The sequence below is a fragment of the Xenopus tropicalis genome, chromosome 6 (genome assembly GCF_000004195.4).
Source record: "Xenopus tropicalis strain Nigerian chromosome 6, UCB_Xtro_10.0, whole genome shotgun sequence".
NCBI classification, from domain to species: Eukaryota; Metazoa; Chordata; class Amphibia; order Anura; family Pipidae; genus Xenopus; species Xenopus tropicalis.
In genome coordinates, this window is record NC_030682.2 from 64,889,119 (window position 1) to 64,961,207 (window position 72,089).

General features: G+C 39.3%; 1 protein-coding gene across 1 annotated transcript; it reads right to left on the reverse strand.

The window, feature by feature from the left end:
* Positions 1 to 4,669: 4,669 nt before the first annotated feature.
* nr4a3 (nuclear receptor subfamily 4 group A member 3) lies at positions 4,670 to 52,738 on the reverse strand. The gene is made up of 7 exons (XM_031904645.1): positions 52,615 to 52,738; positions 49,616 to 50,463; positions 48,273 to 48,402; positions 40,959 to 41,131; positions 23,307 to 23,509; positions 7,096 to 7,274; positions 4,670 to 5,122 (listed from the first exon to the last, which is right to left on the reverse strand). The coding sequence occupies exons 2-7, from the start codon at positions 50,459 to 50,461 to the stop codon at positions 4,866 to 4,868; spliced, it is 1,788 nt and encodes a 595-aa protein (XP_031760505.1). The 5' UTR covers positions 50,462 to 50,463; positions 52,615 to 52,738; the 3' UTR covers positions 4,670 to 4,865.
* Positions 52,739 to 72,089: the final 19,351 nt, after the last annotated feature.

Genomic DNA, 72,089 nt, shown 5'->3' on the forward strand with positions numbered 1-72,089 from the left:
ACATGTATTAATAGCATAGTCAGTTAATGGGCATTGTGCATTTGAAATTGTATGATATATAATTTATTTGCAGTATAAACAAGGTTGTCTTAAAACTTTTCAACATTAACAAATTCTGTTAAATAATGTACACACTTTTTTTTACAAAATGAATCATGCAAAATTATTTAGCATTTATAGGAAAGCATTTTTGGCTAAAATTCCCCAAATAAAGCAATTTTACCAAAATGGTAAATTACTTGAATACTTAAATGTTAGTCAAAGGGCAAAGTCCTTGTTATTGACATGTTCCTGTAATATGATTCAGTACAATAGTAAAGGTAGAATCAGTATTTTGTTTAACTGTCATAGAATTGATCTCATGATTCTCTTCATTTCTGTTTACTGAACACAAAATTACTTAATAGCTTCCAGGTATTGCAGTAAATAAGGCTAAGTGTTGTATAAGGTAGATGTTTCATGCAGACGCATGCAAATAACCACACCATTAGAACAAAGGTTTAACAGCAGTGTAAACTCTCTGTCTATCAGCTAGGTCCTCACTGGGAGACTGTCTATCAGCTAAGCCCTCACTGGGAGACTGTCTATCAGCTAAGCCCTCACTGGGAGACTCACTGTCTATCAGCTAAGCCCTCACTGGGAGACTCTCTGTCTATCAGCTAAGCCCTCAATGGGAGACTGTCTATCAGCTAAGCCCTCACTGGGAGACTGTCTATCAGTTAGCCCTCACTGGGAGACTGTCTATCAGCTAAGCCCTCACTGGCAGACTGTCTATCAGCTAAGCCCTCACTGGGAGACTGTCTATCAGCTAAGCCCTCACTGGCAGACTGTCTATCAGCTAAGCCCTCACTGGGAGACTCACTGTCTATCAGCTAAGCCTTCACTGGGAGACTCACTGTCTATCAGTTAGCCCTCACTGGCAGACTGTCTATCAGCTAAGCCATCACTGGCAGACTGTCTATCAGCTAAGCCCTCACTGCCAGACTGTCTATCAGCTAAGCCCTCACTGGCAGACTGTCTATCAGCTAAGCCCTCACTGGGAGACTGTCTATCAGCTAAGCCCTCACTGGGAGACTCACTGTCTATCAGTTAGCCCTCACTGGCAGACTGTCTATCAGCTAAGCCCTCACTGGGAGACTGTCTATCAGCTAAGCCCTCACTGGCAGACTGGTCCATTCACTAAAATAGATGGTGCCTGGAGATTACACCCGTCTTACCTTCTCCATGGGGCCCCAGTATCCTTGTTTTGATTATATTAGGGTCCAACCTCTTTGTTTCAGCTACTAAAGCCAACCTAACCTGAGGTTTGGCCCTCTAGGTTCATATGGACATGTCCAGAAAGAGATTTACCATGATACCCAGTAAACTACCCTTGGGCCAATGGTGAAAACCAACCTTCAACAGAACCTAGGTTACTGGCTGAATATGACATATCTGAATCAGTATAATATGACAAACAGTACAGGTATGGGAACTGTTACCTGGAGTGCTTGGGACCTGTTGGTTTCATATGTAGATAAAGGGACCCTATGGCAAACAGTAAGTGCTGTATTGCACCCATAGAAACCAAGCTCTGCATCTGGTGCAAGGTCTAGGGTGCAGCCAGACCCAAGACCCAAGTACTACAGGGTGATTCTTTTGCACCCCTTTGTTTTGATGCCCTCTGGACTGAGTTTCCCCAGGATTCCTTGTGCCAGTGCATGCTCAATAAAGTAAAGTTGATACTTTTAATTTGCTGCACCGGTTTTGGACCAGATATATGTAAACATACTATAGTGCATATGTGCAGTGGAAGGAAAGCAGTCAAGATGGTGGACTGTGCTTAAATGTAAAGAAGTGTAGTAATCTATTATTTTCATTGGGGGTACATAACAATTTGCTACTTAATTTTACACCCCCCCCAAATTAAAAATAAAATATTGCACTTAAAGATTAGTCTTGACAGATGTTGCTCACCCTTATATAATACTGTAACTGAAAATAATTTTATAAAATCATGAGTTCAATCAGTCAAAGGGTTAAAGAGGCAACATAACCCTACAAACCCTATTTAATGTGAGTCTAATTTAGTCTTACATTTTGTACATTTTTCATAATAAGTGAGTGTGGTATAATGACTTCATTGACATCATAAATCATGAAGAAGAATTATTTAGAGATAGCAAATTTGTCCCATTTCACTTCGCAGGAAAATTTGCAAGAAAAATCCGTCAATTATGAAACACTGAAATTCGCCGTGAATCCATGCCTGTCGAATTATTTTGCCTATCACTAAAAGCAAATATGAGTATTACTTTTGACAAAATACATTGACATAATTTATTGGACTTGTGTTGCACATAGGTGCATATTGTTTCTTTAAAGGGAACTTGCCACTCTACGAAATAATTCCAAATCATTTTCTTTTGTGCTAGCCAGGCAAAATAAAATTTACTGACGCTACAGTATATAAATTATCTAAATCTTGTTTCCTTCAGTCTTGGAAATACACAATCACAGCAAACAGGCGCCATTTTGTGAACACTGTTATTAGACAAGTTTTGAATCATCCCAAAATACTGGTTATGTGCCAAAATGGGGAACCTAAGGCTCATGCACAGGATACACAATTTGAGGAGTGCAGTGACATCTTAAAATCTAAGTAACTGCCTGCCCTACCTAACTGTCTGAGGTATAGAGGCAGGGCAGGCAATATATAATTGACAGCTAAGATTTTTAAATACCTTTATAACAAGTTATTAATAGAAATAAAGGAATTTGGGTTTCATGTTTAATCTGGACTTGTATTATGCAGCTTTTTATGTCAGGGTGACAGGTCCCCTTTAATGGATATCCAATTTATTTTTTGTAAGAAACCAAGAATATGCATGATATATATATATATATATATAAAGCAAGAAAATGAGCTGCACTCACCAGGACTTGGCAAAAATATAATAAGTTTATTTAAGAAAAGAGATCCAACGTTTCGAGCACTAACTGTGCTCTTCCTCAGGGAGAAAAAAAAAAGGGGTTTTTTTGAATTTCAATAGGGTGTGCTCCGTTTGTTCTTGTTATATATATATATATATATATATACAAACCGGATTCCAAAAAAGTTGGGACACTAAACAAATTGTGAATAAAAACTGAACGCAATGATGTGGAGGTGCCAACTTCTAATATTTTATTCAGAATAGAACATAAATCACGGAACAAAAGTTTAAACTGAGAAAATGTACCATTTTAAGGGAAAAATATGTTGATTCAGAATTTCATGGTGTCAACAAATCCCAAAAAAGTTGGGACAAGTAGCAATAAGAGGCTGGAAAAAGTAAATTTGAGCATAACGAAGAGCTGGAAGACCAAATAACACTAATTAGGTCAATTGGCAACATGATTGGGTATAAAAAGAGCTTCTCAGAGTGGCAGTGTCTCTCAGAAGCCAAGATGGGGAGAGGATCACCAATTCCCACAATGTTGCGCAGAAAGATAGTGGAGCAATATCAGAAAGGTGTTACACAGCGAAAAATTGCAAAGATTTTGCATCTATCATCATCAACTGTGCATAACATCATCCGAAGATTCAGAGAATCTGGAACAATCTCTGTGCGTAAGGGTCAAGGCCGTAAAACCATACTGGATGCCCGTGATCTCCGGGCCCTTAAAACGACACTGCACCACAAACAGGAATGCTACTGTAAAGGAAATCACAGAATGGGCTCAGGAATACTTCCAGAAACCATTGTCAGTGAACACAATCCATCCGCCGTTGCCAGCTGAAACTCTACAGTGCAAAGAAGAAGCCATTTCTAAGCAAGATCCACAAGCTCAGGCGTTTTCACTGGGCCAGGGATCATTTAAAATGGAGTGTGGCAAAATGGAAGACTGTTCTGTGGTCAGACGAGTCACGATTCGAAGTTCTTTTTGGAAATCTGGGACGCCATGTCATCCGGACCAAAGAGGACAAGGACAACCCAAGTTGTTATCAATGCTCAGTTCAGAACCCTGCATCTCTGATGGTATGGGGTTGCATGAGTGCGTGTGGCATGGGCAGCTTGCATGTCTGGAAAGGCAGGATCAATGCAGAAAAATATATTCAGGTTCTAGAACAACATATGCTCCCATCCAGACGTCATCTCTTTCAGGGAAGACCCTGCATTTTTCAACAAGATAATGCCAGACCACATTCTGCATCAATCACAACATTATGGCTGCGTAGGAGAAGGATCCGGGTACTGAAATGGCCAGTCTGCAGTCCAGATCTTTCACCTATAGAGAACATTTGGCGCATCATAAAGAGGAAGGTGCGACAAAGAAGGCCCAAGGCGATTGAACAGTTAGAGGCCTGTATTAGACAAAAATGGGAGAGCATTCCTATTCCTAAACTTGAGAAACTGGTCTCCTCGGTCCCCAGACGTCTGTTGAGTGTTGTAAGAAGAAGGGGAGATGCCACACAGTGGTGAAAATGGCCTTATCCCAACTTTTTTGGGATTTGTTGACACCATGAAATTCTGAATCAACATATTTTCCCCTTAAAATGGTACATTTTCTCAGTTTAAACTTTTGTTCCGTGATTTATGTTCTATTCTGAATAAAATATTAGAAGTTGGCACCTCCACATCATTGCATTCAGTTTTTATTCACAATTTGTTTAGTGTCCCAACTTTTTTGGAATCCAGTTTGTGTGTAATTATATATATATATATATATAGTTTTTGTATTAGACTTTGTTGATTTCTTAACATTTTTACTAACCTGCTTTACCTGTTTTCCTTCCCTTTTACAGAGAAAGTACTATTCTTATCTTATCTATTCTAATCCTATTGAGTTTGAGCTTCTTTTGTAGATTTCATTAGATTAAAAATAAAGACCATTTTACTGATTTAATATGGTAATGTATCAAAAAATAACTTGTCAATCACAGCAGGTGGTGGTACCAAATCTTCCAGTTTTAGGTAAAATATACGTTGCAGTCCCAATGTACAAAGAGAACGTAATTCTGTAAGAATACACATTACTACTGTGCTATCTAGTTGATTTGGTCTGTTTTGTCCCCTTACAGCTAAGTGTTCTTTTAGACAACCAACAATTTTGTTATGTAATTCTTCCACTTTCTTTGGGTCTTTTAATCCTTGTCGCCCTAGAAAATGAACAAAAACATAGCATTTAGTTTGTTTTTAAAAAAAATTAATTGATAACATTTTTTGGAACAATTAAGTCAAACTCATGGGTCACCAGACATCTGTGATTTTGCTGCAGCCACAGGGTCTGCCCCTTTATAGTTACTCCCCTTCCTGTGGATCCCATATATGACCAGCTAGTAGACTTGTGTAGTATAAAGCGAGTTACAAGATTTAATTACAATTCCGTAACACCCCAATGCACTGGATGAAATATCCAATTTAAGGCAGCAACCTTAGCGTAAAAAGCTATGCCAATAACCTTATGGGTTAGGGTAAACCTTTATATGTTGATTTATCATCCAAAGTAGGCTGCATAACTCATTTGCACATTTTTTAGCTGATTCTTGAAAGCCTGCATTATTTCCAAAGTGATTCAGTAACATCTTAAATGGCTCGTCAAACCCCTGCATGACCCCTTTTTCACCACTGCACTGTCCCTTGCCATGCTCATTAGAGGATCAATAGAGTGGGTAAGATAGATTTTGGGTATAAATTACTGACAGTCGGACACAGAGCTGTCACTGTGCTGCTCAATGATATCATGGGTCACGGATTGGGTAGGTCTATGACGTCAGGAGTGGGGAAATAGGCGGATTGGGGAAATGAAAGCCTTCAGAGAGGGGAGAAAGGGTTTACCAGTGAATTGCTTAAGGGAGAGGAGAAAAAGAGGCGTAATTACAAGTTTAATGGCAACTACATTGCTAGTAAACTTGTAATACTGGCCTTGGCTCTAGTTGATTTAACAGCTAGGCCAGTCAAAATACAGGTCAGGTGGCAAACTTCCTCCCATCAAATACATGTCTGTTAATTGCAGGGTATAAAATAATTTACATACTCTTTGCAAAAGATTTTCTTAATATTGAATGCTTTTATGGGAGTCATAAGAGTTAGAAAAAATGCACATTTTGCTGCATATAAAGAATTCTAGCAAAAATACTAAATAATAAAAAATGTAGGTTACCAAAAGATACTGTACTTATACTAAATTTTCAATATATGTTATTAATTTTCTTTTGTGATTTGTAAATGTAATTTTGAAAAAACAGTACCGCCAGTCCCTTCCTATTTCTGAGTACATGTACCACTTGAATAATGTAGCAGATCTCTGTAGAATGAATAAGAGTTACAGAAGTGTACAAGTCATTCTTCCAATGGTACATTTAGTCAGAAGCTGCCATGCAGATAACAGTAAGGAACAGATAGTGATTTTAGCAGCAAATACATTTACAAATAACTTTTAAAGTACTGTAACTTGTATTTACTTAATAAAAGCATTATATTTTGTTTAGTTTAATTTGTCAAATCTCAGAATGAATACTTAACCAACATATAGTTTATATCATATTAAGTAGCCTAATAAAGAATCTTACCAAATTGGCATATATATCCGTAAATATTGCCCTTTTACATCTATTACATTGAGCCTCACTGTACAGGTATGGGATCCCTTATCTGGAAACCCAATGTCCAGAAAGTTCCGAATTACGGAAGAGCCATCTGCCATAGACTCCATTATAAGCAAATATTTCTAATTTTTAAAAATGATTTCCTTTTTCTCTGTAATAATAAAACAGAACCTTGTACTTGATCCTAACTAATGTATAATTAATCCTTATTGGAGGTAAAACAAGCCTATTGGTTTCATTTAATATTTAAATGATTTTTAGCAGACTTAAGTTATTGAGATCCAAATTATGGAAACCCCAGGTCCCGAGCATTCTGGATAACAGGGACCATACCTGTACTTTGCCAAACAACATGTGAATCTGCACAGATCAAACAGTAACCTGTTTGTAAGCTGTTGCTGTAGATTGTATCATCTAAGCATTTAAACCAACCTTTTTACCTTATGTAATGATTTAATGTATATTTATAAACAATTAAATTGCTATAGTCAGATCATTATGTTCAATATAGATATGCTTCTTACCTGTAAAAAGACAAGCAGCAGACAAACATGCTACAGTTGAGACATCAAGGTTAAGGCTTTGTAAATTTAATGAGAAATGTTGTACTGCATCCAGCCACTCCCCAAAACCACGAAGACATTGAATTCTGTGCAGTACACATCCATTACAAAATACAAATTCATCTTCTGCCATGTTTGATCTACAATAAAATATAATTATTTTACAATAAATTATTGAGGTATATTTAAAGTTGTAGTTTATATTTATATATTATACATTTTTATATTTTTAATATCTTTGATATTTTAAATATATTTTATATTTTTTGTATATTTGTATACAGGTATAGGACCTATTATACAGAATGCTCGGGACCAAGGGTATTCCGGATAAGGGGTCTTTCCGAAATTTGGATCTTCATACCTTAAGTCTACTAAAAAATCAATAAAACATTAATTAAACCCAACAGGATTGTTTTGCATCCAATAAGGATTAATATCTTAATTGGGATCAATTACAAGGTACTGTTTTCTTACTACAGAGAAAAAGGAAATTCTTTTTAAAATTCTGAATGATTTGATTAAAATGGAGTCTATGGGAGACAGGCTTTCCGTAATTCGGAGCTTTCTGGATAACGGGTTTCCGGATAAGGGGTCCGATACCTGTATATCATTTCATATCTATATTTAGTGCAACAAAAAATGGGTACTGCATTATAAACTTAAATCAAGTTGAAAAATTGCAAATTTGTCTTTTGTGCATAAACTTGTGTAAATGGTGATAACATTTTATTAAATTGTTAAATATTGATCCACAAAAAAAATCTTTAATGGCAACAGGCAGAATCTTAATATAAACAAATAAGTAAATACAAATACACAAGACTGAATACATTATAAATACATAAGAGGTTAAAAATTCAGTTTTATTAACCCATTAACTATATTGTAAAGGATCAAATAATGCACAATAATGTTTTTTTATTTTCAAGTACTGTGCATTACATATATTTATATATATATATATAAAATAAAAGATCACTTAGAACAGCATAAAGTAAAACATTTTTTTTACAACTTTCTGTTTAGATAAAAGGAGCATTGGGATTAGGGGATAGGAGAATCATGTAATCTAGAAATTGTATGCATGCCAATTGGGTCCATAGGTAATTAGAAATATATTAAAATATATACCTCTTGCATACAGATGAATCTTTTCCGAGTCCACCTGCCAACGCTGCTTTTTTAAAGCACACAGAAGAGGTCTGTCTGATATCAGCTATTTGCCCAACATTAAGCTATCAAGTTGCATCCTTTTTATTCTGGGGTGAGGAGTTCTGCTATATATAACATACTATGGGCACAGATGGCTCAGCTCAATAAAGTCAGTCAGACACAAGATTATGTACATAACTATTTACTTGAACTTTATGTGAACAAGGCACCAGGGGCAGATGGAATACACCCTCGGGAGAGAGCTTAGTTCAGTTTAAGGCAGACCTCTTTTTCTGATTTTCTCAGACTTACTTTCATATGGTATAGTAGCTATGAATTTGAGGAAAGCTAACAAAATGCCAATATTTAAAAAATGGATTATAATCTCAGTCTAGGCCTGTAATTTTCACATCTGTGGTGGGCAAGTTAATTGAAGGTTTGTTATGAAATGATATTCAAGATAATGTTCTGGAGACTGGCATTATAAGTAGTAGTAATTAGTGTGGCTTTATGAAGGACAGGCCACATCAGACAAATGTGACTGGCTAAAGGATTGTGTACAGAGGGTGGCTGGCAATGGTTTATTTTCTACTAGGAGAAGGGTTCTAAGTACAGTCCACCAGGGTTTTGCGAATAGTTCACTTGATTTAATCAGTTCATTAAGTTCATGTAAGTATTCAGTATTTGCTGATATTATGCAGCCCAATTAATTCCATCCAGGATGTTGCATCCTTGCAGCAGGATCTTGAAAACTTGCAATCTGGACAGTGGCAGATGAGATTCAATGTTGATAAAGTTCATGTATCTGGGATGTATACTATTCAACCACTTAAACCCTTAATGGGACTGCACTAGTCAAATCGTAAAAAAAATGAACATTGCTGTATCAAGCAATGCCAGTCAGCAGCTGCAAGGGCAAACAAGGTTTTGAGCTGTATAAAAAAGGGTACAGAGTCCACGAGAAGAGGGTCATTCTTCCACTTTACCGAGTGCTGGTAAAGCCGCATCTAGAATCTGGTGCTCAAACGGGATATTATTGAATAAGAGAGGGTCCAAAGAAGGGAAACTGGTAAAGCTGGTAAAGGGTATGGAAAGTCTCATTTATGAAGAAAGACTGGTCAAGTTAAGGTTGTTTATGCTGGAGAAGAGGCGCTTAAGGGTAGATATGATAACTATGTATAAAGGGAGCAATATAATAAACTCTCTAATGTTTTATTTACCAGTAGGTCTTCAAGCAGACACAAAGACTTTCATTAAGATTAGAAGATAGGTTCCATCTTAGGGCTCTGGCACACGGGGAGATTAGTCACCTGCGACAAATCTCCCTGTTCGCGAGCGACTAATCTCCCCGAATTGCCATCCCACCGGCGACAATGTAAGTCGCCGGTGGGATGGCACACGCTGCGCAGGCGATTTCGACAAATCGCCGAAGTTGCCTCGCGAGACATTTTCGGCGATTTGCCGAAATTGCGCCGCCGCGTGTGCCATCCCACCGGCGACTTACATTGTCGCCGGTGGGATGGCAACTGGTGGCAACTCAAGAAGATTAGTCGCCCGCGAACAGGGCGATTTGTCGCAGGCGACTAATCTCCCCGTGTGCCAGAGCCCTTAATATCCAACAAAGGTTTTTTACTGTGTTTAGCAGCTGACAAAATACAGGGTTACTGAAAAAGATAAATTCTTGTACAAAGTTGATCCAAGGACCGTTCTTATTGCCCTCTCTGAGTCAGGACAGAGTATTCAACCTAAGTTACTATGTTGGTGGGCCTTAGCAACACGCTGACCCTCTGACCTGAAACAAGAGTATGAGCTTCCCTGAATGTCTGCTGAATCTGGCAAATAATCCTAAACACAAGAAAGTAGTTTGGTAAATACTGAGTTCATGCGCAGCAGATCAGTAAGGGCAAAGTACTGGGTGATGTGTGCGGGTCTCCCTTAAGTATCCAGAAACCATGCAATATATTTATGCGTTATTTCATAGCACACGATATTAGCGCACACTATTACGCACGTAACCATTACTTTCTGAAAATTAGCATTTCCCTGAAAACGGGGGGATGCATCACTCTAGGGCAATCACATACTTGAAAAAATCCGACCGCAAACTCCATCTTGTCACCACAGACAATCACCAGCTGCAATTTTGTTTAGCAACGTCTACTCCGGGGAGGCGTTAAGTTTCACAGTAATTATCGCCACATTTTATGCTTTTAATGCTTCAAATATGCTTGTGAATTATGCGTTAGTATTATTTCTATTAGATAATTACCTCAATGCGATGGAAATAACGCTTTCCAGTAATCAGGATTTTTACGCATGCAATATGAGTAGTAACGCATGCAAAATGACTGATGAATCGGTAATTATCGAACACTTTTTAACGCATAAAACTATGCGTTAAGCGATAACGACCTTTAGTGAATCGGCCCCTGAGAGTTTGGTTTAACTTTGGGAAGTACAAGATTAGTTTGCCTTTGGGAAGTACAATGCCAAGAGCATCTTGGCAGGCAAGTGTTGTCTCTGCACAAAACTTGCTTAATCTATTTTAATAACACATTTCAACCTTTCTGCTGCTAGTGAATAACAATGTCTTTGCATATTACATTACCTGCACTGTAAAGTGTGTTCCTTGGTATGAGAATAGCACCTCAGGCAGTTTATATCTGCACACAATTTTAGCTATTGCTTTCCTAGCTATGGCTTCTACTGAGGCCTTTAACCAGAAGCTTCTGGCCAGCTGGAGAGCTAATCAACACAGTCAAGTATACATTTATATGTGCATTATTTTGGTAACTGAATGTAGTCTGGCTGCAATACCCGACATTGATAAGCTGCTTTGGGTAGATATTGGAACAGTCTTAAAAGGATTACACCAACAGGAAAAAGGGAACAGGACAAGACCTTCAGCTTATCATTTAGCCAGGCTAAAAGAAGTTGGAAACATTAGAATAGTTAGAAGGCCTCTGCATATAGTAGCTGGCCATGTCAAAGGATGTTCTGCAGTAAATGGCAGTGGAAATAAAGCAATGGTAGTAAACCTATTGGGGTCAGGTTTCTGATGCAATGACAGTTGCTAAATGTTATAAATTCTACTGTTAAATGGCAAAACAGGACTAAAGTGAACAAAAAAATGTATAATGTGCAGAAAAGAGTCCCATTATCAGACACTTTCTTTAAAAGGCATGGAAACCCCCAACATCAAAATGACATATATTATTAGCCTTCTCTGAAAGTACCAATACCTATGGTTTTGGATGTTGAAAGCTGAAAGTGGTCGCTGCTGATGTATTTATTTCCCCTCTAATCCCTATATAAATCATGCCCTCTACTTCGAGTGAAAACTGTTATGAGACAGTTTAGCATATTCAAAAGGAATTTCAGAAAGAATTTCAGAAAGGCTAGACTGTAACACAGTGAGACCGAAAAGATTAGAAGAAACAGCTTTCTCCTTAGGATATAAAAGTTTAACTGTAGCGGTTATATGGATCTACTGCAGCATCTTTAAGACCTATTTAATCCAGGTTTGTAAGGTATGTTTTTTTACATGTTTTTATATCTGTTGTGTTTTTATTAATGTGCCTTCTGCCACCTTTAAACATTTCCCTTGGCCCTACGACCTCTTGAAGGAATCTCAAATGACTTGCCCCTGGTAAGCCATTTCTACTTTGGATCATAGTGACTGAACAGTGACTATAATTTTTGTAGGCATCTGCATTTGCTTCCTTGACTGAATATTTTCACTTATGGCAAAAATATATCTAATCACAGGAGAACTACCAGCATTTATTCTAGTCCCCAAATATAGACACTTTCATACTGGGCACTTAGTTAGGACAAAGCACAGATACCCTGGGTGGTCTCCTTGGGTTAGGCTGCTGCGCAGCACACCCAGGGAGGAATGGAGGAAGACAGTCAAGGAGTTTTTTACCTTGAGGGATCGCTTCTGCTTTACTTGTCCCTCAGATCATCAATCTAGACGGGTGATGTTGTTTGTGATGTCGAGCACGCCAGCATTAACTTCACTAGAACTGACAATTCAGTTACTGGAGACCACTTTAGGTGAAAGAAAAACAAGGTTTATTTGACACATGCTGTGTATACCCTGTACTCAGCAAGAGTCAGAAATCTCACTCCCTTCTGTTAACTGAGTATCTCAAAATACATATGTGAATTGCTGCAGATTATATTACCCTCTTACATAATAATGCAGAAATGCAGAGTAGAGCATTTTATGCAATTATATAAGTTTTACCTGAGGTAATTCACACAGGGAATATTTCAAAGTTATTCTGCATGCTAGGTTGCTCCTCAAGAGTCTAAATTGCTCTGGGCAACAAAGCACCTAATTTGCCATGTCATTACTGACTACAGGACATGGGGATATGAGAGATTTTACTGCTGCTACTGCTGTCATGGAAAGTCAGCAGGTTAAAATGGCCATGTCAAGGAGATTATTTATATAATGTTATCAGTACTAACTGTATAGTCAAAATTGTCTTTATTGCTAAAAATATTCCCATGTGCTATTTAGTGGTAAATATGAGAATAGTGCCAAAACTGGAGAAAAAGGAGCAAGAGTCATTCACTGTGAGATAAGGACTGAATTGGTGAGGCAACAGACATCTAAGGGCCGTGGTAGACAGGGAGATTAGTCGCCCGCAACAAATCTCCCTTGTTGCGGGCGACGAATCTCCCCGATATGCCATCCCACCGGCTTGAATGTAAATCGCCAGTGGGATGGCATATGCGGCGCCTTGAGCGGAAACTTCTGTGATTTTGGGAAATCGTGGCGCCACATGCCATCCCACCGGCGATTTACATTCAAGACGGTGGGAGAGAATATCGGGGAGATTAGTCGCCTGCAACAAGGGAGATCTGTCGTGGGCGACTAATCTCCCCGTCTACCACGGCCCTAAAAGGGCTTGCATTGTGCTGTGCTGTCTCCTTCTAAAAGCTTAGGATAATACTTAATGAACTGATATGGCTGCCTACACACCAATATTGCAGCTAAAAAAATGTATTGCTAACATTTTAAATGGTAGAATGCATTTATGCAATGTACACATTGTAATATAGTATTAAAACCTACACCATAAAAATCATGGAATAATCCCATTATGTTTTTTTTTTTTTTACAAAATGGGGTTGTGTCTCAAAATACCCCAGTATCTTTTGAAGTATCCTGCTTTCTCTGGAAAGGTGGAAACAAAATAAGTGTGCTCTTATTACTTCTTATAAGCCCACTTACTTACTCCAGCACCCTAGGTTTCTTAATTAGTAATTTCTAACATTTTACCAGGAAAGAGTATTCACTTATTTTTGGTCAGTTAGGTAGGTTTAATTTAAATGAAATATTGAACACAATGGAGGTGTATTTTTAAGCCTCAATTACTATGTTACTATGTAACAGATAAATAGAGTAAGGACAACATCCTCAGTAATCTACTTATGTATGTAGTCAGTGCTATGCCTGGTGTAAATGTAAAGGATCTACACAATTAGCCTGTATGGCTTAGCCTTCATATTTATACTTGTCAACTCTTGTTTCAGAATCTGAAGTTTGTATTTAAGAAGTTTACAAATAAAAGAACCCACAGCTTAAAAAACATATATTTAATATGGTTCAATAAGTATCCCTATATTTGCAAGGACATATTTTTCCCCTCACAAAACATATATAGTTCAAATCAGTTCACAGCTTAAAAGGGCAGTATACCACCTTGTTCAACATGAGTTCAATAAATAGGACTTGACCTAAACAATTTTTGATTGGAGTTTATGGAGCTCACTGAATGGTACCTTAATTGGAGTCCAAAAGGGGTACAATATTTGGTGCAAGTACCATTTTGACACAGTGAATTCTTTCAATCCAAAATAGGTTGTGTTTGTCCCCAGTAGGGATTTTATTTAGGGGAGAAGTTAGTATGGTACATTAAAGGCAAACTGGCTTTAGGTTTAACTCCCTTGTATTGCAAGTGTTCAGTCTTTAACACTGTTTGGGACTAGTATTCCCTTACAGAGACCCTGTTACAGAAATGTATAAAGCTATTGGGTAGGAACCCCTTTCATTTAAAATGTACATATACACATAACAACAAAAACTTGTAAATTTTAGAAATATGCTTGGAGGTAGACAAAGGAGGAGCATATGTCCTCTGAATTGCATAGAAAACAGACAGCAATTAACAAATCACTAGGTGCGAATAGGGAAGTGACGTCCGTGGAACGCATATAGACGCTACCGGACGTGCCAGCGGTGCTTTCAGCCCAAGCTTCTGAGCAGAGTGGCGGTTTTTCTTGCTGTGCGGTAAGTTTTGTTTCACTTAGGGGGATTTGCTTGAGGCTGTTTTCAGGGCACAGTGGAGTGATATGTTATTCTGTTAGACAGAGATGGAAGACCAGGTGCCCAGTAGCCCAGACAATGCTGCCAATGATGATAGGAGGTGAGTCACTATGGTGAGTTGTAGTGTGGATTAGGCAGGAAAAGAGTGCTGAGGATATAATATATTATTATTATTTTTTTTTTGCAGTGTGTCCTCCCCCAGGAAGAGAACTAGCAAAGAAAAGCATAAAGTATTTGTGAAAATCCAGCAATGAAGCACTCAAAGTTATGCCAAAGATGCACACAGAGATTGTCTGGAGATACAGCTGCTGATACTTCAAAAGTGATGAAGTGGATAGGGGATGCTATGGCAGATGGTTTAGAATCAGCCAAATGCTCCAGAGAGGATGTTAGACAAAATCTCGTACGGGAAATTATTGATTCCCCAAGAGAGAAAAATAAAGAAGATTCTGAAGAGGAAGACAGGGAAGATATGTCACTAGTGGAACCGTTAATAAATGCAATCAGGTCTCAATTTAAGTTACCAGAAAAGGTGGAAGCTCAACAGTCATCCTCTAATCCATTTAAGTTTCTGAAAAAAGAAAAATCTACTTTTCCATTACACAAGACAATCATAGAGGTGATAGTAAAAGAATGGGAGAAGACTGATACAAAGTTTCCAATACCCTCAAAAGTTCAGAAATTGTATCCATTTCCATCGGAGGAGGAACAAATTTGGGACAAGGCGCCAAAAGTAGATGTGGCGGTTTCACCGCTTTCAAGAAAAACATTGTTACCAGTAGAGGATGTAGTGTCTTTCCTGAATCCAATGGATAGAAAGAAATCCTATCTAGCATTAGGAGCAACTTGCAGGCCAGCATTAGCGCTTACATCGGTATCAAGGGCAATGCAGATGTGGCAGCAGAATATTGAGTCGGCATTGAGAGAGGGTGTCGATAGAAGAGATATAATCGATGCTCTCGCAGAGATGAGATTGGCAACGGATTTTCAGTGGATTTAGAAGGTTTAGAAGGTTAGGGGGAGTAAAAGTGTTTTCCTTCCCTAGGAAAGAAGGACTGCAAGGTTCTCAGATGCGGCAGAAGATCAACGGTCCTTTCGGGGCAAAGCTTTTAGAACAGATCAGAAGCCCAGATCATCAGGACAGGATAAGCGACCACAATGGAGAGGAGGTCAGGCATCATTATTCAAAATGCAGAAACCAAAGGCGGAAAATTCAAGATTTGCAAGAAAATCAGTCTGAGGAACTGACAGCTCAAACTTCAGGCATACCCAGAAGACTTCAACAGTTTGTAGAAGTTTGGGCGAAGTCCATTTAGATCACTGGGTTCTTCAGACGATAACAGAATGTTATTATTTAGAGTTCAGGAAGACTACAAAAGAAAGTTTGTTTGTGGTTTCACAGATTCCTCCTCAAGCAGAAAGGAGAAATATAATGATTACGTATGTAAGGCAGCTTCTGATAGATGGAGCAATAATTTCAGTACCCCAGAGATTTTGGGGAGAAGGCATATACTCATTATTCATGCTGAAAAAGAAGAAAGGAGAATTTTGGCCAGTGTTCTAAGACCAATAAATTCATTTTTGCAGATAAAGACTTTCAGGATGGAATCCATCTATTCAATAGTGATACGCCCAGGGGAGTGGCATTTGTCGGTGGATCTCAAAGATGCTTATCTTCACATGCCCATAGCGATGACACATCAGAGGTTCCTGAGGTTTGCCATAGCCCAAGATCTGCACTACCAATTTACATGCCTACCCCTTGGGTTAGCAACCTCCCCAAGAGTATTCACAAAGGTCTTACAGCCACTGATAGCACAGTTGAGAAAACAAAACATTCTAATATACCATTATTTGGACGATATCTTGCTCAAAGCCAAAAGTGTGGAGGTCTTGCTATACCACAGGGAGGTGGTGATAAGGACATTACAAGACCAAGGCTGGGTATTAAATCTACAGAAAAGTCAGTTGGAGCCAACATAAGATTTGGTCTATTTAGGGGCAAGATTTCAGACAGCACAAGCTATAGTCACATTGCCAGAGGAAAAGAAAGAGAAAATAAAGATGGGGATATCCTGATTGTTGAGAAGGGACGCAATCTCAGCAAGGGAGATAAGCAGTGTCTTAGGATTGCTGAACTGACAGCCTCGATGGTAATGTGGGCAAGGTGGCATGCCAGGCCGTTACAGTGGGCCTTTCTGACACAGTGGAAGAGGGGGAGGCAGAACTGGAGTCAGACCACTCACATAGATCATCAAGTGAAAACAGAGATGAGATGGTGGCTGAAAGAGTCCAATCTTGCCAGAGGTCAAACACTGACGGATATTCGGTGGAAAATTTTGACAACTGACTCCAGCCCCAGAGGATTGGGGGCTCATGTGGGGGAGAAAGGCATACAGGGAAGATGGTCCAAAGAGGAACAATGTCTTCCAGCAAATGTCTTAGAGCTAAGGGCGGTTTGGAAGGCAGTCCAAGTGTTAACCGATCATCTAAAAGGAACCTCTTTGATGATAAAATTAGACAACTTGGCAGCAGTGGCCTACCTGAAGAAAAAGGGAGTCACACGGAGTCGAAGTCTAATGCAGGAGCTTCAGCCAATTATGCAGTGGGCAGAAACTTATCTGCAGAACACGTCAGTAATGCATGTTCCAGGAGTACAAAATGTAATAGCAGATTTTCTAAGCAGAGAGACAGTAAACAGCCACGAGTGGGAACTAAATCATCAAATATTTCTTCAAATAGTAGAGAAGTGAGGTTGGCCAGAAAGGGACCTAATGGCATCCCCAACCAATTGCAAAGTGAAGAGCTGAGCCACCATTCACAATTATCCAACAGAATAAAGTGATTATGAGAGCGGTACCAGAATACCTACCTAAGGTATTTAAGACATTTCATCTCAATCAAGACACAATTCTGCCATCTTTCTTTCCGTAATATGCTTCGGAACAGGTGAAGAGGTGGCATATGTTGGACATGGTCAGGTGTGTAACCTTCTATTTAAAGAGAACAGAAGGGGTCAAGCAGCCTCAGTTCCCACCATCAGTAGGTGGATAGTCAATTGTATAAGGTTGGCATACCAGAAGAAAGAAAAATAGTTTCCTAAGGGGGTGAGGGCACACTCTAAAAGAGCTCTAAGTACGTCATGGGCATTTCAGGCAGAGATGTCGACAGACCAGATCTGTAAGACGAAGGCATGGAGTTCAGCTAAAACATTTTTAAGGCATTATCATGTCGATATGCGAACCAGATCCCAAGGAGAGTTTGGGAACAAAGTGCTGGAGGCAGTGTGCTGCAGCAAGCAGTAGCTGAATAAATTCTATTCTTTTGTTGTTTCTGCATATAAAGTGTTTGTTTTTGTTTTAACCCACCCGTTCTGATGGGTATTGACCCATAGGGTATTGACCCATAGGTGTGTAGGCTGCCATAGTGACCAGGGAAAATTTAAATAAATACTTACCAAAATTTTCCATTCCTGGTTACTATGGGCAGCCTTCACACCGACTCCCTCCCAAGGTTTGTGCTGGGAAGCAAAGACGTGGCCTAAAGGGAGGGGGAAGGTTGTATGCAAGGGGTAATGGGTTAATTGGAGTTTCTGTCCTATCAATGGTTAGAGGGCGGGGAAACCCATAGCTGTGAAGGCTGCCCATAGTAACAGGAAAATATTTATTTAAATTTTCCCTTATAGTCACATAAGACTGACAGGGAGATGTCCAGCACAAAATATAAAGATAAAGCCCCCAACAGGTTTATTTTTACCTTAAATTCACAAAGTTCAATAATATAGAAAGATTAGACTATCCTCAAGTCAGATGTCAATGTTGGCCATATTATGGAGGATAGCCTGAAGTTTTCATATCAAAGAAATAAAAGTCTAAAAGATTTGTTGATCAGAAGTCACTTTGGACACCACTTTATACAAGTGTGGATTTAATTCTATGTGGTACCATCTCCACGATTTAATTAGTATTAGAATTATTAAGTTACATATAAGTTACTGGGTGCTGGGTCACTAATGTTGCTGTCGATTAATTGTAATTTGAATATTATTACCAGGTCCCCCACATGTGACAAAAATATTTATAACAACTCTGCATGTGTGTACAAGTGCTGATACTTTGATGTGAAATGGTAGTGATATTTAAAAATGCATATATGTTTTATACAAGTCTGATATTAATTTCCCAAAGTAATGCATAAAATAACTTGGCATAAGTTAAATTTGATTTTGAGATGAAAAAACTAGTCCATTCTATTTCTATTGATCTAGATAAAAAGTGCAATGGGTTGCCATAGCAACCACCAGTTCCAGATTAGAGTTTTAAAGTTCACATCACTTCTGCCTAAAAGTACCCTTGACTAAGGAGTATATTTATCACGCTGTGTAAAAAGTGAAGTAAAACATTACCGGTGATGTTGCTCATAGCAGCCAATTACTGTAGTATTTCTGATAATCACAATAGGAGCATTGTATTGACCAAGTATCAACCATTAAGTATGATTTCATTTTTAGAGTGGCCACTGGACCTTGTTTGCCTATAAGCATACATACATACATACAATTGGGTATATAAATTGGACATACATTTAATACATTAAATGAAGCAAAAAGGGGTGGGAACCTTATTATCATGGGTGGGTCAGTTGGTTGATGAGAACAGGGATAAAGCAGAAATTTTGAACTCTTACTTTTAATCTGTCTATACATCTGAGGAGCCAGCTAATGAAGGCTTCCCTTTTAATATGCCCAGTTCTAATAATATAGCTACTGACGCATGGGTCACTCAGGAGGAAATTCAAAAGAGACTTGAACATGTAAAGGTAAACAAAGGTCCAGGGCCGGATGGGATTCATCCCAGGGTATTAAATTAGCTTAGCGCTGTGATTGCCAAACCTCTTCACTTAATTTTTCAGGATTCATTGAGGTCTGGCATGGTGCCGAGAGACTGGCGAATTGCTAATGTGGTGCCGTTATTTAAAAAGGGATCCCATTCTCAGCCTGAAAACTATAGGCCTGTTAGTCTGAAATTAGTAGTTTGGAAGAGGTAATAAGGGATAGGGTACTTAAATACATTGCAGTTCACAATACTATAAGTTTGTGCCAGCATGGTTTTATGCGTAACAGATTTTGCCAGACTAATTTAGTCACCTTTTATGAGGAGGTGAGCAGGAACCTCGATGCTGGAATGGCAGTTGATGTCATCTACTTGGACTTTGCTAAAGCGTTTGATACAGTACCTCACAGAAGGTTAATGATCAAATTGAGGAATATTGGCCTAGAACATAATATTTGTAATTGGATAGAGAACTGGCTGAAGGATAGATTACAAAGAGTGGAGGTAAATTTAATATTTTCTAATTGGACCAATGTTGTTAGTGGAGTACCGCAGGGGTCAGTCCTTGGTCTTTGCTTTTTAACTTGTTTATTAATGAGCTGGAGGTGGGCATAGAGAGTACTGTTTCTATTTTTGCTGCCGACACTAAATTGTGCAAAACTATAAGTTCCATGCAGGATGCTGCCGCTTTGCAGAGCGATTTGACAAAATTGGAAAACTGGGCAGCAAACTGGAAAATGAGGTTCAATGTTGATAAGTGCAAAGTTATGCATTTTGGTAGAAATAATATAAACGCGAACTATCTACTAAATGGTAGTGGCTACTAAAGCAAATAAAGTGCTGTCTTGTATAAAAAAGGGCATTGACTCAAGGGATGAAAACATAATTTTGCCTCTTTATAGGTCCCTAGTAAGGCCTCACCTTGAGTATGCAGTGCAGTTTTGGGCTCCAGTCCTTAAAAAGGACATTAATGAGCTGGAGAGAGTGCAGAGACGTGCAACTAAACTGGTTAAGGGGATGGAAGATTTAAGCTATGAGTTAGACTGTCGAGGTTGGGGTTTTTTTCTCTGGAAAAGAGGCGCTTGCGAGGGGACATGATTACTCTGTAAAAGTACATTAGAGGGGAATATAGGCAGATGGGGGATGTTCTTTTTTTCTTCCATAAAAACGATCAACGCACTAGTGATCACCCCTATAGATTAGAGGAACGGAGCTTCCATTTGAAGCAGTGTAGGTGGTTTTTAGCGGTGAAGGCAGTGAGGTTGTGGAATGCCCTTCCTAGTGATTCTGTTAATGCCTTTAAGAGGGGCCTGGATGAGTTCTTGAACAAGCATAGTATCCAAGGCTATTGTGATACTAATATCTACAGTTAGTATTAATGTTTGTATATATAGTTTATGTATGCGAGTGTATAGATAGGTCAGTATAGGTTTGTGTGTGCTGGGTTTACTTGGAAGGGTTGAACTTAATGGACTCTGGTCTTTTTTCAACCCTATGTAACTATGTAACTATGTAACTATGCATTATCGAGAACTTTAAATGTTGCCAATTGCTTGTAAACAGGATATATGGCAGTATTAATCAACACTGCCTAAGTGGAATATTTTGCCTGGGACCATTAATAACCTACCAAGTGAATTGTATAACTATCAGACAAATATATTATAAAGGGCATCTGTGTAAATTTGTGCTGGTATTCAATCTATAAACATTGCATTTCTTATGTGGGGAGATAGGCCTCCCATCAACCCTGCAGCATGGTAGTAAGGGTTAGGGTGATTTTAACCTACATGGGCAATCACAATAAACTTAAATTATATTCAATATACTTTGAACACAGATTTTTTTTGGCCAATTTGATGAGGGTTAAGCCTCCTTTTGGTAGGCTTTGACTACTTTGGTAGTGGGGTTTGACTAATTCAGTCTGCATCTTACACTCAAAATTTAGCTTAGCCATCTCCCATTGAATTTTAATAAAATCATATAACTTTTAACATTAATATAACATATTTCCTTTCTCTCTCTAATAATAAAACAGTACCTGTAGTTGATCCCAGCTAAGATATAATGAATCCGTATTGGAGGCAAAACAATTCAGTTGGGTTTATTTGATGTTTAAATTATTTTTTGCAGATTTAATGTGTGGAGATCCAAATTACGGAAAGACCCCTTATCCAGAAAACACCAGGTTCTGAGCATTCTCTGTATAATAAATGATCTTTGGGCTAATGGCATACTAGGTTGTTTCTTCATTTCCCTGTAGGTGAAGAAAAAGTTGATCCAACTACGTACGTTCCCTCCTATAACTGCACTGACAAGCACAGATTTGGCCTGTGCATACACATGGTGCAAATTTTGGTTTGAAAATGTATACCTTTGTGTTTCCACACTTTAATCCACTCTGTGTGCACACAGGACGGCATGGATGGAAGTGGATCCATTTTTTCTCTGCCTGTAGGGAAACACAGGCAGAGGAACTGCCTCATGCCATTAGCCTTAAGGTCAGAATGATCAGTTTTATATTGTAGATTAGCTAGGATTTTTGCCATATTCCAACAAAAGGGTATGTAAAGTCTAAATATAAACTCTGTGTTAATATATAGCCCTAAGCTCTAAAAAAAAATCAGATGGCAAAGCTAACCGGAGCCCTGTATTCCTCAGTGAGTGAGGAGTGGGCATGTTTCATTTTCTGCTCGTGTTTAAAGGAACAGTAACACATAAATATTTAAATACTTTATAAGTCACAAAACATCTCTAACATTAGGTCTAGCCTTTCCCCCCTTGCCTTTTTTAAATGCTTCATGTAGAATTTTAGTGACAAACTGCTCCATAGCAGCACGGCGAAAAGGCGACGGGTGCATGAATTCCTGTGTGCACTGACCCGGAAGTTGTCTTCGTTTAGAAGGACCTTTGGTACTTAAAGGAACAGTAACACCAAAAAATGAAAGTGTATAAAAATAATTAATATATTATATACTATTGCTCTGCACTGGTAAAAGTTGTGTGTTTTCTTCATAAACACTACTGCAGTTTATATAAATACCCTGCTGTGTAGCCATGGGGGCAGCCATTTAAATTGAAAAAAGGAGAAAAGGCACAGGTTACTAAGCAGATAACAGATAAGTAGCATAGATTCCCATTGTATTCTACACAGTTTATCTGGCATCTTCTTATGTAACCTGTGCCTTTTCTCCTTTTTTCAATTTAAATGGCTGCCCCCATGGCTACACAGCAGCTATTTCTATTAACTATAGTAGTCTTTCTGAAGCAAACACAAAACTTTTACCAGTGCAGGGCAACAGTACATTATATTTTAATTATTTTAAAACATTTTTATTTTTTAGTGTTACTGTTCCTTTAAGCTTTTATCAGCTTATGTAGTTTTAATCTATGATCTCAACATTACCCCCCAAACTGTCTGAAGAAATAGAAACATACATTTAAACTACATAAGCTGATAAAAAACTTAAATGCCGAAGGTCCTTCAACACGAAGACAACTTCCGGGTTTTTGGCGCAAATGTATTTTATTTGGTCTAAATAAAACACACAAGGAATATGATTTTGGACTTTACAACTCCTTTAACAAATATGCATGCCAGTACATGTTTTGCAAAACCAGCTGGGTTAAAAAAGGGTTAAGCTTTAAATATTTATTTTTTTTCTTTTACAAAATTACTAAAAGCATTTGGTTGAAAAAAAAAATCACCCAATAATATACAAAAATATTTTTTTAAAACATAATATTGCCCTCTTAAATAAATCAAATATATACAAATTTCAACAATTGCTTAAAAATATGATATTCCTGCATATAGAAATATATAAGAAATCTGGTCCTACCTCACAGAAAGCCTTAAAATAAATAGCTCCAAAAATGTTGATTCTATTAACAGGGTTTGATCATCCTTTGAGAGTTCTTTAAACCCTGGGAGTTTTTCAGCCCATTTCTTGGTTACTTCAAAGGAAATAGTTAATAGGTTGTAGAACTGATGAACAGATTCAGTATCATTGCCTTCAGCTGCCTGGTCTGTAGTAGTTGAGTACTAGAAATTAAAAATACTGAATTAATTTAAAATACTGCTAACAAGCAAAATTATATATGCATGGTTAATGTGTTAATCAGCACTTTAAAAATAGGGGTGTATTTATTATAGTGAGTAAGCCAACATCACCGGTGATGTTCCCATAGCAACCATTTAGATCTTGAAATGAAAGCTCTGTTCCTCTAAAGGGGTGGCCTCTGGTGCACTGATCCTTTTTGTGGAAAAAAACCAACATCCCCTATCTGTCTACAATCCCCTCTAATGTACTTGCAAAGAGTAATCGTGCCCTCTCGATCGTCTTTTTTTCCAGAGAAAACAACCCCAACCTCGACAGTTCAACATCATAGTTAAAATGTTCCATCCCCTTTACCAGTTTAGTTGCACATCTCTGCACTCTCTCCAGCTCATTAATATCCTTCTTAAGGACTGGAGCCCCAAACTACACTGCATACTCAAGGTGAGGCCTTACCAGAGACCTATAAAAGAGAAAAGTTTACTTCATACTTACCGAAATGTTCTTTTCCTGGTTACTATGGGCAGCATAAGAGTTTTCTCCCCTCCCCTTTGCTGGTAGGACAGATTCACAACCCCCCCCCAATCAGAATTCCCTTACCTATATATACACCCTACTTCCCCTTTGCCCTTGTCTTTTTGTCTGAGCATTTAAACGGGGTGGGTTAGTGTGAATGCTGCCCATAGTAACCAGGAAAAGAAAATTTCAGTTAGTATGAAGTTAAATTTTCTCTTTTCCCTGGTCACTATGGCAGCCTTCACACTAAGAGTGATATACTTGAGTAGTCTGACCGGGTGGGTCTCAAATAAACAAGGCAGAACAATCTCTGTGTTCATATGCTGCTCCGTAACCACCTTAGGTAGGAACTCAGGCACTGTGCTCAACCGGACTTTATTAGCTTGCACAACCGTCGAAGACTGCTTTGATGACAGAGCCTGCAAATCACTTACTCTGCGAGAAGATGTAACTGCCACCAGAAAAACTGACTTTTGAGTTAGCAGCATATCCGGAATGGACTCCAATGGCTCAAAAGGACTCATAGTCAATTTCTCTAACACCAGAGGTAAGCTCCATGTTGCTAATAAAGACCTGGTCGGAGGCCTTATATGCAATGCTCCTGCCAAAAATTTGGCCACTCTGGGATTTTTTGCCCACTGGACCCCTGTTATGGCTGAGATGGCCCGAATGCTCAAATTGTTATCCAAACCATCTTGAAGTAAATCAAGCACTTGACATATTGTTACTTGCTCAGAAGTAACTCCTTTCTTAAGCAACCAAGATACAAAGTTTTTCCAGACCCTCTCATAAGTCTTATTAGTAGTGGGATTTCTGGATGCCAACATAGTGTTGACCACCGAAGCTGAAAATCCCTCGTTTCTTAGCCTGTTCCTCTCAATTTCCAGGCCTTTAGTTGTAATCTCTGAGGGCAAGGATGTTTGAGTCCCCACTGGGTCAACAGATCCGACCTCACTGGTAATGTTAGTGGTTCCTCCACCACCAACAATTTCAACAACGGGTACCATATTTGTCTTGGCCAATCTGGAATTACTGCTCTCCTCATTTATCTTCCTCAGAACCCTCTGAATGAGAGGAAATGGAGGGAATATGTACAAGAGATGCCGACTCCAATTCTGACTCAGAGCATCTGTTGCTTCCACTTGGGGACATTGAAAATGGGAGTAGAACCTTTCCACTTTTTGATTCCCCCATGCTTCCATTAAATCCTTCTTTGGGTGACCCCACTTCTTGGTTATCTGCAGAAATACTTCCTGATCTAGTTCCCATTCGTGTTTGCTGATTGAGTTGCGACTCAGGAAATCTGCCACTTGATTGGCTTTCCCAGTAATATGTACAGCTGTCAGATCCTGTTCTGCCCACTGCATGATGGGTTGCAATTCTCTCAGTAGACTTGTACTATGAGTGCCTCCCTACTTTTTTAAATACATGACTGTTGCCATATTGTCTGATCTGATTCGTAGAGCAGTTCCTTCAAACCCTGAATTGCTTTCTTCACTGCTCTGAGCTCTAGAACATTGGCTGGAAGTTGTTGCTCCTCTGCTTCCCAAGTACCCTGCAGATATTTTTGACCCAGGTGAGCTCCCCAGCCTTGAGGGCTGGAGTCTGTCGTTACAGTCTTCCACTTCACCTGCTTTAACGATCTTTCCCTGGCCAGATTCTCTTCTACTAGCCACCACTTCATTTCTTGTTTTACCCGCTGTGTCAATACTATGCTCTGATCCCAATCCGGATCCAACCTCCTCCATTGTTTCAGAAAACATTGTTGTAATGGTCTCACATGCCACCTGGCCCACTTCAGCATTGGAATTGTGGAGTTTAAAAGCCCTAACACACTACTCACTTCCCTGGATGTTGACCTGGATTTTCTCAGCAATTTTCTTCCCTTATCTTTTCTTTCCTCGGATCTGGCAATTTTACCACTACCTTCTTTGTTACGAATCTTGCTCCTAAATACACCAAATCCTGTGTCGAGAGAAGTTGACTCTTCTGCATATTCATTTCCCAACCATGAGATCGAAGAAATTGCATGACAAAATCCCTGTGATTTGCCAGCATGTCTGGATCCTTTGCTTTTTATAATATATCATCTAGATAATGATAAATCTGCATTCCTAATTTCCTTATTTCCGCTATTAAAACTTGCAGAACCTTTGTAAAGACTCTTGGCGAAATTGCTAATCCAAATGGTAGGCACGTGAACTGAAATGTGAACTTTCTTCTACCGCAAAACGTAGAAATTTCTGATGTGTCTCCGCAATTGGTATATGAAGATATGCGTCCTTCAAATCCAGAGACAACATCCAGTCCTCTTGTTCTATCTGTGCAATGATGGACTGAAACAATTCCATCTTGAAGCTTTCTACCTTCAAATATGAGTTTATTGTCCTTAGATCTGAATTGCACTGGCACTGGTACAACTGCTCCCTCATGGATTAACTGCTGAATATACTTCACCATGATCTTCCTCTTCAGTTTGTGATACGGTACTTCTGATAACTGGAAAGGATTGTCTTTCGGAACTTCCTTGAATTCCAGGAAGTTCAACTCTAGTATCCCCTTCTCAATGTCTGCAATACCCATTGGTCTTTTACTGACCTTGTCCAGACCTCCACAAATCTCTCTAACCTTCTGGGTATCAATAAGGACTGGAATGCCCTGCCTTCAGAAAGGCTTCTTGGATTGCTTAATACTTCCCCCAAACTTCTGCGACTTAAAGAGTGAACTCTGGCCCGCTTTCCATTGATTATTTCTTCCACCTTGCCTTGTATCTCTAAACTGCCGTCTTTCCTTAGGAAATCTTTTGTCTTGAAAGGAAGCTTTTCCTGCCCCTGACTCGGCCGTTCGGGTAGAAGAACGCTCCTGTGTCAAGAACACACTCTTTCTGCCCGTTACTCTCTTGATGATGTCATCTAATTTTGGGCCAAATAGCATAGACCCCTCAAAAGGCAGATTGCAAAGGCTCATCTTAAAAGCTTTGTCTGCATTCCATGACCATAACCACAAGGCTCTGCGCACCGCCACTGAGAGGGCCATGGCCCTGGGTGATGATCTGACCAGGTCAACCGAGGACTCTGCAATGAAATCGGACGCCAATTTTACCTCTGACAACGCGTCCACTATGCTTGCTCTGTCAACACCTTCTCTTAAAGCTGATTCCACATTCTGGACCCAACACTGGGTTGGCCCTGGACACAGATGTTAACGCCAGAGCTGGTTTAACTGTAGCCCCCAGCGCTGAATATGACTTCTTAAGGGATGCTTCCATTTTCCTATCCATCGGATTGAGAAATGAGACTACATCATCAACTGGTAGAGCTGTCTTCCATGACAAACACGTTACCGCTGCATCAACTTTTGGGGGTCTATCCAACACTTGTTCCTCCTCTGCAGGAAAAGGGTACATTTTAAGGACTCTGGAAGGTATTGGATACTTCCCATCTGTTTTCTGCCATTCTTTTCCAATTATCTCTTTTATCACCTCATGTACCGGGAATGTCACTCTGTCCCACTTTAGAGACTTGAAGGGGTAAAACAGTGAAGCCTGGGCCTCTGGCAACTTTATAGACGGACTTGCTGTATCCCAACTACAGCCGCATGGTTCTGGCTCTACTTCTGTTCTGGTTCTCTTAGTGGCAGCCTTTACTCCTTCTGTCACAGCATCCTTAATTCACTTCATAATATCAGCTGTGTCCGCTGCTGCATCTCCCGCTAGTCTTCTTGAACATCTGTCACATAGCTTTGAATGTTTTTGAGCCGGATTTTCACATGCTATACATGTTCTGTTTTTCTCCTTGCTGCTTCTTTTCATTGGTGAAGACACACTAAGAAAAAATAAATGATTTTAGGATTTTGCACTCTTTTCCTGACAAAAGGACTTAAACTAACATGGCTCACCTCCTGCTATCATGGGCAGCATTTTCTGGGATACTTGGCACTTGTGACTTCATGGAGCAATCTCACAGAAACTTCCTATTGAAACTCAAAGTAAAAAACTGAGTCTCAAAAATAATAATGGTCATGCAGTTCAGAACGCTTCCTACAGACCCGAGTTCCTTACCTGAAACCGTAATGAGCACGCAAACCCCTCTCCTGCAGATCTAATGCGGTGCATTGTGCTCCCCGTGCGCCTGGCTTTAAGGCGCACAAGAAAAACATCATCACACAGGCTACGTATGTTCCAGGATATTCCACAATTTTATCATTAACTGTATCAAATGCTTTAGCAAATTCCAAGTAGATAACATCCACTGCCATCCTAGAGTCAAGGTTCCCACTCACCTCCTCATAAAAGGCAATTGTTTGAAAAAAGATCTATTACACATAAAACCATGCTGGCACAAATTTATAGTATTGTGATTTGCAATGTATTCAAATAGCTTATCCCTTATTAACCCTTTCGAATGTCAGACTATCATGCTAAGGCTAAGAATAGGATTTTTTGGAATAGCAGCAATTCAGCAGTCTCTTAACACCATGCCAGACCTCAATGAATCTTGAAAAATTTGGTGAATATGTTTGGCAATCACAGAGCTTAACTCATATAGTACCCTGGGATGAATCCTATCCGGTCTCCAACCTTTGTTTACCTTTACATGTTCAAGTCTCTTGTAAATTTCCTCCTGAGTGACCCATGCATCAGAAGTTATATTACTAGAACTGGGTCTACCAACTGACCTCCCTCTGATTAGAGTTCCGACGCTTCTTGTTTCATTTTTTACTATCTAGATATTTTTTTCAAAAAATTGGATTATTTTTATTCTTTGCAATATCCATTTATATATCTATTTTAGATTATGTCTGACAGCTATTGGCATGTCTATTGGCTTTGTACACTATGTACAGGTTGCACATTTTTTCTTCCCAACTCCGACACTGTTGAGACGCTGACTTATGACGGGTAAGTTCTGTATAAAGGGACACATAAAATCTCCCAGTGTCCCCTATAGAAACAACCTACGGCAGGTGAGTTGCCATATATGTAAAGTATAAAATGTAAATCCAATATGCCATCTTATAAAACCACAGGGGCCTGACATGATAGTGCTGACTAGTTAAGCCCCCACATGCACTTTGTTGTTTGCACAGCTGTAACCACAGAGCACACAGAAAGTTGTAAAATGTAATTTTGTTTTAAGGTAAGGTATCTATAAAAGGCCAAGACCTTCAGGGTCTCACCTGAAGCTGTTTGTGACAAATTTCAGTTATTGTTCTGTGTTGCTGAAATCCTCCACAAGACTCTGTCTTTGTTTTATAAATTAAGCATCAGTTATGCTGAGAACCCTCTCTCACAGTCTTGTTCTATAAGGTTCTGGTGAATTAAAAATGACCCACATTATTTGGTGACCCCGTTCTGATGAGAAACCGATCGCTGGCCAACTGAAAACGTTGAATTAAGTGGAAACCTGCAGGCGACTCTGTGATGAGTTTTATGTTATATGTTATGATTGTGAAGTAAGTGGAAATCTGCAGATGGCTCTGTGGTGAGTTTTATGTTATATGTCTTTGTTGTTCTAAAATGTTGTTTTGTCTTGGTCTTATAGAAATATTTTTTGTGGTTGATATTTGCTTACATTTTAAATACAATCCACTATTGAGACAAAGCTAGAATTTCACAACACAATGGCAATTATAGGCCTGTAAGTTTGACATCCGTGGTGGGCAAGTTATTTGAAGGCTTGTTAAGGGATCACATTCAAAATTATGTAGTGGAGAATGCCATTATGAGCAGTAATCAGCATGGCTTTATGAAGGACAGGTCATGTCAGACCAATTTAATTGCTTTTTATGATGAGGTAAGTAAGAAGCTGGACAGTGGGGATGCAGTAGATATCATCTATTTGGATTTTGCGAAAGCATTTGATACCGTTCCCCACAAACGACTGCTTTCTAAGCTAAGGTCTATTGGTCTTAGTGAAGCCGTTTGCACATGGATAGAAAACTGGCTACAGGATCGGGTACAGAGGGTGGTTGTTAATGGTACATTCTCTACTTGGAATAAGGTCCTCAGTGGGGTCCCTCAGGGTTCTGTACTGGGTCCACTTTTGTTTAATTTGTTCATAAATGACTTAGGGGAGGGTATTATGAGTAATGTATCAGTGTTTGCAGATGACACAAAACTCTGCAGACCAGTCAATTCTATCCAGGATGTGACATCCCTGCAGCAGGATCTTGACCAATTGGCAATCTGGGCAGCTAAGTGGCAGATGAGATTTAATGTGGATAAATGTAAGGTCATGCACCTGGGATGTAAAAATATGCAAGCCACTTATACCCTTAATGGGACTGCACTAGGCAAATCCATAATGGAGAAGGACCTTGGAGTCCTTGTAGATAATAAACTTGGCTGTAGCAAGCAATGCCAGGCAGCAGCTGCAAGGGCAAACAAGGTTTTGAGCTGTATTAAAAGGGGTATAGATTCACGGGAGGAGGGGGTTATTCTTCCCCTTTACAGAGCGCTGGTAAGGCCCCATCTAGAATATGCTGTTCAGTTTTGGTCTCCAGTGCTCAAACGGGACATTACTGAGTTAGAGAGGGTCCAGAGAAGGGCAACTAAGCTGGTAAAGGGTATGGAAAGTTTCAGTTATGAAGAAAGACTGGCCAAGTTGGGTCTGTTTACACTGGAGAAGAGGCGCTTAAGAGGTGACATGATAACTATGTATAAATATATAAAGGGATCATATAATAACCTTTCTAATGTTTTATTTACCAGTAGGTCCTTCCAACGGACACGAGGGCACCCACTCCGTTTAGAAGAAGGGAGGTTCCATTTAAACATTCGGAAAGGATTTTTTACAGTGAGAGCTGTGAGGTTCTGGAATTCCCTCCCCGAATCAGTCGTGCTGGCTGATACATTATATAACTTTAAGAAGGGGCTGGATGGATTCTTAGCAAGTGAGGGAATACAGGGTTATGGGAGATAGCTCTTAGTACAAGTGAGGGAATACAGGGTTATGGGAGATAGCTCTCAGTACAAGTGAGGGAATACAGGGTTATGGGGGATAGCTCTTAGTACAAGTTGATCCAGGGACTGGTCCGATTGCCATCTTGGAGTCAGGAAGGAATTTTTTCCCCTCTGTGGCAAATTAGAGAGGCTTCAGATGGGGTTTTTTGCCTTCCTCTGGATCAACTAGTAGTTAGGCAGGTTATATATAGGCATTATGGTTGAACTTGATGGACGTATGTCTTTTTTCAACCCAACTTACTATGTTACTATGTTACTATGTAATGGGGCCCATTCATTAAAGCACTTTTTTTTTTTTCAGAAAAAATCATATTTTTTTCTAATTTATAGAACTTTTTGTAATGACCACTATAATATCATTAAAATTGCACAACTTTTTTGTGGTTTTCGTTAACTTCCACGAAAAAGTTGTTTTTTTCGCAAAGACAACCATTTCGGAATTCATTCAAGCTTTGGTATCGTGACTATCTTTTGGCCAGGTTGGATCTGTACAGTGCCATTATGTCCTATGGAAGGCTTCCAAAATCATACATTGAAGTTTCAAAGCCAGAAAGGTTTTCGAGGTATTTATGATTATTCAGATCTGAAAATTTTGTGACTTTTGGATCACAACCACAATATTTTCGTACGACCAAGAAAATAATTTTTGTGACATTTTCACACATCAGAAATTATCGTGGATACTCCGAATTTTTTTTCATTCATGCTTTTAACCACACAAAATTTGTGGTTTCATGAATGGGCCCCAATGTGTGTATGTTCAAAAGAGTCCTCAACTGTTGTGCATTGTGTGACTGGTGCTGTCCAGAGCTGGGACGTAAGCCAGGAGCCATAACCTGGTGGAACCTTGAGCTCAAGTACTGTGAATGAAATCCCAATAAAAGAAAAAAACGCTATATGAACCGTCTATAAGTGACTTGTAACTTCTTCATATTGTTTATGTGTGTTTAGTTTACTCTGTGGTTTCTGTTTATTAAGTAACCGAACAGGCCAGAGTTCAGAGGACCAGATATTCTGAAAAGATTCTCTTTAGAGCGTGGTGTATGACTGCCTTTCCTATCCACGAGTCTGCATAAACTCACAGATGTTAAATAACTGTGAAATAAATAACTGTGCCTTTCATACATGAAAAGGATATTCAGTCTCTCTATTTCTCTCGTATCCAAACATACTCTTTTGGCATATATCTAACAGGACTAATTCTCTTTTTCCTATTGTTTACGTAGATAACATGTTTCATCGGTTTAGACACGAACCTTTTTCAGTTTTGTTGGAAGAAATATGCCATCAAATCCCCTCTAAAAGAAAATGGTCTCATTAAATATCATAAGAAATTGGTCAAATGGTGTAGAGAAAAATGCCCCCTTTCCTGGTCAGAAAATGGTAGCATAGACTCTAGAGACCTTGGCAGACTTTTAGAAAAAATTTTAAAAAATTGTAAAGGTAAAGATCTTAAAACACACAGTATTCTTTTTGCCTCTGACACTGAAGTTTTAAAAACTCCCTTCTGTCTGACATCTTGCATGCTCCACATCTTCATCCCCATAACAATTGTGAACCTATTGAATATTATTATAATATCATTTCCAATCAATTATGCTAGACTGCAACCCAACAACAATGGGGTGGAGTGGCATATTTCTCTTGTACTTTTTCACTCCTTGAGCAAACTTTCACTCTGCAACATATGTACCTGTGCCATAGAGAAATTGTATGTTCATTTTACTTTCCCTAGTGTAACTATATACACTTCATATAATGCGCCAGCACTATTGAAAAGCAACACATCACATTTTGAGTCTGCATGTGAAGGACAATGCATAGCCATGCTCCTATGAAGTCATATTTCTTTCAAAGGTATGACACCGACTAATACCTTTGACAACCTAAAAAATTTACTATTGTACTTATAATTATTATATATATTGTACTATTATTTACTTAAAGAAGAAGGTAATTTTGGCATTTTACTGCCAATACATTAGCCACATTAAGTTTTATCATACCTGAGTAAAGAGCCACAGAAACTCCCTGTGATTGTTTAAGATAGCAGCTGCCATTTTAGCTTGGTTTCTGTTCTTCCTGCTGCAGCTATTGGTAGCTCAGATCACACATTCTTATGGGAGGGGGTAGTGAATTCTTATGTGAGGGGGGAGCAGGATAAGAAATAAAGGAGATAGCTGTGCAGACTCTGGCTCTGGGAATGAGAGAGGAAGTCTGATATCGAAGAACATGTTTACAAAAAAGGAGGCAAGAAATCCTGTGTTTCTTTTGATAGAAGACTCAGTGCAGCTTTTCTGTGAGTGCTTATGGCTGTATTTATATAGACATTTCTGTTAAAGCTTACTTAGTTTTTACTTTTCCTTCTCCTTTAATGAATGGTGTCAATTTGCATACAGTTTTTGCAGTTGTGGTCATAAATAAGCCAAAACATCTGGTATGAAAAGGAGCTGATTCCATATATAATAACATAATGGAAAAGGCAGCATAACTGCAGCTACAAAACAACACAGGTCCATGAGAACTATATCCTCTATATTTCAAATATATGAAAATCTTAACACCCTCTTTACTCAGCTTATGTTTGTCCCTTGTATTTTTTTCTTTCCCCCACTCTCCCTTTGCATTTATCTTTCTTTAAGCATTTAAATGATCTGTACTCTTATTTTTTGTCCCTCCCCTGTGTGCTTTGCTACTCTCACTCTTTCTTTGCCTCATTTTATAATGTTTTTAATTTTTTTCCTTAACCCCCTCCTTCATTCTGCTTTTCATTTCTTCTTTTAGAATTTCCCTTCTGCTTCCCTTTTTCACTTATTTTTAAAAACATGTATTTTCCCCCATTCTTCTATTCTCTTCTCTCCTGAATGCTCCCCTCGCCTTTTCCATTTGATGGCAAGACCCATGCTGTTCTCCCACAGTGCAGAGTCTTCAATAATAGACTCAGGCCTCAGTGTTATAGACAGACAAGTGCATAAACCAACATAGCAGATTTCTACTACTCTACATGTTGATTTGAGGCAAGCTGGGCGGGTGGATCAGATAATTCATTATAGTGTTTTTGTAGCAGAGAGCGATGCTGTGATGCTAAATCAGCCAACCTTGCCCTACACCAGCTCATAATAGAAAGTTTCTTATTGCAGCAACTTCAGACTGTGTGATTGTCTATACATAGTACTGAATCCTACCTTAGATTGTAAACTGTACTGGGGCACAGACTGATGTAAATGATGAACAACCACTGTATTTTTAACTGCTGGCCTTAGTTGCACTAAAGTGACAATGTAGTCAAATATCCTTTACATTCTGTGTAACAGTTAATAGGGTGGTCCCCCAAATACTCAGCGCTTCTTGGTGGAGTTCTTTGAAACCAAATCTTCAGTATAGTAGAAACTGTGTGATCATGTGCTGCCTCCTCATAAGAACAACCCTCCCTTTTTAGATGGGTCTCAGATGTGTGTAATCGTGTTGATGGAAGCGCATGGAATTAGAGAAAAACAAAAGCAAAACTAGTGCAATACGTACAAAACTTTCTTTGTGTCATTTGCTCCTGAGGAAGCGTGCCGTGAGCACGCGAAACGCGTTGGGCTTTTTGCTGTGTCTGATATACTGCTTCACACTGTAAGTAGCCTGCATTGTGCAGGGGCTTTATTTTACATATTAAACGATTTTATACTATTTTCGATTCCTCTTCATTCCATATACTCTGAGGACTAAGGATGCACTGCAATCAATAGCCGAATTGACTTCTCTACATGCTCTTATTTTAATTAAATCTGGTGAGCATTTACTTTGGACACATCGTGTGGGTGTGATACACTGCATTGGGCTGATATATAAGCATTTTTGATTGTTCGATTCACTTAATATATTTGCACATTTTGCACCAAATTAGAACGCTAAAAATCTTTTAGCATTTTAGTCACAAAGAAAGTTTTGTACGTATTGCACTAGTTTTGCTTTTGTTTTTCTCTAATTCCATGCGCTTCCATCAACACGATTACACACATCCTTTAGATTCTATTTCTCCAACATGATATTCTAAGGCAGTGCTAGCATACATAGTGGAGGGCTGCTAATGGAAGCCAGTTTTGACCACTCCCCTTTTTAAACCGCACCCACTTCAAACCACACCCATGTTATCACAAGACCATGCTCACATTAATAAAGGCAGCGCAGCAAAAACCCAATTGCCTGGTGCTCACTGTGGGGATATCAACCATCATTCATATGTGAAAGAATTATATTATGTCATATCTTAAGACACACGCCTCCTCCACCCCTGTGGATAGCTAAGCAACCCCCAACACATAAGTACACACCTTAGGGACTATTTAATGGCTATTTCCAAATTCTAACAAACTCCAAGAACAAACCCCTGCCAGGTTCACCTCCCACAGGCAGCATCAGGGTAGGCAGAGTATGGCACACACAAGCAGTACTCTGCCTGCCCTATGCTGCCTGTGTATGCGATACTCTCCCTGCCCTATGCTGCCTTTGTGCCCTACATTGCTTGCCCTTAGCTGCCTGTGTGTGCCATACTCTGTCTGCCCAATGCTGCCTGTGTGTGCCAGGATCTGCCTGCCCTCTGATGCCTGTGTGTGCTATGATCTGCCTGTCCTATGCTGCCTGTGTGTGCCATACTCTCCCTGCCCTATGCTGCCTATGTGCCATACTCTGCCTGCCCTTAGCTGCCTGTGTGTGCCATACTCTGTCTGACCTCTTCTGCCTGTGTGTGCCATACTCTGCCTGCCCTCTGCTGCCTGTGTGTTGCTCTGTCTGACCTATGCTGCCTGTGTGTGCCATACTCTGCCTGCCCTCTGCTGCCTGTGTGTGCTATGCTCTGCCTGCCCTCTGCTGCCTGTGTGTGCCATGTTCTGTCTGCCCTATGCTGCCTGTGTGTGCCATACTCTTCCTGCCCTCTGCTGCCTGTGTGTTGCTCTGTCTGCCCTATGCTGCCTGTGTGTGCCATACTCTGCCTGCCCTCTGCTGCCTGTGTGTGCTATGCTCTGCCTGCCCTCTGCTGCCTGTGTGTGCCATGTTCCGTCTGCCCTATGCTGCCTGTGTGTGCCATACACTCAGGCAGCATAGAACAGGCAGTGCATACAGTGACACAATGCTGGCACTGCTCCTACAGTCTGAGGTGTGAACAGGTGAACAATGTGGGTGATTACAGCCTGAGCCTGAGGTGTGAAAAATGCAGTGGGTGAACAATGCAGAGATTAAAAGATGTGAACAGTACAGGATATCAAAACAGGCAGACAGGTGGGGGGGCCACACAGAGGGGGGGGTCGTGGGCCGACAGTTGAACAGCCCTGTTCTAAGGTATTGACCAATACATTCCTTGATCCATGAGTCAGCTAATACTGTGTGTGTATATATATATATATATATATATATACAGTATATACAGGTATAAGACCCATTATCCAGAATGCTCGGGACCAAGGGTATTCCGGATAAGGGGTCTTTCCTTAATTTGGATCTCCATACCTTAAGTCTACTAAAAAATAAAAAAAAAATTAATTAAACCCAATAGGATTGTTTTGCATCCAATAAGAAATAAAAATTTATATCTTAGTTGGGATCAATTACAAGGTACTGTTTTATTTCTACAGATAAAAAGGAAATTAGTTTTAAAATTCTGAATTATTTGATTAATGGAGTCTATGGGAGACAGGCTTTCCGTAATTCAGAGCTTTCTGGATAACGGGTTTCTGGATAAGGGATCCCATACCTGTATAACAATATAATTAATTGTTTTGATGAAATAGATCAATTGTGTGCATATCAAAACAACTTATTATGTGACCTAGTTTGTTTATCTGATTTAGGCTTTTGGCCATACTGTAAGGGCTCTGGCACACGGGGAGATTAGTCGCCCGTGACAAATCTCCCTTGTCACGGGTGACTAATCTCCCCGAACTACCATCCCACCGGCGAAAATGTAAGTCGCCGGTGGGATGGCACACGCTGCACAGGCGATTTCGTTTTTGAACAATGGCATATTGATAAGCTTATGAGTATGTAACACCCTTGAATTATAACCTCTTGCTTTAAACCTACAATGTAGGTCATAACCTTACAAATCAAATTTGAAATGAGAACAACATATTCTTCTCAACTGTAAGTACTGTCCATGAGGTATACACTTTTTTTCAAGGGTGTAAGGAACTAGCCTGTAGCCAACTGTAACTAGTTTAAAGTGACATCTCTATATTGAAATATTGTGATATGTGACTGATTTTCCCCTACCAATTAATTAACCTTTTTTACCCAATACACAAAGTATGTTATTGACAATCTTGTGGCTGTTGGTGTAGCTGCAGCAGCGACTTACAGACAAACGTACAGTATATATCTATAAGAGTTTCAAAATACTTGATAGATGTGGATGGTACACAATCTACCCTTTCTTTAAGACTAATATATGGTAGATAGAGCTATTGTTTTCTGTTAGGGCTACATGGCCTTTTAAACAGTAGTAAAGCCTTAGGAAGCTTGACACTGGAAAACAGGCTAAAATTTAATAATATGATAGCATGAGGCAGGCAGCAATTAGTACAGATGGGAAAAACCAGTGAAATCAGAAATACTATTCATTTAGAGAACACCTAGGAGACGTACAACTGGGCACTGAACTGGGGTCTTTGATTTCTTTTTATTTTGAATTTGGCCCCAACACATTGCAATGATGTCATGTGCTGGTGGGTCATCATGCTGGCGTCAGGCTCTTGTGACAGGACACCAAACTTTCAGAAAAGGATGTTTGTAATTGTGTGGCCTAATACTGTTTGTAAACACCCACTGCATTCCATCTCAGTTTGATATTCAGGGGCTGTGTCAACTTTATACTAAGGATTACTCCAATTCTCAAGCCTCTTGACACTAGGTCATCTTTTAACTTATGTGATAGACCCTGCCACTAGGCAAACTGTTTAAGAGAATGAAATACAATTCAATCATATATTATCTGGCATTGTGACATTCTTGGCTGGTCTGCATCAGTCATGAATAGGCTGCCGGCAATCAAAAAGGTGCATCAAAGACTTTTCGAAAAGCCTGTAAAAAGGCTCTAGGCTGGTGGTACATTCCTTTTTCTGAGTTGATATGGCCACTCCAATACCTTGCCTTGCAGAAAGCAGCAATTCCCAGTGAATCCATGCCTGGCGAAAAATTATGCTCATCACTAATTATAAATCAAGGGTGTTATATCAGGTTTATCAATATGCCCTAGCTCAAACAAGGGAAGCATTACTGTATGGCCAAAGGCCCAAATGATATAGAAACAATCACAAGAATCACATATTAGAGTTACATACATTTAATATATATCGTAGATCTGAGAATGTTGATCAATTCTCTAGAATATCATACTGGAAAAATAAGAGTCACAAGTATCTTTAAAGGACAATGAAAAGTTAATATAAATTAAAAGTAAGTCTAAAGCCATTCTTTTAAAGTACTTACTGCATATCTAAATTCACAGATCCCTGCTTGCTTCTCTGAGATATGGTGCTGGCAGCCTATAGCAGTGTGAAGACTACAGTGACATCACTGAAATTGCCCTGTCCTTCCTGTAGGCTGCCAGCGGCAGCCTTCCTATTCTCTGAGCATGTGTGTAACTTGATCCTCCTGTTCTGAGCTACACATGCCCACCAGCCAATCAGAAGCGGATCTGGCAGAGGGGGGGGGGGAATGAAACACATGTGCAGTATGAAGCAAGGAGGGAAAGGAAGGGAGAATACCTTTTTAGAGATGGCTGCCTGTTCTAGAAAATGTGAAGTAAGTCTGACTGAGTAAATATTTGATTAGGTGAGCCAAAAGTGTGGCATTTTTACTAAACCATAGTAGGACTATTGGGCAGTATGCTTTTTAAATTTTGACTTGCATTCTCCTTTAAGTGCCATAGTGTGACAGTTGTGCTCAGTGTTTAGTGTTAAAAAATAGAACTTCAAAAATTGCAAAACCACAGATATGGTATACATGTTTACTTGTCATTGTGGGAGTGCATAGAATTGTAATTTGTTTTCAAGTAAAACAAATTATATGCAATGTGCACGTTAACCCATGACCATGGTGAGGGGAAGTAATGTCACATATTGACAGAACTGGAGACAAAATGGATCTTTAAGTATAGCAAATACAAGTGAAAGTATAGGCTAAATTAAATATATACATATATATTTTTTTCCTTTTTGCTTATACCATTGGATACACAGAGTTAGGAGTTATGAACCACATGAATTTACCATATCATTTTAAGATGCCAAAGCATAATTTTTTTGGCTTATTTCTTGTACCATTGGATACATGGCGTTAAGAGTTATGAACCTCATGAATTTACCATATCCATTTAAGATGCCAAATCATAATTTTTCTACAAATTGACCTTATTACTGATGATTTTGATTTATATCTAAGTTTGTTGTGTTTTGTTGTTTTTATTTATTTAACTAAAGGTTTGACAGACTGACAGTCATCACATGCCCACCTTGCCTTTAACAGATGAAAACAATTTGAACTGTTTTCAGTTCTTTCAAACAGTGAAACAATTTACTAAGGCATGAGTATAAAAGGTTTGGTGTATTAACTTTGTATTTAGCCATAGCAATGTGAAACTTTGTAAATATGACAATTCATCAAGTACTTTTTCTTGCCTTCATTTTTTTCTAGGTCAAGGCGAACTACCATTATAAATATATATTAGCAATTTTAGCATTTCATATCTACGCCATATCATCCATGCTAATATCCCACATATGGTATTTTCTCCATAACTATTTTCCTGTTTAGTATCAGCTTTATTAAATGTAGTGTTGCAAAATCTAAGGCCTCATCTAGAATATGCACTAGTTTTGAGTGAATGAAACAAAACAAATTTCATCATTCAGTAGAGAATAACCCAATGCAACTAAACATTTCTGTATGGATTTGTAAGCAATGAACTAATTTCAGACTACCACAAACCTGCCCATCTGACCAATACAATTTTGCCATTTCATAATGTCGAAAAAATCTCCAAGTTTGCTGGCTTTATTCTATCTTCCAGTAACCACAAAATCATACGCCTGCTTATCTGACCAATGTGATTAAATATTTTAATAGTATTGTTTTGTATTGTAGTAACTACTCAGCAGGGCATTGAGGCAAAGAATAAAACATGTACTTAGGAGGTGTTCAAAGGTGCTGACCTTCAACCTGCCATCTGCTTATTAAAAAATAACATGCCTGCCCAATAAAATTGCACCTACAGTATCTAGAAAGTGCTCACCAGTGAATTTGTAAAAGTGAAATCACATGTATATGAAACTCATCAACTTTAAAAGTCCTCTGCAGATATATTTTTGCAATTCATAATCTATAGAATGCTCAAATCTGGTTGGTTAGAGACAAAGGCTGGCTATTTTGAGCAGGAAGACCAAGACCAACATTTCATCAACCTTCTCCTGAGACAGCTAACCTTGAGGACTAAAACTAAAGCTGAAACACAACAATTTGAGCCCCTACTGGAAAACTTGGAATCTTTTTCTAAGGAACCCAGATCAACTTTGCGACCCTTTAATATATCCTGCTTAGTGGTAATAAAAAATATCCGCAATTAAATGCAGAGTTGGATCCTTCAACAAAGTCAGTGAAAAGTAGAACAGTTTCTCTTAATCTATACCTAACAAGTGAACCAGCACTCATAAATCAAGTTGATCAAGTTGCACCTGTTGAACAATTGAAAAAGTGCACTTTGGGGCCAAAACATGCTGTGTTACAAAGAAAGATAATTTAGTAGTTTAATCTGCTTATGGAGTACTCCTCTCTACTTCTATAGCTACACAGTGAACCAGCACTGTTCACTAATGACATGCCTAGTCATTTATGAGGGCGCTTATTAAGAAAACCAGTGAGGAAGAAAAATACTGCTTAATCTCAAATCAATTTTTTTAATACTATTTAGCATATCTTACTGTAGAGTAATCAAGATCCGTGGATGTAGAATCTGCCAGTGCATGTACCAATGCATTTAGTATACCAGCTGGAGTCGTGGATGGAACTTGTAGAGATGTTTCATGAAGATTAGGACTCTTTGGTTTTGAAGGTAATCGGCCTCTTCTGCCTTTAAGGTTATCTGTGCGTACAACTAAACAAATATTTAAAAAGTGAGGTGAAAAAGTGGCAATTTACTTATACGTTAAATGTATGTTCATATACAGAAACTTGTAAAAGTAAACAGACTCTTGGTCAATTCACTCATTTTACTGGATAACACATCCTATGATTAACTTTCCTATTTCACAGCGGAGCAAAATTGCCTTTTTGCATTTGGCATTGTTTAAGATTAGAAAAAAGAATCTCACTTGAAAGTGACCATGACACCTGAAATGAAATGAAAATTTAAATAAATTAATATATTACATTTAAATATTTAATAAAATAACAGCTTATGTACTAAATAATGTATTTTAATAATATTTCCAATGTATATGTATTGAAAATTCTATCATTTGTAAGATAATTACCTGTAAAGTTATTGATTTGTTTATTCCCAGGTTTAAATATATGCTGGTTTGGTAGAGGATCACTGACCCCTTTAACACTTGGGGGCTGATTTACTTACCCACGAACGGGTCGAATGGAGTCCGATTGCGTTTTTTTCGTAATGATCGGTATTTTGCGATTTTTTCGTATGTTTTGCGATTTTTTCGGATTCTTTAAGAATTTTTCGTTACCAATACGATTTTTGCGTAAAAACGCGAGTTTTCATATCCATTACGAAAGTTGCGTAAAAAGTTGCGCATTTTTCGTAGCGTTAAAACTTACGCGAAAAGTTGCGCATTTTTCGTAGCGTTAAGTTTTGGTAACGAAAAATTCGTAAAGAATCCGAAAAAATCGCAAAACATACGAAAAAGTCGCAAAATGTTCGTTTTCAAGTCGGAACTTTTCCAATTCGGGTCGGATTCGTGGGTTAGTAAATCAGCCCCTTGAAGAAGCTTGTAGAAAGTTCATGAAATGCAGTGTGAGGGTAGTAAAAGACTCAAATTGTTCTGTGCATCAATTGGAATGTTATACTACTTGCTGCTAATGTTTGGGAAGTCACTGGCATTTTTACTGAATCTTTACATTTTCAGCACCTCTAGTTCTAATGTAAGTCGTACTGGGGGGGGGGGGTTCTAGGACTTAGCATTAATCTAATCATTCACATTTTGAAATGTTTAGATAAGTGCTGTTTTTTAGATTTATGTCTGTAATTCATAAATCTCAAACACAAAGGCATACAAACCTTTTGTTTTTAAACAGTTTAGGCCAGGGGTGGGCAAACTTTTTGGCTCACGGGCCACATTTACTTACCCCCGGGCCGGACCGGGGCAGGGCCAGGCCAGCGTTACGCCCCCTTTGTCTCTTTAATTCCGGCCCGCCAATGACACCAAGGGGCAGATTTATCAAAACCCGAGTTCGAATCCCGAATGGGAAAAATTTGGATTGGAAACGAAAATTTCTGAAGATCGCAAATATCCCGAAAATGCTTACGAAAAAATCGTATTAGTCATGAAAAAATCGTATTGGCGATCCGAAAGTCACGTAATTTTCGTACCAAACCATTGCAAACAGCGGCAGTCTTTCCGAATTTTTCGCGCGGGCGCACAACTTTTTCGTGCGCGAATCCGCTCGGCGCGTTCGGACCCGTTCGGGTCTTAATAAATCTCCCCCCAAGTCTCGTGTGATGAGACTTGGCGTCGTCGGGCCGGATTAAAAAGGCCAAGGGGCCGGATGTGGCCCGTGGGCCGTAGTTTGCCCACCCCTGGTTTAGGCAATGTCTGTGAATGTTCAGCTTGCGGGAACTTCTCCCCTCTAAAGTTGACTAAGAATGGGAAGTTCCAGCTACTGCTCCTGCTCTGTTTTTGTCCTGGCTTTTTATTTTCTTTATTTTGGTGCACTACATTGTACCATAGTAACTTAGGTTGAAAAAAGGCACCAGTCCATCCAGTTCAATCGTCTATGTCTACATAAAACCTGTCTAAGTGCTACTTAAGTCAGAGGAAGGCAAAAAAAACCCCAACTGACGCCTCTTTAATTTGGGGGGAAAGGCAATCTGGCCAGGCCCTATATCAACTTTTAAATAACTATTTGAAATAGCTATTTTAAATAGCCCTGTATTTTCTTACTTAACAAAAGGCTATCCTATGGATTCTTGAAGCTAGCTAATGTATCTGCCAGTACAAACACCTCTGGGAGAGAATATCAAAACTCCCTTTGTCTGTTGGAAGGACCTACTGGTATATAATGGAGTTTATTATAAAGTCCCCCTTTATATATATATATAAATAGTTATCATATCTCCCCTTATGCACCTCTTTTTCAGCATAAACAAGCCCAGCTTAGCCAGTACTTCTTATTCATAACTGTGGCTTTGCATACCTTTTACCAGCTTAGTTGTCCTTCTTTGTACTCACTCTAATTCAATATTATCCCATTTGAGCACTGAAGACCAAAACTGCATGGCATATTTTAAAAGGGGCCTTACCAGTGCTTTGTAAAGGAGAAGAATGACCCTCACCACTCAAAAATCTATACCCCTTTTAATACAGCTCAAAATCTTGTTGGCCCTTGCAGGTATGTCAGGGCAAGGAACAAAGGTTTGTTGCCTCATAGATTTTCTAGATCATGCATATGTCAGAAAGAATTAATTGTAAATATCTGGATGGAGGCTTAAAATAAAAGCAGTCTATGGGGGAGATTTATTAAGACACTTGAACGCTCTGAGCGTATTTCCGCCACTTTTTTTGTGCTTGCGCAACTTTTTTGCATGCCACCGCAACTTTTTTGTATGCTTGCGCAAAAAATTCGGAAAGGTTCTGCCGTTGTTTACAATTGTTCGGTACGAAAATTTCGTGACTTTCGGATTGCCAATACGATATTATTGTGACCTATTCGATTTTTTCATAAGCATTTTCATGATATTTGCGATCTTCGTATCCAATCCGAACTCGTGTTTTAATGAATCAGCCCCTTTGTGTTAGAGAATTAATCAGTCCCAGTGTCCTTATCTGTCCATGTCATGAATGATAACCAATATTGTAGTATCACTTTTTTGGTGACACTACTAATTTTTCTACCAGGGTTTTATTTGATCTGGTTAAATGCTGCTTTACTTTAATTTTACTAAAGAGTACCCATATGCCCATTCTATGTTTGACTGAAAAGGTTGTTTAATCAGTTTTTCCCAATATATGTAAATATTGAGCCAAAACCAATTGGTAATTGGACAGAACCATAGGTGGTGAGTTAGGGTGGCTTTTGTGTCTTGGAATCTAAGACAATGGGATGTTTCTAGCTGGCCTATTTTAAGGAAAACTATACCCTTGAACAAAGTAGCTTTGGGGATATAGTTTTCCTTTAAAACGATGCAGTGGTGTTAAACAGAACTGGTGTAAAATTTGCAGGACCATGATATGGTATTGATTAGATCAGTGCTGTCCAACTGGCGGCCCGCGACCCCCCTCTGTGTGGCCCCCCCACCTGTCTGGCTGCTTTGATAGCTTACTCTTGTGTAAGCTTTAAATGGTATCAGTACTGTGATTACCTGGCCCCCTGCATTGTTCTCACCTCAGATTTAGGCTGTAAACCCTCTGTATTGTTTAAAAATGTAATCCCCTGTGCTGTTCACACCTTTTAATCTCTGTATTGTTCACCCCCTGCAGTGTTCACACATCAGGCTCAGGCTCTAATCACCCACATTGTTCCCCTGTTCACACCTCAGACCCACAAATAATCCCTGCACACTACAAAAAGAACATATACTGAGGTGGTACTGCAATTAAAAAGTTTTTTAATATTTAGTTATTGTGCAGACTGTAGGAGCAGTGCCAGCATGTGTCACTGTATGCTGCCTGTGTGTGCCATACACACAGGCAGCATAGGGCAAGCAGAGTATGGCACACACAGGCAGGGTATGGCAGGCAGAGTATGGCACACACAGGCAGGGTATGGCAGGCAGAGTATGGCACACACAGGCAGGGTAGGGCAGGCAGAGAATGGTACGCACAGGCAGGGTAGGGCAGGCAGAGTATGGCACACACAGGCCAAGTATGACACAAACCAGCCAAGAATGGCACACACAGTCAAAGTATGGCACACGCAGGCAGGGTAGGGAAGGCAGAGTATGGCACACACAGGCAGGGTAGGGCAGGCAGGGTATGGCACACACAGGCAGGGTAGGGAAGGCAGAGTATGGCACACACAGGCAGGGTAGGGAAGGCAGAGTATGGCACACACAGGCAGGGAAGGGAAGGCAGAGTGTGGCACACACAGGCAGGGTAGGGAAGGCAGAGTATGGCACACACAGGCAGGGTAGGGAAGGCAGAGTATGGCACACACAGGCAGGGTAGGGCAGGCAGAGTATGGCAGGTTTTTACTGTACTACAACCATTAATATTGGTATGGTAATGTAGTTTCAAGTGGGAGCGGTTTCAAAAAGGGGAGTGGTCAAAACTGGCTTCCATTATCGGCCCTCCACCACGTAGGTCGTAAAAATTCCGGCCCTCGGTACCACAGAAGTTGGACAGCACTGGATTAGATGGTTCATTATATGGAAATGGAGTAAGTATATCAGATGTGTTAGAAAAATGTTTGGTTGTCCATTTTCCTAATGGACTATTGGGTATTACTACCTGAATGTCTTCTGGTAAATGTATAAATCTGTGCTATTGATGTGATTTAGGGTTGCATATGTCCTACAGTTCTAGTCAGTTATCTGAAGTAGTATTTTCGTGGCATAAAGTGTAGCCAAGTAATAAAAAATTATTTTTCCTGGAAAGGGTGGGTCTGAATACTGAATTCTTCTAAACCATAAACTTTGCATATATCTTCCTTGAAATGTAAATATAATATTAATATAAAAAACAGTTCAAAGTGGGTGATTTATCAACGTTCGATTTGGAATTTTTTGGAATTATGGCTCAAAAACTCTAATGCCTGATATTGATTAAGTGCAAAAAACTCAAATGTAAAATCTTAAAGCTTGAGAGTTTATGTAGAAGTCAATGGGAGCTGCCCAAGGCGACTTTGCTTCCCCTTCCATATTTTTAGTTTGAGATTATTCGAGTTATTCAAATTTATTTATTCAAACGAGGTTTCAATATTAATAAATAAGCAAGCATTTGAGTTTTGTTTTTTTTTTAATTCAAATTTATTAAACTCGAAAATTGATAACTAAGGCCAGAGGGAAGGAAGGAAGTGCTATGCTTCAATTTATTTAATTAAATATGCGTTGGAGGACCAGTGTGCAGGCTTCATGCATTGTCCTCAGTTGAGTCTACTTTCTTTAAACCAGTGCTGTCCAACTGGCGGCCCGCGGGCCGCATGCGACCCGCGACCCCCCTCTGTGTGGCCCCCCACCTGTCTGGCTGCTTTGATGGCTTACTCTTGTGTAAGCTCTAAGTGGTATCAGTACTGTGATTAACTGCCCCCCCTGCATGGTTCTCACCTCAGATTCAGGCTGTAATCAGGCTGTATTGTTTAAATATGTAATTCCCTGTGTTGTTCACACCTTTTAATCTCTGCATTGTTCACCCCCTGCATTGTTCACCCCCTGCAGCGTTCACACCTCAGGCTCAGGCTGTAATCACCCCCATTGTTCCCCTGTTCACACCTCAGGAGCAGTAGAAACCCACAAATAATCCCTGCACACTACAAAAAAGAACATATACTGAGGTGGTACTTCAATTAAAAAGTTTTTTAATATATAGTTATTGTGCAGACTGTAGGAGCAGTGCCAGCATTGTGTCACTGTAGGCTGCCCGTGTGTGCCATACGCACAGGCATCATAGGGCAAGCAGAGTATGGCACACACAGGCCAAGTATGGCACAAACCAGCCAAAAATGGCAAACACAGTGAAAGTATGGCACACGCAGGCAGGGTAGGGAAGGCAGAGTATGGCACACACAGGCAGGGTAGGGCAGGCAGAGTATGGCACACACAGGCCAAGTATGGCACAAACCAGCCAAGAATGGCACAGACAGTGAAAGTATGGCACACAGGCAGGGTAGGGAAGGCAGAGTATGGCACACACAGGCAGGGTAGGGAAGGCAGAGTATGGCACACACAGACAGGGTAGGGCAGGCAGAGTATGGCACACACAGGCAGGGTAGTGAAGGCAGAGTATGGCACACACAGGCAGGGTAGGGCAGGCAGAGTATGGCAAGTTTTTGCTGTACTACAACCATTAATATGGGTATGGTCATGTGATAACATGGGTGTGGTTTCAAGTGGGTGCGGTTTCAAAAAGGGGAGTGGTCAAAACTGGCTTCCATTATCGGCCCTCCACCACGTACATCGGAAAAATTCCGGCCCTCGGTACAACAGAAGTTGGACAGCACTGCTTTAAACCAATACTAATGAAGATTTAGAAGACGTCCATAAGAAGGAAAATGCCCTAACATGCACCATCATTTACATTTACAAAACATGGCTTGAACAGTAAGCAAGTTTTAATTCTCATGACTCATGAGTGACTTGAGTAATTTCTTTTTACATATATTGCCTCCAAACACTAAATGCAATGCTCTGACCACAGCAAGAAATAAAATAGCAATATCATAGAACCCTTATTTTATTATTATTATTATTATTATTATTATTATTAATTGCATAAAAAAGGTTTGTTAGGTACTCACAAGTAAAAACATAGGTATAAGCATTTGTGGACCTCAAAAGTTTATTATAACCACTGCTCTTCTTCCATAATGCATTCACTATGTGAGTACCTTGTTAAGCCAAAACTCGTTTTATGAAATCAGTCCTGCTTTGTCATTGGTGCATTGCTTGTATTAATGATGTATCCAAAGAGGAGAGCTCGTGAGTGCTAATCTATAGGAAATATTTAATTTAGGTCACTCATATGTGGGTTGTCATGTGTTTTCTATTCTTATCATCTACTCTGTGGGAAAATGATAAGTATGGTATGGTACTTATCATCTGGATACCTCTAAAAGTATATGGTACATCTATTCAATATTTTAGCACTAGGAGATATTTTTTGTGACTCCTATATAGATTTGTTCACCTCTATATGTTCATCACATTTAAGGTACATAAAATACATCTGCAATTTGCTTCTAATTACTGAAAAGTAATTAGAATTAGTAATTACTACACAACATATAACTAAAGGCTGTCATAACTATGTATACATGTTTGCTATTTTATAAGATGGACTATTGCATCTTATGATTAGCAAATTAATTTTAAAAACAAATCAACCCAGAAAACCAGAATTCCCTACCTTCTTTAACCATTCCAACATTAAGACATTTTTGGAATCTGCAGTACTGACAACGATTTCTCCGTCTTTTGTCCACTGGACAATTTTTATTTGCCAAACAAACATATTTAGCTTTTTTCTGCACAGTTCTCTGTAAAAGATGAGAAAAACAGCCTAATTAGAAGTGTGCGCAAGTGGCAAAGCATGTTTTAATTACAATTGTATAAGCAAAAATGCTATTTGTATAATTAGATAAAATTAATTTCCTATCAGACAAGCCTTCAGGAAATACAATTTTATTAGTGTTAGCTGCCGACACTAAAATTATCTAGGACAATTTGATGGAATTTTCAAGAGATACATTTTATAAATTAAATTAGCAGGTCAATGCATTATGCAGTTTGGGAAACGGATTATAAAATCTACTTTTATATTGCTTCAGGGGTACATTTAATTCTTGACAATTTCCTTAATTATTACTGACCTTTTTGTAATAACTACAAAGTATACATTAATTAATATCCCTATGTTGATGGTAATTTATTTATAAAATGCATGCATTTTATATATTTGAGGAGAACAAAAGCTTAACATAGAACTAGGCTTACTTTTTATATTTTGGCCTTTTGTACCAGCCCAAGCCAACCACAGCCCTTTACCAGTGAAGATCTGTGTCTCCAAAAATGCCAACTAGCTCCCCATCTTCTTCAGAGTCACAACTCTGAGCTAACATTAACTAAATTTAGGGCCCCCCACAATATACTATACACACAATATAAAATTCACAATATAAGGCTGATTAGTATTCATTAGATATGATCAGTGTGTTCTGCAAATTAATACATTAATAATCAGGCCGGCCTCTGAAGCATCAGCTACTATAAAAGATGTAACCTTTATTATTGCTAATATTTTGCATATTTCTAGTGACTCTTGGGTTCAGGTTGTCCTTAGTAGCCCAGAGCACAGTAAGCATGTTCGGTGCCACTGGTACTCAAAGGCAGCCCAACAAGAAGGCATGGATAATTAGCTTTATTAGGCTGCTGGCCCTCTGGACTAGTACAGCAGGTTCAGTATATAAAATACAACATTTCTAGCAATTTTCTTTTGTAATGTTTTGTTCTCCTATAAAGTGTCTTTACATTTGCAGACATATAAACTAAATAAAAGAATGAATTTCAAAGTTACTTCAGTATTTAATTGTATACAATAATTTAATAGTGGCATAATTCAGATATATCTTTGTATGCATTTCAGAACAACTGAAACACACTGATGAATAGTAGGGGGTAAAGTATTTTAAAACAATTACTGAATTTCTCCCTCCAACATTATTTATATCATATGTATTTTTCCAGTCCTACCTTAAAGAAGCCCTTGCATCCCTCACATGTTCTGACACCATAGTGCTGACATGCAGCGTTATCTCCACACACTGCACAGGTTCCTTCCCCAGAGGTTTTTCGGATGGGGGGTGATGGAAGGTTTCCATCCCCTGACACAGCGACATTGTGAGTACTTCCAAGTGAGGAAAAGATCAAATTAGATCCCTTTGTTATAGGCAGATTGTATGGCAGATGATCCATTGCCCCATGGGCAGAGACTCCTTCAGGACATAATAATATACTTTGAGACAGGTCATAACACATCCGTGAGTTAGAAATTGGGTTATTCAAAGGAGAATACTTTAGGTGAAAATTTGGATACTGGGGTGTAACAGTTTTAAGTAAAGTTTCAACCAAAGGCCCAGAGTTTATACATGACTGTGAAGGTGGCAATGTGTCAAGTTGTTCCCATCGTGGTGACAGATGAGCTGGGTATTCTGGGGTTGTCGGGGTTGAAGGAGGAGACTGCTTAAAATACATAGATGGGCTAGACATAACATTTGCTTGTTGAGAAATTGATGGTTGATAGTTGATTGGATGGTAACTCTCCAACTTTATCAAGGATCTCTGACTCGATGCTTGCATTTGATATAAACATGAGGGTTTGTGTTCATAACTTCCAGAATATCCATCCATGAAAGAGCTAAAACTTGGCAGGGATGTGGTAGCTGACGCTGTAATCCCTGTGCAGTTTAGATCCATGTTCACTTTGGAATGGTAAGAACTAATTAATTGTTTACTGAGCTCAGAGCCATGAGAGTAATGCTGAGTTATAAATGTGGAAACAGGTGGTGATGGACTATACCGTGCTTGCATGCATGGCATACCTGTGGATTTAAAAAATATATATACATTTTTACTATTTCTTTATAAACTTAAGTGATCAAAATACCCTGTTTGCCTGTAAACCTTTCCCCAATTTATTATCATGCATAAAAACAAAGTAGAATACCATCTTTTTCCAGGAAAACATTATATCGAGGAAAGAAAAAACGAAGTTTACTTGAATGGGACCACATAAAAAAAACATAAAATCTGGGACTATAAAAACAAATTACTGTATATATTTTAAGTACATAGGGGTACATTCTCCCCAGTTGCCCAGCTCCCCTGTGCGGCAAGTTTGGTGCCTTCTATGTTTGGCTGGTGTGATCAGCGAAGAACATGCAAACTGTAAGCTGACCTGGTCCTGACTTTTAGTAAATGCACATGCTCTTGGCCAGTGATCGCACCTATGGGAGCCTATATAGGGATTCTCTTACACAAAATAGGCTTTACTTCCCCTTTAAATTAATTTCTTAATGTTATTACAATTAAACATGCTTCTGCTTGTACTGTGCTACTTTGTGCATGTAACTTTAAAACAATGCAGCAGGAATCAGCTTATCTACAGCCAAAACTCCAATTGCCAGACCACCGTGCCCACTTCTGAGACTCTTTTTCACAGGTAGTCACAAAACATGCAAAGCATTGTAAATAGAGCCAGAATCAACAATGCAGAGAAATGGCAAAGAAGAGACAGAAACTGGTTTCAGTCAGAATTATATTTACAAATACATTTTAAATAATTAAAAATCTGTAATTTGTTTGTATTGGAAAGTTGTTACAACCCCTTTTATCTTCTAGTTCCTACAGCATTAGGCTACAAATATAAAAGACTCAGGTGGTCTCCAGTGTGCCTATAAAAAAAGCTTTCCATTGAACATAATATCATTCCAGGGCACCCACATTCAAACAGATAATACTGTCTGAAATTTAATTATAGGTTCCTTTCAGTCTTAATTTACCTGAAGACTGGGTCTGCCCTCAGGATCCGCCAATGTTTTATATAATTTGATGGACCTGCTTGTGTTATATTTTGTAACAAATACAGGTGCATCTCTATATTTTTCTGTCCTAAACTTTTCTTTCTTGTTTAGTAATGTGTATATATTAGTGCTACTTCTTCATATGTATTTTCTTATAAATTTACAGCATATCCTTTGTTAAATATAGAGAAAAAAGAAAGAGATTATGTCAAAATAAACATTTTAGCTTTTTCCACAACACATTTGGCACACTTGTTTTCTATGATAACATGCACTATGGATGCTAGCCTATTGATTTTTATTGTTTATAATTCATGTTGTGAGCAGTCAGTTCCAAAGATTCCTCTATATTATTTGCAGGCTGGCAGACAAGCCCTGAGGATGTCCCTGACTCAGACTTCTGCTGCAGGTTACCAGTTACAGTTAACCATAAATTTGGCATATTGTAGTAATATGGTTTTAAATCATAAAAATACACATAAACAATATCTCATAAGGCACTAAGTGCCCGTTATCCGGAAACTCGTTAACCAGAAAGTTACGAATTAGGGGAAGGCCATCCCCCATTGACTCCATTATAAACAAATAATTCTAATTTTTTAAAATGATTTTATTTTTCTCTGTAATAATAAGACAGTACCTTGTACTTGATTCCAACTAAGATAAAATGAATCCTTATTGGGAGCAAAACAAGCCTATCGAGTTTATTTAATGTTTAAATAATCATTTAGTAGACTTAAGGTATGGAGATCCAAATTACAGAAAGATCCTTTATCCGGAAAACCCCAGGTCCCGAGCATTCTGGATAATGGGTCCCATACTTGTACTTTCTTTTATTCAGGTAATTTAACACTTCATGTTGTATACCTTGATAACTTCCCTACAAGTAGATAACATTTCATTTCAGGTCTTATTTAAAACTGAAAGTGAAACAATGTTCATTATATACCGGTAAAACGCATTTATGCTGATATATAAATGGTTATAAAGGTAACAATTTCTGCATGTAGAAAGGATTTAAATAGTTATTTTATAGTACAGGGCTGAATAAATGTTTTCCTATTTGGCTCCTAACATAATTGGTTAGATCTTATGGCCATTTGGCTGTAAATATAAACTATTTACAATGTTAGCACCCAGCTATAACAAATACAAGCCTTTGATGATTACCTAGATGATTGGTGAATGGTGGAAGGGTTTGGCAGACTATCAGAAATAAAAGCTGAAAATTCACTACTTCTGAAGATTGTTGTCAGTGTGATTTTAGGGCTTAATGGTAGCTGTTCCTTTAACCTAGAATCTAACAGAAAAGAGAATATGTAGAGTAAAGGGCAAGATATTGTTCCATAATTAAATCAATAAATAATAAAATCAATCAGAATATTTAGTAATTGCAAAGAAAATGTATCTGAATGTGTACTAAACATTATATTGCAGACAATATATATTTACATTACTTGAGTGGATTTATATGACAAATTGGAATGAAACAGTAAAAAATCAAACAAAACCCTTGATGCATATACATTTGTGTTTATGTCTTTAAACCGGTTAAGGCAAATCTATAACAATTGATCTTAGTTGATGTACAAACAGCTGAATAATAAAGATTTCCAAATACAAAAACAACAATATTTCTTGGTATAGTTTTCCATTGCATGTAGCCTCTCACAGATGGTCATTATTTTATAGCAGCTTAAATGATAAAAAGCCATCCTTCTATAACATATATCCATAAGAGCAAGCAGCTGTTACTGAAAACTGTTACTGAAGTGTTATATATCAGTGAAAGGAGTATCTATGCATACTTTATTACCTGTTATTTGTATCTGCTGGTGTTCATCTGACCTGTCTCCACTGCTCTCTCTCTCTCTCTCTCAAGCTAACTGCCTCACTCTGAGCATCCAGGCTGCCCACAGACTAGCCTGGTCTCCAGGTTACCTAAGGAACACTTTGATGGCCTCAAAACATCCACCTAATTATTGCATTAGACCACAGATCTCAAATAATCTCATGAGCTCAGACTTCACTAAATTGCTTAAAAGATAAATAAGTGTGGTAAATTAGTGAGTTTTCTTGAGCTTTTCAAACTATAATGAACAGAACTAATGCAATTTTCCCACATAATCACTACATAATTGTAAAAGTGTAGAAAGTGTTGTTTTATGTATGTTATGTTCTATTTATATCAGTGCATATCCATCCAAGCAATGCTTTTATGTAGGAGTAGACTGGCTCCAATAGTCAGAAAAAGTGAGATTTCCACTAGTAACCAACAGGAGAAAAACAAACAAAATAACAGCAGTATCACTAACATCTAACATCACTAATCTAAGACAATTTGTGTAGCTACACAAAAACAGATAACACATAACAACTCATAACCAGAAGATCCAAAACCACAACTTCATCTAACTGATCAGCTCACCAATAGTTCCCATTTCCACAATAGCACCTGCCATTTTCAAACAATACCATTCTTACCTAACCTGCTCGATGCAAGTTATAATTCGCAATCAAAAGCATGCTTAAAAAGAAAGAGTCAGATCACTGCCGTACATCACACAGCTACGATCATGTTGCCTACAGCATCATTACTATGGCAACTGCAGGTAATATCTCCATATTGCATTCGTCCCATAGTCCACACTCGGCACGGTGAAAAGTTCTGTCGCTATTTACAACACGACATTACCCGCAAGGGATCTTGAAACCTCCTGCCCCATCCAATCAAAAGTTAGATAATAAGCGGGTATCAAGCTGCAGTCGCCGCTGCTGAGATACACACTTACTTGGTTGCTGGAACGATTCTGTACTGTTTTTCAATACTTGAGAAAAAAACATTAAAAAATAGTTTGCTGAACTTCCTTCTGTTTGTTATTATGGTAATTTCCTATTTAATTTCTTCAGAGCGGTTCTTGGCGCAAATAAGAATACACTGTTTTGTGTTATGGTATGGAATTAGCAAATTCAGTTTTATAAAAGGCTTTCAGGAGAAAAAGAAATGGGCATTTTGGTGGCGTTCAGTTTCTGTGCGCAATCTCCCCCGGCGTGTTTGTGAGTAGCGCACTGTGCGCTTTTCTAGAGAAGCGCTGGATAAGAGCTGTCAATCATCATACCGTGGGAGGGTCCACAGGCTGCACTCCTGCTCGGCGATTCTTTTCTCTGCTTTTCCATTGTTGAGTGCAATTGATAAACTGAACCCAGTTTTGCAGCTCTGCAGTGCCATCATCTGCTCCGACTCGCTTCATTCTTTCAGTTGTTTATGGCCAGTATAAATAATGTACCAAAGTGAGGATAATTTATACTCCTGAACTGTCACAAGCATGTTTAACTCTTTCACAGCTGGTTTTGAAGATAGATCTCGAATTTGTGCTTTCACACTCACTTAGGTGCATTTTTCAGTTTTCTAAGGAAGACTGTATATGATTGTTTTCATTTTAATAATAACAGCTTTTCTGCTTTCATTTCTTGTATGCAAGATATATGACTCCCAATCCCCCAAAATTAGATTGCATATTTACTTTATAAATGTAGAACTTTATCGTAAACATTATTTTTATATATGTCAAGAACAATTGATTTTCAAAGTTCGACTTTACCAGAGTATGCCAACACCAGTTTTGTGGAGACTCCTTACTTAAGTCCAATACCCACGATACAGCACCTAAAATCAGCATACTTTAGATTGTAAAATGAAAATAAATCAGTAACAGGAATATCAGAAATCCACCCCTGCTATTTACTTATGTGCCCTACCCACCCCACCCAGTTGGCAGATATTGTTACCCCCATGTTCACTCACTACCCCCTGATGCTTTACAGTCTTTTTCATATCCATTGATAACTTTCATACCAGTAGGCCCCAATGGGTTAACCCAGTCTTGTCATTTGAAACAGTAAGTAAAGGACAAGAATTATATACATTTCCCCTGCTCTTACCTGTGTATAATTTTTCATGTCTCAACTAAGTTTCGCCTGCTTTTAAAAGGTACATTAACTGAAAAATAATGTTTTGTTTAATAAAAAAAAACAATTCTAAGTAACTTTGCAATATACATTCATTACAAGTCTGTAATGGTTTTTAAGTTATTTGTATATATAATTGCTATTAAAAGCAGTGTTTGCTCTTTTCTATTCTCTGCCATGGTGGAATGTAACACAAGCTAGCAGATTGACAGGCCTGACTTGCTGGAGGAGACGAGCACTACTTGCAACATTATTAAAAAAGTAACAACCAGGAGCTCATGAAATACTGCTTTCAATGACATTTACAAATAGCTTTTAAAGCACTTTTTTTTTTATAAATGCATATAGTTGCTTAGAACAATGTTTTATTTTATTTGGCAAAAAATTATTTTTGGGGTTTACATGTCCTTTAACAGGTTGACATCTTTGCCTTTTGAAATAGATGGACCTGTGTTAAGGGGTCTAGGTGTCCCATGAAAGCTTTAAGGCCATAGCATTTCCTTGCTGTAAGGTGTATTTAGTCACAAAGCAATTAGATACATGCTCAATAAGACACCAGTTATCCTAGCCAATGCCAGTTGCTGCAAAAGGAGGAACTGAGGAACTGATTTTTCTGACCACACTGTATGAAAATGGAAGCAAATATGACAATAATGTGCTCTGAAAGTGAAGCTCAGAAATACAGGTATAGGACCTGTAATCCAGAATGCTTGGGAACAAGGGTCTTCTGGATAAGGGGTCTTTCCATAATTTGGATCTCCATACCTTAGGGCTGATTCACTAAAGTGCGTTAATTTTTATCGCATGCTTTTTTGCGTTAAAATAGACAAGGAAATTAGCGCACGATTCGCTACAGTATTAACGCAAGCGTTAAGTCGCATATCACATGTGTTAAATTTCGCGCTACCGAATGCATTAATTTTCGTGCAGAAACGAATACTAACGCATGATTCACAAACACTTAGACGCGCTAAATATCGCATTAGTCTGTGCGAAAAATAACACCTACTTGAGGCAGGCGGCAATTATAGAAAAGTACAGTTAATGAGGTTTTGGCAATAAAATATGGACTTTGCAGTGGGATTTATTCAAGTATGTGTTGGCCCTGGAGTGATGCAGCCTCCAGTTTGCAGGGAAATGGTAATTTTCAGTACAGTAATTTTACGAAAGTAATGGCATGTATGGCTAAAATGGTGTGCGTTTTTCACTGCGTTGATTAGTGCACGTTCCGTCAAATACCGCACAAAAATAGTCTTCGCGATTAAAATAACGCAAGCAGTATCGCGCGTAAATTAACGCAAGTATGCTTTTAGTGAACCTTGCGTAAAGACGTGAAAAATTAGACACGATAAAAAATGTAACGCACACTATAACTAACGCACGTTTTATCAACCTTTAGTGAATCCAACCCTCTTTAGTCTACTAAAAAATCAATAAAACATTAATTAAACCCAACAGGTTTGTTGTGCATTCAAAAAGGATTATTTATATCTTAGTTGGGATCAATTACAACATACTGTTTTATTACTACAGAGAAAAGGGAATCATTTAACCATGAAATAAACCCAATAGGGCTGTTCTGCCCCCAATAAGGGGTAATTATATCTTAGTTGGGATCAAGTACAGGTACTGTTTTACTACTACAGAGAAAAAGGAAATCAGTTTAAAAATTCAGAATTATTTGATTAAAATGGAGTCTACGGGAGACGGGTTTTCCATAATTTGGAGTTTTCTGGATTTCCAGATAAGGGATCCCATACCTGTACTATTAAACATATTGGTGGACTGCACTCCAAATGAAGGATTCTATTCATATTCAACAAAAAAGAATGCCTCAATCAATCACATAATTATTTTGGCATAAAATAGGCAAAGCTACTGGCTGGGTAATAAACCACATAGACAATGAATAGGAAAGAAAAAACACCAAACGGACATACTAGGGCAGAGTTTTTATGTATTAGGCTCTAAACTAACATTTTGATAAATCTGCCCATTTATTTAATACAAAAACACCCAAACTCAGATTTAATGCAACTGGTGTCTATACCCATCGGTACCAAAATTTCTCATAAAGTGTTAATTGTGTAATTGGGTAACCCCACATCCACAATCATGGGAGACTCACAATGGGTGCCAGAGCAGAGATCTTAAGATGTGGTAATGTTAAGTCATAGTATTAAAATGCCAACGCATGTTTCTATCCATCACATGGAACTTTATTAAGGCAGAACCATTTATGAATAATTATTCATTAAATTTGAATAATTATTCTTGAATAATTACAACATGTACTAATTAAAGTATCCTAAAATGGCATTTCCAGAATAATGTAAGGAAGAATTTCAGGAAGTATGCAGAGGCCTATATGAGGCTAATTAGGCAAAATGTTTGCCATCTTCAAGAGGGGCAACTAATCCATTTCAAATAATTGTAAATATACAATTTGATAATGGCACAAGTTGTCCCACTTTTTAACAGCTCAGTAGGATCCAACAGGGCTTTTAAAGCCATACATATCCACAGTATAGGGATATGTTTACATTGTAAAGGGAGAATGCCATAAGTAGCTTTTCAGGATTCTACTTAGAGAAGGAATGCATCTAGAGACCCTCTTGGGGGGTTAACCATTAATATTCTCAGGCATAATTTATGTGTATCACCAGCATTAAAGTGCTAGAGACTAAAATGTTAGTCCTAAGTTAGTGTGTTCTTATATACATGAACCCTGTATTCAAAGGATATTTGTTATACAGTATATCTGAAATAACTTCTCACTGAAGGGCTTAGATGAACTCTCCAGTAATACATGGGATAAAGAATTTTCATGCTGTAGTGTCCTTGTAACATTTTGACCTAGCTGACATGTACTGGCATGTTTTACATTCAGTAATTCAGGAATAATAACTGATTAGAGCTGCATTTCGTATGATGCACATCTATTGTAAACTAGTTCAATAAAGCACTTGAAGTGATGCTCAAGTTGTTGAGACGTGTTGATAATGATTAACCCTTTTACTGCCAGCCATTTTGGTCAAAGCGGAACTTGTATTGCCAGACAGTTTTTGAACATTTTGCACTGTTTCACTTTAGGGGCCTTCCCTCGGGGGGACTTTTAGTTTACCCAGGAAAACAATATATTGTTTTTTTCAGAACAACCTAAGCTTTCAAAATATGGTAGAATTTTTGTGTAATTCCAATTCTGTAACAAGATATAGGCTTCTAAATATCTAAAAATGCTAAAAAAATCAAATTTTCCATAATATAAACACACATACTAGAAACAAAAATTATTTTATGCACGAATATACAACTGATTTGGAAAGTCCCATGTCTCCTGAACGTGCCAATACCAAATATATAGTTTTATGGAGATTTCTCACTTGTATAGGTCAAAAACTCCCAGCAGTACCAAATTTCCAAAGCACTGCTCCAGAAAGCTGCATACTTTAGATTTCAAGGCCAAAAATTCCACTAACAGAAGGTTTATCCCATAAAATTGTACATTTTTGGAAAGAACAGATAATGGGGAATACAGAATAGGCACAACTGTCTGTCTACTCCAAACTATCAAGTCGCAATGCTTTCCTAAAGTTATTGGTTTTTATCAAAATTTGTGATTTTTTTTAAAAATTGCTTCAAAGCTTCCAGTCTATAGTATCTTATCTCCTACAGGTCATAAAGTAACCAAATAAAACACCCTAAATATGAATGCCAGGGGTCCACTGAACAGTTTGATGCCCAATATGTATATGTTTACTTAAGTATGTGGCATGTAGGGGCCCCAATGTGAACATACCCCCATATGATCTATCATTTCTGTCATTTCAGCTCCTGCAAAATCAACACATTTACATCATTATATGTGGGATAAAGCTAGTAAAAAGTATGCTCACCCCAGAAAGTCATATATTTTTGGAAAGTACACATTCCCCTGAATCTAAAATGGGTACCCATGTCTTTCTACTCCAAAGTACCAAGCCGCACAGCTTTTCTAAAGTTAGCAATTTTGATGACATTTCCAAAAATCCCTCAAAGCTTCCAGTTTGCAGCATCTTATCTCCCACTTATCATTAGGTACCAAGATAAAACACCCTGAATTTGAACACCAGGGGTCCACTGAATAGTTTGATGCCCAATATGTATAGGTTTACCTAAGTATGTGGCATGTAGGGGCCCCAATGGGAACATACCCCCATATGATGTATCATTTCAGCTCCTGCAAAATCAACACATTTACATCCTTTATGTGGGATAATGCTACAAAAAAAGTACACTCACCCCAGAAAGCCATATATTTTTGGAAAGTACACATCCCCCCAAATCTATAATGGGTAAACATTTCTTTTTGCTCCAAAGTACCAAGCTGTAAAGCTTTCCTAAGTTTGCAGATTCATATGACATTTAGGAAAATCGCATAAAAATGTTGCAATTTGCATTTATCTCTCACAATTTCTTGATAAAGATCATATAAAGGCACATCACCCCAAATAGGAACACCTATGGTCTACTGAACAGTTTGATGCCCAATATGCATAGATATACCAAAGTCTGCGGTATGTACTGACCCCAAAATGAAAATAGTGCATAAGGATTTCTCGCCTGCCAGCTCGGCCTTTGCACACAGAGCCCCCTGTCAGTGTATTATGTGCCGAAACTTCCCCTAACTATACAGTGACCCCCACAAAACCATATATTTTTGGAAAGTACACATTCTGACAAATCCATCAAAGGTAAAGAGTCCTTTCTACACCAAAGTACCAATCTGCAGAGCTTTCCTATAGTTATTGGTTTTTATGACATTTCAGAAAATCGCCTAAAAATGACGCAATTTGCCGCATTTATCTCACACAATTTCTTGCATACAAAGGCAAGTCACCCCAAATAGGAACACCTAAGGTCTACTGAACAGTTTGATGCCCAATATGCATAGATATACCAAAGTCTGCGGTATGTACTGACCCCAAAACGAAAATAGCGCATATGGATTTCTCGCCTGCCAATTCAGCTTTTGCACACAGAGCCCCCCTGACCGCGTATTATGTGCAGTAAACCCCCCTAACTATACACAGACCCCCAGAAAACCATATATTTTTGGAAAGTACACATTCTGATGAATTCAAAATAGGTAAAGTTATTTTTGTACCCCAAAGTTACACCTGGCAAAGCTACGCTAAAAACAGATTAGGAATACTTATACAGGGATAAAATGCTCGTTGCCCAGGGGGGCTGTCATCTCTAGAAACTCTCTGCAGCAGTGGCACATGCTGCCGCTGCAGAGAGCAGCCTTTAAATGCCAACGACGTATGGGACACGTCGTTGGCATTTAAGCCCTTTTACTGCCATGACGTATCCCATACGTCGTTGGCAGTAAAAAGGTTAATGATGCAATAGCTTAGTAAACTGCCCCACTGTGGAAATGAGGCACATGGTGCATGATGTCAGCGGGGTAAGTCAAAAAGAAAATGGATGCTTAAAAAGAAGAAAAATGTAATTATGGCAAGTTAGTTTTTATATGTGTGATTTATTTTTAGGGGCTCTCACAGAAATCAAGATGGAGGACCATATAAAGGAGAGAACTTCCAGGAGATAGGGTGCAACCTGTTTTCAGCCAGCTCAAGATAATGAGAAAATCTGCCAAGAGAATAAGACTAATTATATGTAAGGGAACAAGAATGATGTAGGTAATAATTGGCTAATGATGCACAACTGTTGTAAACTAGTCTAGTGAAGCACTTAAAGTGATGCCTTACTCTGGAAATTAGCTAGGTGGTGAAAAAAGAGTGCTTAACAAGAAGAAAGAAGAAAATCGTTACATACTTACCATGATTTTCTTTTTCTGGCCATCCCTTTGGGCAGCATAAAGCGAACGGGTTAATCCCCCACTGACCCAAACAAGACACGTCGCAGAGCAAGTTTTTAAGAGCCCAGCCCCCTCTGTCTTTGTAACAAGCCTACCCCTCCAACTAGGGTGGGTATGCTGCCCAAAGGGATGGCCAGGAAAAGAAAATCACGGTAAGTATGTAACAATTTTCTTCTTTCCTGGCCATCCCTGGGCAGCGTAAAATGAATGGGTTAGTACCCAAGCAATACATAATATTCTAAGGGTGGGGAGAAAAAAACACAAGAAAACTTGCAAGAAATTTAATGAACTCATATCTTAAGGAAGGGCTGCCCGAAGGACCTTTTGCCCAAATGAAGCCGAAGCTGATGCGCTAATGTCCAACTTATAATGCTTAATAAATGTAGATGGATTTGCCCAGGTTGCTGCTCTGCAAATAGTTTCTGAAGAGGCTCCCACTTCTGCTGCCCAGGAGGAAGCGACCCCTCTAGTCGAATGAGCTTGCACCTCAAAAGGTCCTAGAACACCTTGTTCTGTATAGGCCTTCTTGATTGCCAATACGATCCACTTCCTTACAGTGGCTACAGATGCTGCTTTTCCCTTCCTTGCACCACCTGGTATAACAAAAAGTCTCTGTGTCTTTCTTAAAAAGGCTTAGTTTTCTGAATATAATCCTGAAGACAATCTTTGACATCCAGAGCATGAGAACACTGAACTCCATCCTCCCCTTCCAGGGGGCAAAAGCTTGGTAGAGTAATGGGCTCTCTCAAAGCCACCAGCAAAATAGTCTTGAGTGTCAAATTCAGGAGGTTGCAGCACTTGCACTGAATTTTCTTGCGCCCAGGACTGAACCGCTCCCAAATTTTTTGGTATCTTATGGAAGTTACAGATTTTCTGGACTTAGACAAAGTTTCTATAATTGGAGACAAACAGCCCTGGCTTTTCAGCCTAGCCCTCTCAACCTCCAGGCCGCTAATTTTAAGCGCTGAGGAGCTGGGTGCCAAAATGATTTTTGACTCACCTGAGAGGAAGATGTATTTGCCTGCTGATCGCTAGACCTCTCAGCAACGGATATCACAGTCTGCGCGGCCAATCTGGAATTATGGCTATTACTTCCATCCGCGACCTCTGGATTTTGCGAAGAACTCGAGGAATTAGAGGTAGAGGGGGAAAGATATAGACCCAGAGGCCCATCCATGACTGAGCGAGAGTATCCGTAGCTTGGGCTTGATGACACTGATTCCTGGAGAAGAAAATCCTGCTCTTTGTATTGTGCTGAGTCGCCATCAAATCTATCTGGCGTTCCCCCCAAATAGCCACCAGCCAACGAAACATCTTGCAGTTCAAGCTTCATTCCGTCGGATCCAAACTCTCCCTGCTTAACTGATCCGCCCGAGAGTTCAATAGCCCTGGAATATAGTTACATAGTTACATAGGGTTGATAAAAGACCAGTGTCCATCAAGTTCAACCCATCCAAGTAAACCCAGCACACCTACCAATCTATACACTCACATACATAAACTATAAATACAACCACTAGTACTAACTGTAGATTTTAGTATCACAATAGCCTTGGATATTCTGATTGATCAAGAACTCATCCAGGCCCCTCTTAAAGGCATTAACAGAATCTGCCATAACCACATCACTAGGAAGGGCATTCCACAACCTCACTGCCCTCACCGTGAAAAACCACCTACGCTGCTTCAAATGGAAGCTCCGTTCCTCTAATCTAAAGGGGTGACCTCTGGTGCGTTGATTGTTTTTATGGGAAAAAAGAACATCCCCCAACTGCCTATAATCCCCTCTAATGTACTTGTACAGAGTAATCATGTCCCCTCGCAAGCGCCTCTTTTTCAGAGAAAACAACCTCAACCTCGACAGTCTCACCTCATAGTTTAACTCTTCCATCCCCTTAACCCAGTGTTCCCCAACCAGTGGCTCGTGAGCAACATGTTGCTCCCCAACCCTTTGGATGTTGCTCCCAGTGGCCCCAGAGCAGGTGCTCATTTTTGAATTCCTGGCTTAGAGGCAAGTTTTGGTTGCATAGAAACCAAGTATAATGCCAAACAGAGCCTCGTGTAGGCTGCCAGTCCACATAGGGGCTATTAAGTAGCCAATGACAGCTCTTATTGGCACCCCCAGGAAACTTTTTCATGCTTGTGTTGCTCCCCAACACTTTTTGCATTTGAATGTGGCTCATGTGTATAAAAGGTTGGGGATCCCTGCCTTAACCAGTTTAGTTGCACGTCTCTGCACTTTCTCCAGCTCATTAATATCCCTCTTAAGGACTGGAGCCCAAAACTGCACCGCATACTCAAGGTGAGGCCTTACCAGGGACCTATAAAGGGGCAAAATTATGTTCTCATCCCTTGAGTCAATGCCCTTTTTTATACAAGACAGCACTTTATTTGCTTTAGTAGCCACAGAATGACACTGCCTGGCATTAGACAACTTGTTATCAACAAAAACCCCTAGATCCTTCTCCATTAAGGATACCCCCAACACACTACCATTCAGTAGATAGTTTGCGTTTATATTATTTCTACCAAAGTGCATAACTTTGCACTTATCAACATTGAACCTCATTTTCCAGTTTGCAGCCCAGTTTTCCAAAGCGGCAGCATCCTGCATGGAACTTATAGTTTTGCACAATTTTGTGTCATCAGCAAAAATAGAAACAGTACTGTCTATGCCCACCTCCAGGTCATTAATAAACAAGTTAAAAAGCAAAGGCCCAAGGACTGACCCCTGCGGTACTCCACTAACCACACTGGTCCAATTAGAAAATGTTCCATTTACAACCACTCTTTGTACTCTATCCTTCAGCCAGTTCTCTATCCAATTACAAATATTATGTTCTAGGCCAATATTCCTTAATTTGATCATTAACCTTCTGTGAGGTACTGTATCAAACGCTTTAGCAAAGTCCAAGTAGATGACATCAACTGCCATTCCAGCATCAAGGTTCCTACTCACCTCCTCATAAAAGGCGACTAAATTAGTCTGGCAAGATCTGTTACGCATAAAACCATGCTGGCACAAACTAATAGTATTGTGAACTGCAATGTATTCAAGTACCCTATCCCTTATTACCCCTTCCAAAAGTTTTCCTACTACTGATGTCAGACTAACAGGCCTATAGTTTTCAGGCTGAGAACGGGATCCCTTTTTAAATAATGGCACCACATTGGCAATCCGCCAGTCTCTCGGCACCATGCCAGACCTCAATGAATCCTGAAAAATTAAGTGAAGAGGTTTGGCAATCACAGCGCTCAGCTCATTTAATACCCTGGGATGAATCCCATCCGGCCCTGGACTTTTGTTTACCTTTACATATTCAAGTCTCTTTTGAATTTCCTCCCGAGTGACCCATGCGTCAGTAGCTAAATTACTAGAACTGGGCATATTACAAGGGAAGCCTTCATTATCTGGCTCCTCAGATGTATAGACAGATGAAAAATAAGAGTTCAAAATTTCAGCTTTTTCCCCGTTCTCATCAACCAACTTACCCCCCCCGTGATAATAAAGTTCCCACCCCTTCTTGCTTCATTTTTTTACTATTCACATAATTAAAAAATAATTTTGGATTCTTTTTACTCCTAGCTGCAATATCCCATTCCATTTCTATTTTAGCTTGCTTGATAGCTTTTTTGCATGCTTTATTTGCTTCCTTGTACCTGATGAAAGTTTCTGCTGTCCCAGCTAACTTGAATGCCCTAAAAGCACGTTTTTTATTACCAACCTCGACAATAACACTTTTATTCAGCCATAAAGGTTTTGCTTTGCGATGCCTCTCCTTGCTTACAAGGGGGATATACTGTTGTGTATACCTATAAAGCAATGTTTTAAAGATGTTCCATTTTCCTTCTGTGTCTAACCCCATGAAAAGCCTTTCCCAGTTGACACATTGCAGAGATGCCCTTATACTGGCAAAGTCTGCACGTCTAAAATTGAGCGTTTTAGTTACTCCCTTATAGCGCTGTCTCTGCAGCATTATCTCAAAGGAGACCATGTTGTGATCACTGTTCCCCAAATGCTCACCCACATAAATGTTAGAGATGAGTTCATTATTATTAGATATCACCAGGTCCAAAATAGAGTCATTCCTAGTGGGTTCTTGAACCGCCTGAAATAAAAAGTTGTCATTTAGCATATTTACAAACCTACTAGCTTTTTCTGACTTAGCCACCCCATTACTCCAGTCAATGTCCAGATAATTAAAGTCCCCCATAATAACAACTTGACCCAGTTTTGAAGCCTCCTCCATTTGCAACAATAGCTGGGCCTCATCCCCCTCATCTATACGGGATGGTTTATAACATACACCAATGATCATTTTCTTTGTGACCTTCAGCCCTACTGAAATTTCTACCCAAAGAGATTCGACGTTTTCATTGGTAATGTCTTTATTACATGGCTTTAAATCTGACTTTACATAAAGACAAACCCCTCCACCCTTTTTAATCTCTCTGTCCCTCCTAAAAAGTGTATAACCATTTAAATTCGCAGCCCAGTCGCATTTATCATCCCACCAGGTCTCAGTGATACCTATTAAATCATAATTTTCAATACATGCAATAGCTTGCAGCTCCCCTAATTTACCCGACAAGCTACGCGCATTAGCCAGCATGCAGCGGAGATTATTACTTCTCCCTCTGATGTTTACATTAGCTAAGGGAGAATTAGAGCTAAGGCAATTATGAGACTGCTTTCCTTGTAACGGAAGCTCCTTATCTGATAAACTGTATGCCCCCCTCACTCCTCCCCCACAACCCTTTGCTAGTCCCCCTACCCCGTCTACACTAATTTTCCCATAGTATTCTAGCTCACCCACCCCCCCCCTTGTCTAGTTTAAACACTCCTCCAACCTCTTAACCATTCTCTCCCCTAGCACAGCAGACCCCCTTCCATTGAGGTGCAATCCGTCAGGGCTGTATAGATTGTACCCCAAAGAAAAGTCAGCCCAGTGCTCTAGGAACCCAAACCCTTCCTTCCTACACCAAGACTTTAGCCACGCATTTAGCTCCCTAAGCTCCCGCTGTCTCCCTAAACTTGCACGTGGCACCGGCAAAATTTCCGAAAAAATGACATTGGAGGACCTTTGCCTAATCTTAGAGCCTAGATCCCTGAACTCACTCTTTAAAGTCCCCCACCTACCGTTCATTTTGTCGTTAGTACCGATATGTACCAAGACAGCCGGGTCATGCCCTGCCCCTCCCAATAATGTGTCGACCCGATCAACCACATGCCGAACCCTGGCACCAGGAAGACAGCAAACTGTCCGGCTGAAGCGATCCGCTCGACAGATTACCCTGTCCACTTTCCTAATGATCGAATCCCCTATAACCACCATCTGTTTGGGCCTAGCTCTGCTCTCCTCCCCACCACTACTAGAGAAACTGGTCTCCCGGCTGTTAGAGAGATCAGCCTCACCTAGAACCGCCAATCCAGAGTTCACACTCCCATCTTCTTCACACAATCTGGCAAATCTGTTGGGATGCGCAAACCCTGGAGCAGCCTCCCTTTTCCTTTTCCCCACACTAGATTTTCTAACTGTCACCCAGCTTACTGCCCTATCATCCTTTCCTTGCTCCCCTCCCCCCATACTATCTGACCATACTAGTTCTTGTTCAGTTAGCAAGAGACCCCTCTCAAGATTGTTGATTGAACGCAGTGTTGCAACGTGTTCCTCTAGGGCTCTAACGCGAGCCTCTAAAGTGGCAATTCGCTCACATCCACAACAGAGGTATGCACTTTGGAACTGTTGTTCCATAACTGCATACATGTGGCAGGCTGTGCACTGTGTCAGACCTTCAATGTTGCTACCACTCATTCTCCCAGTTACAAGAACAGTTAAACAAAAATAGGTGTAAGGACTTGTAGTAAATACCTTGTTTTACCTTGTTTTTAACTCCCTTAGTGTTTAACTCCCTGAGTTTATAACTCCACTTACAGAGCCCCCACTTCAAGAGCAATCACTTACAGAGCACCTACCACCAGAGCAAGCTCCACTGGAGTGCCTGTGGTTCTATTTATGCAGTCTGTAAAGGTGAACTAATCAAACCCCACCCTCCTCAAGCTGAGGGTAATTACAAGGGAATGTAACCTGCTGTAAGCCTATGGATCCCACAAACTTTGTAAATTAGCTCCAAAAACAATTACTTATGAAAAAAAAAATAAAACCCAACAGTTAAAAAAACACAATGGTTTTGATAAAGTTAGTAAAGAATACTTATCCCTTTTTAGTTGAAATGAAAGCAAGTTGATTCAACCAGCCACCAGCCTGTTAGTAATATGAACTGCTGTTATGTGGACTAGATTCGTTAAAGCAAACTTCATGATTGGCTCCATCTCCTCCATCATGGCTCTGCTCCCAGTGACCCCTTGATGTTTGACATATGCCACCACTGCTAGATTGTCCGACATGACTCCTACTGCTTCGCCCCTCAGATCTTCTCCTAGGGCTCTCAGAGCCTCAGCAACTGCCCTTAACTCCAGAATATTGGAAGGTAAGTGACTTAGGTCTTCGTGCCAGGCATCCTGGATGGGTATGTGGAGGAGATGGGCTTCCCAGCCCAAACCGGAGGCATCTGTATATAACTCCAGCCACTCTGGGTCTAGAATCGGCATCCCCTGCTTCAAATTTGCTGGGATCGTCCACCACTGCCTGGGACAGAAAGATATTTTGATTCAGATCCTGTTGCTGGCCTGACCATTGGTCTAAGAAAAGGAGCTGAGCGGGTCTCATCTTCCATCTTGCCCAACGCACTAGACCAATCGTAGAAGCCTCTGGCTGACAGAACCTCTTCCTGGACAGCTGTTGCTACAACTCTGTAATCTTCCTTATTTTCTCCTGTGGAAGAGAAATGATGCCTAATCTGGTGTCTAACTGGGCACCTAAAAAGACAATTTTCTGCATTGGAACAAGCTGGCTTTTTTCCAGATTTAGGATCCATCCAAATTTGATCAACGTCCTCTTGACTTCCTCTCTGTGGAGGATTAAAGTCTTCATAGTCTTTGCTACTATCAAGAGATCGTCCAGGTAGTGGTAAATCTGAATTCCTCTTTCTCGAAGAAGAGCGATCACAACTACAAGGGCCTTTCATAAAAGTCCTGGGGGATGTTGACAACCCAAATGGGAGGCTCCGAAACTGGAGGTGTAGTGGACCATAAGCAAATCTGAGGAAACGCTGGTGAGCCCTGACTACCGGCACATGCAGATAGGCATCCTTCAGGTCCACTGTTACCATCCAGTCGCCAGGACTGATGACCGCTCTGATGGTCTAAACTGTCTCCATCTTGAAGGTTTGAATTTTTAAACTCTTGTTGAGCCTCCTGAGGTCCAGAATGGGACGAAGATCTCCTGATGCCTTTTGAACTAAAAAGAGAAGAGAATAGTGCCCCTTGCCTCTTTGCCCCACATGGCACACTGCTTGCTTTAGCAGTAACTGGGATATATATTCCTCCAGCGCCTCTCTTTTGTCCCTCCTGGCTGGGACATAAGTTTGAACAAAGTGATCTCGAGATGGAATGTTCTATTCTATGTGGTAACCTTGAGACACCACCAATATAACCCAAGCATCCTGAATATTTCCTGCCCACACCTCTGCAAATTTCAATAACCTGGCACCTACTGGCAGAAGTGCGGCAGGCAACTCCTCATTGCTGCTTGGGCTGAGATTTTGGAGATCTGGGCAGTCTAGCCTTCTTCCCTCGAAAAAACGAAGCTTGATCTGCCTTCTGAAGCTTGACCTGCCCTCTTTAACGCTCTCTACCAGGCCTATAAGACCTAGGATCTTCCCTCTGTCTGGAAGAAAATCTTTCTGTACGTCTCCTTGAAGGCTCTCTGAACCGCTTAGGATTCTGAGGGAGGAAAGTGCTCTTACCTCCAGAGGATTTAGAAATTATGTCGTCCAAAGATGCGCCGAAAAGCCTCTTCCCCTCGAAGGGTAGATGACACAAAGCATTCTTGGATGCTGTGTCAGCAAACCAATTCTTAAGCCACAGTCTGGCCAAGACAGAGATAAGCATAAGTCTTCAACTGGCCAATATAATCTAGGATATTTTGCCTACTGACCCAGACCTCAAGGCTTGCTCCAGCCTTTTCCAATATAACGTGAAGGTCTTGGAAACCGCTCTAAGTGCCGTTGATGGCTTACACATAGTACCAGAAGTGATTTAAAGCTTTTTCAGCTCCGTCTCTATCCTCCTTTCCATGGGATGTTTCAGGTTAGTGACATCATCAATGGATATCGCCGTCATTTTGGACAATCTCGCCACCGGGGTGTCAACATTTGCTGATCGTTTGTTTTCTTTACCTAAGATTCAATATCAACACCTCACTGTGTCCCTGTTGTAGACCCTGGTCTCTGATGAGAGGGTAAGCCACAAAGACTGAAATGTTTTGTTTTAATATTCAATTTCTACAATTTAGTGTCATAATACATTTTACAACATTTTACCATTTCATGTGGTCTTGTTTGTTTATTGTGCCTAATTGGTTATTTTCTGTTTTAAATTCTGGTAGATGCTTAATCTTCATAGCAACATAGTCCAGATAGGCTGTTATCTAGATCTTATTCTTTAATAGTCATGTTTTGACCATCTTAATATAGATGTTCAGTTCACAGATTACAGAAAGTTGTTATGTTTTCTTTATCACTCACTTTCTGGGTGTGGGTGTTTAATACGTTTTATTCATTTGATCTTTAGTGTAATCTTTTAGGCCCTGATGAACATATAGGCCCTTAGAGAGAATGTGCCACTACAATTTATGAGTCATCCATTTGTTCTTTGTCTGAATCTTGTCATGTGTTTGCATGTCAGGATTAATTTCTATCACCATTGCCCAAGGGGAACAAAGTCTTTTTTTGTTTACACTCAGCGCTCTGATTTAAGACAGATTATATTCCCCTTTCAAAATATTTAGCAAGTATATGGCTCTATATTTTTAACCCTTACGCTAGCAGCTGAGTTTTGCACTAAATTTTTATAAATTGCCATTTTTGAACATTAAAGGTACAGTTCAGTGTAAAAATAAAACTGTGTAAACAGATAGACTGTGCAAAATCAAAAATGTTTCTAATATGAGTAGTTAATAATGGAATCTATAATGGCTGGAGTAAGCGAATGTCTAACATAATAGCCAGATCACTACTTCCTGTTTCAGCTCTCTAATATCTTAGTTAGCCAGTGAATTAAAGACCCACTTGGCCAGTCTTTCTTCATAACTGATACTTTCCATGCACTTTTCCAGCTTAGTTGCCTTTATTTGGACTTTTTCTAATCAAATAATATCCCGTTTGAGCATTAGACCCTAAACTACACAGCATATGCTATATGAGGCCTTACCAGTAAAGGATAAGAATGACCTTCTCCTTTGCAAATTTATACCCCTTTTATTTTAGCTCAAAACCTTTATTATCTACACATACACAAAGGTCCTTCTCCATTGAATTTCACTGCCATTTAGCCACCCAGATTCTGTCATTTTGTCAAGATCCTGGTGCAAAGATGCCACATTCTGGGTGAAATTAATTGGGCTGCATAGTTTTATGTCATCTGCAAACACTGAAACATTACATCCAGTGCTCTCCCCTATGTCATTGAAGGGGACCTGTCACCATAAGATATAATTCCAAATCTTATTTTAACTTTAAATGTACTTTAAAATTTAATAAAATGTGTTGCAGAAGTATGCTGGAGTCATGTCTTTACAAACCGTATATGAAGGAAAATCTGAAGTAAAAAAAAATTTTTGTTGTTTGAATAAACACCTAAGACCCGTGAGTGCAGGACATTTTCACTTGCTATATATACAGGTCCTTTTCAAAAAATTAGCATATTGTGATAAAGTTCATTATTTTCTGTAATGTACTGATAAACATTAGACTTTCATATATTTTAGATTCATTACACACAACTGAAGTAGTTCAAGCCTTTTCTTGTTTTAATATTGATGATTGTGGCATACAGCTCATGAAAACCCAAAATTCCTATCTCAAAAAATTAGCATATTTCATCCACCCAATAAAAGAAAAGTGTTTTTAATACAAAAAAAGTCAACCATCAAATAATTATGTTCAGTTATGCACTCAATACTTGGTCGGGAATCCTTTTGCAGAAATGACTGCTTCAATGTGGCGTGGCATGGAGGCAATCAGCCTGTGGCACTGCTCAGGTGTTATGGAGGCCCAGGATGCTTCAATAGCGGCCTTAAGCTCATCCAGAGTGTTGGGTCTTGTGTCTCTCAACTTTCTCTTCACAATATCCCACAGATTCTCTATGGGGTTCAGGTCAGGAGAGTTGGCAGGCCAATTGAGCACAGTAATACCATGGTCAGTAAACCATTTACCAGTGGTTTTGGCACTGTGAGCAGGTGCCAGGTCGTGCTGAAAAATGAAATCTTCATCTCCATAAAGCTTTTCAGCAGATGGAAGCATGAAGTGCTCCAAAATCTCCTGATAGCTAGCTGCATTGACCCTGCCCTTGATAAAACACAGTGGACCAACACCAGCAGCTGACATGGCACCCCAGACCATCACTGACTGTGGGTACTTGACACTGGACTTAAGGCATTTTGGCATTTCCCTCTCCCCAGTCTTCCTCCAGACTCTGGCACCTTGATTTCCGAATGACATACTTTGGACCACTGAGCAACAGTCCAGTGCTGCTTTTCTGTAGCCCAGGTCAGGCGCTTCTGCCGCTGTTTCTGGTTCAAAAGTGGCTTGACCTGGGGAATGCAGCACCTGTAGCCCATTTCCTGCACACGCCTGTACACGGTGGCTCTGGATGTTTCTACTCCAGACTCAGTCCACTGCTTCCACAGGT

Bases quoted from the DNA above. Each gene is read 5' to 3' on its own strand.
- nr4a3 (XM_031904645.1), bottom strand. From the start codon at position 50,461: ATGCCATGCATGCAAGCACGGTATAGTCCATCACCACCTGTTTCCACA. The intron at 23,510-40,958 runs GTAAGATATGCT...TTTAATTTCTAG, and splicing joins CGGATCTTGATTACTCTACA to TACTCAACTACTACAGACCA. The intron at 7,275-23,306 runs GTAGGACCAGAT...ATTTTATTGTAG, and splicing joins ATTTTAAGGCTTTCTGTGAG to ATCAAACATGGCAGAAGATG.